This window comes from Phalangium opilio, unplaced genomic scaffold, assembly GCF_054372755.1.
Source record: "Phalangium opilio isolate 3A_F unplaced genomic scaffold, DU_Popi_V2 ptg000002l_1, whole genome shotgun sequence".
Lineage (NCBI taxonomy): Eukaryota > Metazoa > Arthropoda > Arachnida > Opiliones > Phalangiidae > Phalangium > Phalangium opilio.
The window spans coordinates 12,320,152-12,390,429 of NW_028324144.1; the positions used below are offsets into that span (position 1 = coordinate 12,320,152).

General features: G+C 38.2%; 5 protein-coding genes and 3 long non-coding RNA genes across 15 annotated transcripts in view; 4 read left to right on the forward strand and 4 right to left on the reverse strand.

The window, feature by feature from the left end:
- Window positions 1-10,501: 10,501 nt before the first annotated feature.
- Window positions 10,502-12,604, forward strand: LOC149719826 (uncharacterized). Of its 2 annotated transcripts, XM_089857793.1 has the most exons (3): window positions 10,502-11,469; window positions 11,500-11,631; window positions 12,204-12,604. In XM_089857793.1, the coding sequence occupies exons 1-3, from the start codon at window positions 11,397-11,399 to the stop codon at window positions 12,314-12,316; spliced, it is 318 nt and encodes a 105-aa protein (XP_089713919.1). In that variant the 5' UTR covers window positions 10,502-11,396; the 3' UTR covers window positions 12,317-12,604. The 2 variants fall into 2 exon arrangements, with proteins under 2 accessions (XP_089713919.1, XP_089713912.1); XM_089857786.1 differs by having other exon boundaries at window positions 10,502-11,631.
- On the reverse strand, window positions 12,557-14,657 carry LOC149719827 (uncharacterized). The gene is made up of 3 exons (XR_016376165.1): window positions 14,414-14,657; window positions 14,125-14,296; window positions 12,557-13,976 (listed from the first exon to the last, which is right to left on the reverse strand). It is a non-coding gene; the product is annotated as an uncharacterized LOC149719827 (long non-coding RNA).
- Window positions 14,658-26,908: 12,251 nt separating this feature from the next.
- Window positions 26,909-30,949, reverse strand: LOC149719828 (glutamate receptor ionotropic, delta-1-like). 2 transcript variants are annotated; one of them, XM_089863757.1, is made up of 8 exons: window positions 29,663-30,949; window positions 29,498-29,604; window positions 29,211-29,301; window positions 28,986-29,144; window positions 28,738-28,879; window positions 28,447-28,673; window positions 27,665-27,960; window positions 26,909-27,356 (listed from the first exon to the last, which is right to left on the reverse strand). In XM_089863757.1, the coding sequence occupies exons 2-8, from the start codon at window positions 29,539-29,541 to the stop codon at window positions 27,128-27,130; spliced, it is 1,188 nt and encodes a 395-aa protein (XP_089719883.1). In that variant the 5' UTR covers window positions 29,542-29,604; window positions 29,663-30,949; the 3' UTR covers window positions 26,909-27,127. The 2 variants fall into 2 exon arrangements, with proteins under 2 accessions (XP_089719883.1, XP_089719385.1); XM_089863259.1 differs by having other exon boundaries at window positions 29,498-30,949.
- Window positions 30,950-37,244: 6,295 nt separating this feature from the next.
- On the forward strand, window positions 37,245-39,064 carry LOC149719829 (uncharacterized). Of its 3 annotated transcripts, none has more exons than XR_016376205.1 (3): window positions 37,245-37,938; window positions 38,235-38,889; window positions 38,950-39,064. It is a non-coding gene; the product is annotated as an uncharacterized LOC149719829 (long non-coding RNA). The 3 variants fall into 3 exon arrangements; XR_016376208.1 differs by lacking the exon at window positions 38,950-39,064 and having other exon boundaries at window positions 38,235-38,504; window positions 38,558-38,925; XR_016376201.1 differs by lacking the exon at window positions 38,950-39,064 and having other exon boundaries at window positions 38,235-38,925.
- A 3,947-nt stretch (window positions 39,065-43,011) lies between these two features.
- Window positions 43,012-43,998, forward strand: LOC149719830 (uncharacterized). Its single transcript, XM_089857905.1, has 3 exons — window positions 43,012-43,159; window positions 43,228-43,390; window positions 43,453-43,998. Exons 1-3 carry the CDS (start codon window positions 43,012-43,014, stop codon window positions 43,934-43,936), a joined length of 795 nt encoding a protein of 264 aa, XP_089714031.1. The 3' UTR covers window positions 43,937-43,998.
- A 9,526-nt stretch (window positions 43,999-53,524) lies between these two features.
- On the forward strand, window positions 53,525-55,046 carry LOC149719831 (uncharacterized). Of its 4 annotated transcripts, none has more exons than XM_089857919.1 (3): window positions 53,525-53,655; window positions 53,714-54,405; window positions 54,560-55,046. In XM_089857919.1, the coding sequence occupies exons 2-3, from the start codon at window positions 53,910-53,912 to the stop codon at window positions 54,994-54,996; spliced, it is 933 nt and encodes a 310-aa protein (XP_089714045.1). In that variant the 5' UTR covers window positions 53,525-53,655; window positions 53,714-53,909; the 3' UTR covers window positions 54,997-55,046. The 4 variants fall into 4 exon arrangements, 3 of the variants coding, with proteins under 3 accessions (XP_089714045.1, XP_089714053.1, XP_089714062.1); XR_016376213.1 differs by lacking the exon at window positions 53,525-53,655 and having other exon boundaries at window positions 53,801-54,401; window positions 54,560-54,672; window positions 54,857-54,885; XM_089857927.1 differs by lacking the exon at window positions 53,525-53,655 and having other exon boundaries at window positions 53,801-54,405; window positions 54,560-54,672; window positions 54,857-55,046.
- Window positions 55,047-59,247: 4,201 nt separating this feature from the next.
- Window positions 59,248-61,404, reverse strand: LOC149719832 (uncharacterized). Its single transcript, XM_089862169.1, has 3 exons — window positions 60,688-61,404; window positions 59,325-60,632; window positions 59,248-59,280 (listed from the first exon to the last, which is right to left on the reverse strand). Exons 1-3 carry the CDS (start codon window positions 61,402-61,404, stop codon window positions 59,248-59,250), a joined length of 2,058 nt encoding a protein of 685 aa, XP_089718295.1.
- An 8,744-nt stretch (window positions 61,405-70,148) lies between these two features.
- LOC149719833 (uncharacterized) overlaps window positions 70,149-70,278 on the reverse strand; it is a 1,254-nt gene continuing 1,124 nt past the window's right edge. Inside the window, exon 4 of the long non-coding RNA XR_016380409.1 lies at window positions 70,149-70,272. This is a non-coding gene — a long non-coding RNA (uncharacterized LOC149719833). The remainder of the gene's footprint in view (window positions 70,273-70,278) is intronic.

A 70,278-nucleotide genomic window follows, 5' to 3' on the forward strand; every position in this document is an offset into this window, starting at 1 on the left:
ATCTTGGAAACGGATCGGTATTTTGGGTATGCGGCCGGACCGTGTAGGGGGGAACGGATGAGAATGAGATGGTGGTCCTGTCACTGTGATAGGATGTTCTGATGTTGTCCTTTGTGGTGTCATTTGTGCTGCTAAGTGTTGCGGTCGATGATGCATTTGCAAAGTAGACTGTTGAGATGGAGTCTTAGTCAGTTCAGGAGGTTGGTATAATGGTAAGGTACTCAGTGTTGTTTCACTAGGTTGAGTTTGTACTGGAGCTATTGTAGTTGGTGTTTGATTTAGAGTCGTCCCAGGGGGAGGTATCGAAGTTGTTGAGGAGGTTATTGTTGTTGAAAGCGGTGGAGTAGCGTTTGAGTGGGTTATAGTCGTAGCAGGAATCGATGTCGAAGCTGGTGAGTTGATTGTGTTTATTGCAGGAAGCGATGGCGTTGTGGTGGGTAGTGATGCTATTGTTCGCATTAACGTTGCCGACAATGTGGACGAAGGAGTATGGCCTGATGAAGTTAGTGTAGTAAGAGGAGAAGATAAGGGTTCCGTTTTTAATTTTAATTGGGTTCTGGTACGACGAAAGATTTGGTGACGGTCTGTACGAATATTATAAGAATGTGGTTCAGACGCTCTAGAGATAATTGTTGCTGGCAACCAATTACGATGGCTGTCGTAATATCTCACTCTTGTTCCGGGTTGTAGAGGAGGGAGATTTCCCTTGAATCCCTTATTAGCGTGTTCGACCATGGCATCTTGTCTTTCTTGCAATATTTTGCGTTCTTTAGCTGTAGAATAGCGAGGTAGTAGTGATTTATAATTAGTTGTTACGCATGTACGTAGGCGCCTTCCCATGAGCATTTCAGCGGGAGATGGTAATGAGCCGCGAGGTGTAGAATTATGAGTCAGGATAACATATTGCAAGTCCTTGTTGGCCGGTTTTGTCTTGATTATTGAATTTTTTATGGTTTGAACCATTCTCTCAACAAACCCATTTGATTGAGGATAGTGTGGTGATGAAGTTATGTGAATGGTTCCCCACTGCTCCAAAAAGTGTTTAAATTGAGCCGAATTATAAGGTGGACCGTTATCGGACACAAGCCGTTGGGGTGCACCATGTCGTGCGAATACTTGATTTAGAAAGTTTATAACGTGGTTGGATGTGCTTTGAGTTAATTCCTTGACCTCCACAAATTTAGAATAATAATCGGCGAGTATGATATATGTACTGGAATTGACATGAAATAAGTCTGTTGCAACCATTTCCCAGGGTAGTGACGGAATTGGGTACGGTGTCATAGGCATGGCGCGATTGGCTGCACCTTTAGTACCGCAAACATCGCAAGCTTGTATATATGTTGTTATATCAGTGTGCATTCCCGGCCAAAAATAATTCAATTTAGCAACCGCAACGCAAGCGTTAATTCCTTGGTGAGCGCCGTGGACTTCTCGAATAACTTCTGATCGTAGTTCTTGTGGCACCACCAAGGTGTGACCTTTGTAGATTAAATCCTGGTCAATATGCAACTCGTCTTGGAAAGGCCAATAATGCTTCAGTTGTGTTGAGAGTTGTTTCGATGTTTTAGGCCAGGAGGTGTGAATAAAAGTCATAATTTCTTTCAAGTCTGGATCGTTCGCCGTGGCAGTTCGGAAGTGGTCTTGTTGCTTGGGCAACAGTGTCGAAAGGGCGTAAACTGTTGCTGAAGGGCCCTCCAAGAGATCAGTATTAACTAATGTATGAGGTTGTGGCGATCTAGAGAGCATGTCAGCAATGTACAGCTGAGATCCGGGTACATATACAAGTTCCATCTGGTACCGGAAGAGACGCATTGTCAATCTCTGAAGTCTAGGAGTAAGGAGATGAATGGGTTTTTTGAGAATAGCCAAGAGTGGGTTGTGATCAGTTTGTACAGTAAATTTAGTGCAAGCTACATAGTAATTGAAATGTTCACAGGCAAATACAATGGCTAGTAATTCTTTTTCTATTTGCGAATAACGAGATTGAGTCGGAGTTAAGGTGGTAGAAGCATATTCTACTGGTTTCCCTTCTTGTAATAAGACTGCACCCAGTCCCGTTAGGCTAGCGTCAACGGATAATGTTATTGGTTTAGATGAGTCAAAATAGGCAAGGACTGGAGCTGATGAAGCGAGTCGTTTAAGAGAGTCGAAATGTTGCTGATGTTCCTCTTCCCATTGATATATGACATCTTTCTTAAGCAAGAGGCGAAGGGGAACGGTATCATCATTGACTCCTGGTAGAAATCTTGTGATATAATTTATCATTCCCAGGAAGCTCTGAAGAGCTTTTTTATCCTTCGGAGGTGGTAGAGAACAAATAGCTTCCACTTTTGCGGGATCGACTTCAACACCATCAGAGGTAACAATATGGCCCAAGTAGGTTGCCCGATTGACTGCCAGTGACATTTTTCTCGTACCAAAACATAGGTTGTTTTCAAGGGCTCGTTGAAATACCTTAATTAACGATATTTTATGAGTAGGGAGATCTACGTCGGATATTAGAAAATCGTCAGTCGAAATTTGTACTTGTGGAAATTCTTCGATTGGAAATATCGTTCGTAAAGTTCGTTGACAAACCTCGGAGCCCGTGACCAATCCATTGGGGTAACGTAAATATCGGAAACGCCCATAATGAGTAGCAAAAGTGCATAAATGAGAGCTGGCTTCCGATAGTTGAATATGCCAAAAGGCACTTTGAACGTCTAGTACGGTAAACACGGTCTTCCCGGATAATGAGGCGAAGATCTCCTGCGTCGTAGGTAAAGGCAACGGCTCTCGTTTAATTGAAGAATTTAATTTTCTTGGATCCATACATATACGCACAGCAATGGGTTCATGGGCTTGTCTCGGCTTTGGGGTCACCACCATGGGATGAACCCATTCAGAAGGTCCCGATACCGGAGTGATAATAGCTAGTTTCAACATTCGATCGAGCTCTTGACGCACAGGTTCGCGTAAGGCGTGAGGTATCTTGTGAGCGGCGCTAATCGATGGAGTCGGATAAGGTTTTAATTTAATGTCGTGTATTCCCGGTAGTTTGCCCACTTTGTCAAAAAGTGTATGATATTGCTGGGCTATTTCTTCTACGGTATGCTGGACCGCGGTATGTGGGGTTGGCGTAAGTGTTGAGACAGATTTCACTTGGGTTTGAGGTGGAGGGAACTGATGATGTTCAATTATGCTAAGTTGTTGAGCAGCTGCCGCACCAAGGATAGGAGTTCGATCTTGAGTAGTTACGTAGAATGTAAATTGACCGAGAGCTATAGACGAAGAACAACTGGCATCCATCATACCAAGAATGGGTACTTGATGTCCGGAATAGGCCGTTATTTTATAAATAGGCTGTCGCAAAAGTGGACGGGTAGCATGAGGTAATGAATCATAGATCTTCTGAGATATAATATTCACTTGCGAGCCCGTGTCAATTTTAAATACAAGCGGTAAATCACAGAGCAATAGTTGATCATGGATCATATCATCACTAGCGGGGAGTGTAGAATACGTATCGATACTATCCAATTCTTGATGTAGAGTTAGGCAATAACAAACTTGACGGAAATCGTCGGCAAAATCTTCCTGTTCATCGGGTGCAAGGTCGCGTAGTTGTGCAGTAAGTTCGGCAATATTGGATCGGGAACGGCAAACTATTGCCCAATGACCAGAACGGTGGCAAGACAAACAAGTCGATTGTCTAGCCGGACAAGGGGCAGTACGATGGTGTGGTCGACCACAATTTGGACAGGTTGAACTAGATGATTGGTGATTAGAGAAAGGTGCTGTCCGCCTCAGTGGTCCTTGCCGTGTAGCTGGATGATAGGTACGTGCATATGGCGGTGGGCCTTGGTCATTCGATGTATATCTAGAGTGGCGCTGTATAGCGTTAGTTGTCGGTAGACGGCGTTGCCGTTGTATTGCATGAAGTGATTGCATAATGTTGGCATCAGCTGTTTCTGGACCATTATGGCCACCGTTTTGACTCATGACTTGTGCATGGCGTGTTGCTATTTCCTCGGCTTGACATAATTTCACGGCAGTATCCAAAGTGAGATTAGGGGTAGCTAATAAATCTTTGCGAAGCTTCTCGTTTCTAATGCCACATACTATTTGCGTAGCTATTAATGAATCCGTTAAAGTTAAAAATTCGCAGCCTTGGGCCTTGGTCCTTAAATCAGTGACGAATTGATCGATAGATTGATTGGGAACTTGTTTAGTTTGTAGAAAGTTGTAACGGAGATATGTCAGGTTCTTATAAGGTTGGTAATAATCGTCAAAAGCTTTGATAATTACCGCTAATGTGCGAGCGTCGTCTTGTTCGTTAATTGGTAGAGTATTGTATAGCCGACGTCCAGGAAGGCCCACAATATGTAGAAAAGTCGCTCGTTGTGTTGCTATAGTTTCAGCGTGTAGTTTAGTTGCAGCGACGTAAATAAGAAAACTCTCCTTATATTCAGCCCATGATGTAGCTGGATCAGAGCCGGGTTCAAACTCAGGTGGGACTTTGAAGGACGCCATGATGAGCGTAGGATCGTAGAATTTTTTGAAGTTACTTTCACGTTATTAATAATATCCCACCTCTATCACCTTGTTGTGGTGGATACAATAAATAGACTTAGTTTAATTTAAAAGAGTTTTATTACATAATTAAAATCTAACCTCTCAGTGAGGTAGTCACAAACTAAGTGCCCGTTTACGCACATGGCTAATTTAGGCATCAAACAAATTGGGTGAAACCCTTCATTGGACAGCTTAATGAAAAGGTCCATAGCCACCTCGATGTTTTGACCTCCCTCAACCAATCTAGTTCCCAAGGTTGTAACATCAGCTTCGGAAATATTTCCAATTCTAACTCTGCTTAGAATGTCGCCGTAACTTTGGTCGTTGGCTTGTCTAACATTTTGCGTTAGTTCATCGTATTTAAAAAACTTCCAAAGATCACTTCCTCCGATGCAATTGAATCTAAGTCTGGCTTCTTCGGAAGTGATTTTGATAAACGCGGGATTTCCTTGAACCGGTGGCAATTGGAAAAAGTCTCCCAAGACAAGAATAAATACAACTCCACCAAATGGTTGGTTCATTTCCCAAAATTCGTTCAGCCTCAAGTGAACGTGTGTCAGTAAAACCGATGAGACTGTTGTGGTGGATACAATAAATAGACTTAGTTTAACTTAAAAGAGTTTTATTACATAATTAAAATCTAACCTCTCAGTGAGGTAGTCACAAACTAAGTGCCCGTTCCGTCCTTTCTTGCTTAGGAAGCCCCTAGCCACCTAGCGGTATAAGTTATAACTAATATCCAGTTACGCCATCTAGACAATCTCATATGATCTATTTCTATATATACAACAGAGACCATAGAAATTTCATCAATAATTAACAGTTTTAAATTACCCAAAGTTTCTTTCATAATGCTCATATTGTCAGAACTTAGGGAATGGTATTCGGCAATACGCCCATGATCTACCGGCAACATTAGTAATCTGTGTAATGTTACGCCATTAACATTCAACGCTGCCAAACCCGTTGGCGCGGCAATTGCCACGCTAGCAGGATTTTGAAAGCGTCGCCTTACGGCGTTGGCGAGAGTGTCGATAAGAAACGATTTGCCAGTGCCACCAGGTCCCGACACAAAAAGGCACTTGTTTCTACATTTTTCTCCCTCTTGGGAGAAGTGATCCATGATGTGATCATAAATTCGCCTTTGATCCGAGTTTAGTAACGCCACATTGTCAACATCAGTCTCGAAATTCATTTCCATGGCAGCTTCCACATCAGCCATCGCGTGTTCGGTTTCGATAACAATTTCCTTCCCTTGCAGCGCATTTTCATTGTCGTCACTTTCAGTCTCCGAGACTATGGTTTCTGGTTCTTTCGCCTTTTTAGAAGCCTTCCGTTTCTTTTCAACTTCTTTGGAAACCGAGAGTTTCTCGTGGTATTCTCTCATGTCTTTTAACACCGAAAGCGAGTTTTCGAAAGCATCGGCGTATGTTTCAAAATCGCCCAATAGCTCAGTTTCGTCACGCCACGGTTTGAAGAGGATCAGTAGAGCGTGACAATACTGTTCTTTCTCCTCTATCGGGTCGTGAATAAAGTGCTCTATTATGTACGGCTTAATTCTCTTTCTCATGAAACCCAGATTGTTTTTCAACTGGATTACATTCGCATTTTTCTCGACACCCTCAGAGCGCATCGCATAATCGTAAAACTGACCAAATTCCCGCAAACTTAGATTTTCCAAGCTGTCAGGACGATTCGGATATTTGTCGTCGACGAACCCTTTTTGGCAAGTGTCCGTGCTTTCGGGGTCAGTTTCCCTCAATCGCGCGAGTTCCTTGTAACCTTTCAAAATTCTCGATCGGTTTTCTTTCAAGTTAGTGTTTATAAATTCAGTGCTGTCAGACTTGTTGTAAAGGTCTTGGCCCAGCATCATATCGAGAGCTTCATAAATTCCTATTTGCTTGCACGTCAAAGATTTCAATCTATAGGCAAATAATTTTTTGGACAAACTTTCGTTGCCTAACTCGGCAAAAGTTTGGTCCATGTCAGCCCGGTCTCCCTTTGTCACGTAAGCCGTGACATAGTTTGCCACTATTTCCGATTTGTCAGCGACAAATTGCAAATCCATGTTGGCTTTGGAAGCCAAAAGTAGCGTGGGATTGTAATCATTGATTAAAACTTCGTGCTGTTTTCTCGGCAAGTCGTACAGTCGTTTCTGCAACTTTTTCATTTTACGGTGACGAGTAACTGATCTAACAGAATTCATAGTAGCAATGTTTGTTACGTTTCGAGGGAAACCGTAACGACACACTTTCAATCCTTTTTTAGAATTTTTCACCTTCTTATAACAACTGGAGGTGCATTTGTGAGTTTGGAATTTTTTTACCAGCCGGTGTAGTTCCGGACTTACCGATGCTCTTGGCATCGAACACGTGACGTGTTTTTGCACGTAATCCAAAATAGTCTCGGTCGAAGAAGTTCCAATCTTTGGAGCGTCCTTGGCCCACAAAAGCATATGGTAGTGAGGTAAACCCCGAGATTGGTATTCAACCCTCCAAAAATGATGTTCTATCATGCCAAGAACTGGATTTTGCTTACACAAGACAAAGTTGTTTAACAGCGACCGCACTTTGTTGTGAAAGTGCAAATTGACGCTAAGTGGGTCTAAATTCAACAATTCAGCCACCGTCATCGACTCTACTCCTGGAACGTCTGAATTCACTTTTCTCAAGTGATCGTGCAGTTCCATATCATCGTACTCGGCCGGATTAAAAGTTAGAAGCCAGGTGGGAGGACCAAATTCCCGAATCATCGCTAAAACGTATCTAAGAACTTTATACCAGTAGTCCTTCGTTCCTCGAATATGACCCAAGAAAGTAGCTAAATTACTCTCAAGTTCTTTATCGCCAGATTCAACTCGATTGAGCAAATTTTCAACCCCAATTGGCATGGGTTTTTTAACACGAAGAACGTAGTTCAAACTGCTAGAAATCGCTTTCATTTCGCATTCTTGATAAGAATGGAACAAATAGGCGTAATCTTGTCTAAAAATTGGACTTTTGTTCAAAAGACGGGATAAACGATACTCGGTTTCCGTTATTTTCCCAAATGGTCTATCATCGTGCTTGCCAAAGCGACCCCGAGGGAACAAATGAACGAAGCTCATGTATTCCAGATTTTTGTCCCAAGTGCTAACCGGCTCCGCCTCGACGCGCTTCATTTGGTAAGCACCCAATAAATCCTTCGGTGGTTGGACGTTCACCGGATGAATAGAGTAATGATCGTACAGATCATTGGCTTCGCCTTCAGAAAGTTTTCGCAACAAAGCCTCGGGCTGTGTTAGAATTTTGTAGGCGTCGCCTGGTGCAAGGCTAGACTGATTTTCATCGTGCTCCTGCATGTTCGAAGCGTTTTGGTCACCTTGGACGTCGAGACTACTATCCGCTGGTCCTTCTGTTGGAAGCGCAGCGGAAGCGCGTGTCAACGCATCAGATCCATCATTAATTAACGCAAGTGGATCTGTTACGCTCAGTAATTCTTCGGGAGTCAATGAATTTTCATTTCCATCAATTTGTTGCGTGCCACAAATATAATCCTCGTTCATTGTCGAAATATCAATGTCTTTGTAAAAAGGGTTTATCTTTTTCAGCACACTGAATGCTTTCAACACTTTTTCGAGGCAAACAACCTGTTGCCAAACTTTTTTGTCCGCTGTGGGAACGCCATTGACCAAGATATGCAGTTCGTGATTTTTGGGCAATGTCTTGGGAATCATCTTCAAATTTTTCTCCACGGGTATAGGAAGATAAATTACTCTTCCCTTCAAAGCTTTAACCGTGCCAAACTGCATGTTGGAGTTGGTTTTGGTGCCTAACCGCACCACAGTGTGGAAGGCCTTCACAAGCTGAAGTAAAACTTTCTCAAACATGTTTAAACTGGTGACATCTAGTGGAGGATTGTCAACCGCCAAGTTGTTCAGAAAACATCTGATGGGAACTTTACCCTTTCCTAAATCCGTAGCGCAGTAACGACATAGTAGCATGTCTGCTTCTCTCGTGTCGGAATAATTCATTATCCAGCCAGCTCTTAAAATCAGATAGGCCTCGTTCTCAAAAACAGCTCTGTTTACCAGTTTTTCTACTGCTCTTAAATCAGATTTTTTCAGTAATCTTAAACAGCAGTCGCAGGGCGTGTCGTGAAACTCGTTGGTGTTTAGCATTGCCCGAGCGAATTGATTCTCGTAAAGACTCAAGATTTGACTTTCATCGAGACTCGGCTGAGGAGCGTTAACGCTTCCTTCGGGAGCATCGTTTTGTTCCTTATTTAAATTTTTCCCACGTGTAGCAAGGGTTTTCCTTAATTCCGCCATGACATTCGTCACAGACTCGTAATCACCACTTTCAATTTCAGTTGAGATTTTAGTTAACGCGTTGAGTAACGCTTTGACGTGATAAATATTATTCAGAATATTTCTAATTCCCGAATAGTGAGGAGCCAGTTCAGCTAAAGCACGCAAATGACTTTGGCACTCTTCGCTATCAGCGCAGTAAGCAGTGTGTCCTAGGAACGGAACTATTCTCACCACTATTTCGCCCCCATCTGGTGGTATAGACACGTTTGATTTTTTGCAAAATTGTTTTCTTAATTCGCAAAGGTCCAAATCAGAGTCAAAAATTTTAGTCAAAGATTTTTCATTCGCATTGGCAACTGTGTTTACGAAAGCTAGTACTTTTGCAATGGCTCGAGTTCGAACATTACAAATATCACTGCATTCCCAATATACAGTTTTGTTTAAGGTTTCAATAAACCCACCTTCATTGATCACAAAATTTGCTTTTGGATTCTTCTCTTCAGTTTCAACAATGTTGAAGAGATTCGTAACAACACCCGACTCATTAACTTGTAAAACTAGTTCAACATTACTAGTTGCGTTATTGTTTTTCATGTCAACGATATTTCCCATTTCGTCAACAAACAATTCTTTAGTCGAACTGGTAGCACGGTCTCTCAGAACTTTTCTTATACTACCATCAGAATCCAATTTAAAAATTTTGCCGTAATGTGACTCATCGCCATTTTTCAATATTTTACCATTATTTCCAATCACATAATAGGTAGTTTCATGAAAATAGGCCTCTTTCATGCTACTGTGAAGCCTTTTCCCACCCACAACTTCTGTCAAATTGCCAGGGTCAATGGACCCAATTTCTTTGATTTTCTGAACAAAATCCTTAAATTCACTAACAATGCTCGTTAGTTGGGCGTGGTAAGCCGAATATAATTGCCTTTTCAAATGCAATATTCTACCAGCTAGCACTTGGCATTTTAGCTTGTGAGAGATAGACTTCGTGCGTTGTTTTTTAGTCTCACCGTTAAAAGACTCTGACGCCACCAGTCTTTCAGTTAGACGTTTGACTAAAAACCTTTTATAGCTTTCGGCTATAATTTTTTTGTTTTTCGTTTTGAAAATCCCCGCATTGAGGAGCTTTTTCGCAAAACCAAATTTATCTACTTTAGTTGGTTTATGTTTGGGTTTTAATTTTTTTGAGCAAAAAGCAACATTAGTGGTGCCACCTGGTGCCATAGCCCTTTTACAACCTTTTGCTGTACCAAGCGCAAGTTTACGCTGAACATAGTTATTTGCATTTCTTCTCTGAAAATTGTCTTGGTTTTTCAGATATAATTTCTTATTCTTAACTCGCTTAGCTTTCTTTTTTTGCAAAGCTTTACTGTTAACTAACAGTTCCAATTTATTTTGGGCTCTTTCTTTTTGCTTTGCTAAGCGTTTATTTTTTCTCTTTATTTTCTCCCGACAAAACATTACGAAAATTTACGAATCGCACAAGAAAGCAAATGTTTTTCAACCTCTGCAGAGTTGTAATCAGTTCAAGCAGTACCGTATTTGACACGGTTTGCAATGGGTCACAAGGAAACCTTAATCCCACACTGGAACTTGCAATTTGGATACACAAAGAGATCCAATTAATGGACACAAAGAAACCCAATTAATGGGAGCACAGAGAACCCAGTTAATGAGAGCACAAAGAACCCAATTAATGAGAGCACAAAGAACCCAGTTAATGAGAGCACAAAGAACCCAATTAATGAGAGCACAGAGAACCCACTTGCCAAACACAAAGAATTGGCTGAATAAAAGGTACACAGGGTACCTTTTAGGCGCACAGAAAGAACCCAGTGTCAAAAAAAAACTTCTGACAGAATTGCAAATTGTAAAAAGAAAAAAAAATACAATATAAATTAATGAAGATAATATAATTACAAGGGAAAGTGAAACCTATTAAGACTAAGAGTAAATAAGACAATTTCACAATCTGAAATGAGAACAAAAGTTATTGTACAATAGGAACATTAAAAAACCAAAAATACTTAAGTTTATAAATCATATAAAACCTTAAAAATTAAGATTCGTGGCAATTAATATTCTTTTACAAGTCTTCGGAATTGTAAGAGAACGGAACGACGTGGAAATTGTAACAATTCCCGCCAAAAAAGAAGCCAAGAGAATAAGCTTTTTTAATTTATTGCCCTCTGGAGTCTGGAACAGTAGCATGGAGCAATTATACCTGGAAACGTTTCTGTAAAATCATGCTATCACTCCAGTTTAATTGCTCTATGGTACTTCCCCTAGCCCGGGGAATATTTTTGGCGGGAAAGTACTATTACTTATTTACTTGTTAAAGCAAGCCGTTTATCAACCTCGTAAGTATGTTTTAAACACAATTTTTAATAGTTAAAATTATTAATTAACGGGTTTTGAAGCTAAGTCATAAAATTTGAAGTTATAATGTTTAAATTTATTGTCAAACTTTAAACTAGATAGAAAGTAATTGATTGTAAACTATTCAATAAAATTTCTGTTTTTCGGTTTGGGCTTAGTAATGGAAGGCAAAAACATTAAAGTCGTTAATGCCTACTTCTACGGCGGCGGCGGTCGCGGACGGGGCGGCCAGGGCGGCGGTCGCGGACGGGGCGGAGGACGAGGCGGCGGTCGCGGACGGGGCGGAGGACGAGGCGGCGGACGAGGTGGCGGTCGCGGACGGTGGCAATGGGTCCGCACTTGCTACAAGTGCAAGAAGGCCGGCCACATAATGCGGGAATGTCCGCAAAACGGAGGTACTAAATATTTTCGATTGCTTTTCCCAGGGCTACCTAAAAACTTCTATGCACTTCGTTAAAAATCTCATTTAGGGAAACTAGTTTTAAATTTAATAAAATGTTATAGAGAGCTTTCAGTTGGAGCCGAGTCTCGTGACATAATTTACGCTGCCATATTGGAGGGTTTAAAGCAGGAATGAAGCCGAGACCACCCAATATGGCTCCCAGAAGACTTGGGTGGGTGTGACGTACTACTATCCCATCTGAAAGCTCCCTACTGAATTTAAAAAAGACAGTGAAGTTCCCTGCTATCCCTAGGTAGCCCTAATGCAAGCAATCTTAGTTAGAGCCCTTTATCGCCATGGCTCTCATAGCGTAATTTTTTTCTAATATTGGCAATGGGGTAGAAAGATATTCTATGGTATAAAAGTATCTAAAGAAAATGGGATATTAAACTGAAATTGTAGGATTGAGAAACTCTGCATGTAAGACCAAAATGAATTATAAAAAAGTATATCGTACACAAACCAGCCAAAGGTGTTAAAGGCTCAAGCATATATATAGTTGTCTTATATACGGTTACATGATAGGTAATGCAACCACCACCACCACCACAACCACCACTACCACCACCACCACCACCCCAAGCACCACCACCCCAAACACCACCATCCCAACCAACAATATGGAAACACCACTGTAAATATTTTGTAAGTATTAAACCACATTTAAAAAAGTTAACACTTTTATTATATTGGGGCACAGGAAAAGAAGTTACTATTGGGGGTTTTTTTTTCATTAATATCTTGAAAGCCTAAGTTTTAAATATTTTTGCATTCTCAATTCTTTTCTTGAGTTTCAATTAAAAATTTTCATTGAAGATAATTAATATATTTTTTCTTATATTTTTTGTAGCATCATCACCATATTAATTTTCATTCATTTTTTTTGTCAAAAAGCATTTAACCAAATAAATTAATTTCATCCAAAATTATTGCATTCTTTTTAATTCGTTTTAATGGACTAATATTCCATTCTTATTAATCCATTTTAGAAAAGTTTTATTTCCTTTAAAATAATAAATGGTTACCCCAATCATTTGTTTATGCTTTGAACGGGAGAAATGGTTTCCCAGCCATTTTGTAATACCTTAAAGCAAAGCGCGGGTCCAGCGGGTCCCCTACAAGGCGACTTTCCTCCTGTACTCCCGTTTTGGCTTGGCAAAGGCTAGTGGGCGGGATTTATATGGGCACTTATAAATCCCGCCCACAAATGCCTCCTGCCTTCTCCAAGCCAAAACTGGAGTTCGTAAGGAAAGTCAACTTGTAGGGGATCCACTGGACCCGCGCTTTGCTTTAAACTTAAGACACTTTTGACCCGCAATTACGTTATTCCTTGACTTAAAAATGGTTATCTCTTGAACCAAATAATTTTTTCCATCAATATTCATCTATTTAATAAATTAAAGGACCGTTCTAATTAATCCATTTTAATAAATTTTATCCCTTGAACTTAAGAAAACGTTTCCCAGTTATTTCTTTATCCCTTGAATTGAAGACTCATTTTCCCAGCCATGTTGTTATTTTTTAAAAAATTCAATTAACTTTCCCATCATTATTCCATTCTTTTTGATCCATTTTAATAAATTAATGTTCGTTCTAATTAATCCATTTTAATAAATATTATCCCTTTAACTGAAGAAAAGATTTACCAGTCATTTCATTACCCCTTGAACATAGGAAATGATTTCCCAACCATTTTGTTATCTTTTGAAAAAATAAACTAACTTTTCCTTCCTTATTCCATTCTTTTTGATTCAAAACCATTTAGTTTTCGAGTTATCTAAAAAATGGTTGACCCGTTTGAAGCTACAAATATATTTCATAAAAACATTTTCTTATCCCTTTAACTCCTATTAACAGAAATAAACAATTTATACCAATATGAATGTATCATTAATTGCTGTAAGCAAATATTAATAAATGAAACAATTTCTTTATCAACTCGCGTTAATCAATTTCTTCAATCTTCATAACTCAATGAAACTTTGTCGAATTTTAAAGCAAATAAATGGTGTGGTTTCGATTAAACAAACGTTACTAGATGGTCCCGTAGTCCAAGAGTGGGGTTGACAGGGTTTATTTGTTTATCAGTGTGTAAAGGGATTTAATTAGCCTCTATGCCTAATTGCTAATTAAGTCATTATTGTCCAATTGCTAATTCCAATTCAATTAGTTGCCAGTTAATTAGCACAGCTCTGGTTTTTTTGGTGACACGGTTTTGTGATCGTGCGACTTAATCAATCATTTATTCTACCAGCAATTTGACAAACAATTTATCTTCGTAGCAGTTATCATTGGCACCTGGTGATAATTAAAAACAGGCTATTGCTTATTGTTTTCTTGGGCAATGTTAAAATAATCATTATATAAATAAACTGGTCATCGTTTAATTTTTTCTTAGGTAACTAAAAATAAGCACTAAAAAAATAATAAAAAATTTAATAGTTACCCAACAAAAATGATTGGAAGAGTCTGAATAAAAAATATTAATTGGTTTGTTGACAGGGTTTAGTGATCGTGTGATCTATCGATTAATTTACCAGCAATTTCAACGAACAAAATGATGTACGTATTTGTTATCATTGGCCGGTGACACCAGTTTAGAAACCTGTTAACAAACCCTTATGCGTAGAGTTTGCAAAAAGACATGAAATTTAGCACTTAAACTTAATTTTTCTCAAAATCCTTAAAAATGGTCCTAGAAAAAGGTTTAAATTTTCATATGCAAGGCCTAATACCGTTTTGCTTGACTGCATGTCGCCGTCAAATTCCTTTTAAAGCCTAAATCATACTAGTATCCACCCTTGATTTTCATTTCGTAACACACGTTGGATTCCTAAACCTCGACGCGCACAACGATTAGAAGCATTAAAATGCAAACACAACAACACACTGAGCGCATACATTTAAAACAAAAAACCCTCCTTATACATTAAGAGCAGTATGAAGTCATATCTGAGAGAGCGATAGCTCTCTCAGAATAGTAAATAAAATTTCTCACTACAGCTGTTTTCAGGGCTAAAGCGACCGAAAGACGGCGGTAAAGAAAAATTCTCCGGCCCATTAAAGGGAGAGAACGAAATTCAAATGCAAGGCGCGTCCCATCAACAAACAACATTGAATTCGTTTTACGCAATTATAATATTGAAATTTTATACAATGAAGTAATATTTAAGAAAACAAAGCACTACTTTCAAAGTCTAAACTTAAGTACGACGATACGAGAAGGCGAAGTAACGGGCAACGAGAGGTAAACATTTTTTTAAAAGGCAAAAATTAATGGTAAGCCAAGGCTTAGCGCAATTTCACCGCCTTAAAAAAAGTGCCAAGTTTAGAAATAGATTGTGGGACAATAAAAAGGTGGAAAATTATGAAATTAGGCTTATATTAAAGCTTGAAACATACTTTATATTATATTTAAAATCCATCCATGAGCAAATCCTCAAAAAATATGAAAATGGCAACGAAAAAGGACCCACTCTCAAATTTTTTTCCCCTTAAAAAAAATGGCGGCCACAAACGGGGTAATTTATCACGGCGGCAATATTAAAGCAGTCTTATCACACTATCGATAGGCCATTTCAACCAAAAGGCATTAAGAAAAAACAATCGGATTATTATGACGCAACTATACGTAAAAAAAGGCCAATATTGGTCGCGCTGATATTTACCAATAAAACAGCGTATCCATGCTAAAATATCGCAGATTGGGGTAGTTTTTAAAATTTAAAATTAAACATACTTAAAATTAATTTTTCTCAAAAACCTTAAAAATGGTCTTAGAAAAAGGTTTAAATTTTGATATAAAACCGTTCCCAAACGTAACAAACGAATATTTCATTTCAAAAGGGTGGCGACAAAATGGCTAAATTTGAAAAAAACTCCATGTTATTTCTATGGGAAAATTTAACTTTTTCACCAAAAGGGCTGATTAATTTATGGAAATGAAAACCACCCTTAGCAACTTTATTTTTTATACAATAAACTAATGGGTGGATCTTCTTGAAATTTTAACCACATATTGAGGGCCCGAATTGTAGTTCTGTGGAATTTTTTCAAAGCAGTTAATACGATACAAAAAAAGTTATAACCAATCAAAAAACCATCCTTATACATTAAAGTCGGTATGAGGTCTTATCTAAGAGAGCTATCGCTCTCCTAGAATATTGATGTTTATCTTTATTGACTTCTCAAATAATATGCCTTTTCCAAAAAGTTACTGTTCGGTTAGGTTTGGTTTGGTTTGGTTAGGACGTCTCTTCCTCTTTGGGGCGGTTATACACTTCAAGTACAGTAAAACGGCTGGCTTAAAGTATTTTCATAATGAATATAACATAAAAAGTAAATCAATATTAGCAATAAATTTTATTATGTCATATATTGCTGATTTATTACTATTTTGTTCTTATAATCCTTAGTTCTAAAATAATAATTTCGAAAATGTTTCGATCTAGTGTTTATTTTACGTAAGCCGTAAATTGTTTTAAGTTAATTTAATTTAAATTCCATCGGGAAAACCCGGAAGTGCGGGATTTTCGGTGCAATGGGATTGTCCCATTGAACAGCATCGTAAATCCGCCAAAGTGAGGGTTTTCGGTCGAATCTGGTTCGTTCGGTTGAACGGGATTCGGCGCAATGCTACTGAACGTTTAAATAAAGCTAAGTTGAAGTTCAACGGAAATTTGGTTTTCGCAGGAATTAATTCAATCTATGTATTTAAACCGACACCATTCAAATATTTCAAGATAAACCTGCAAATATCTTTAAAACTAAGCTTATAAACCCTTAAACACGATAGGAAGCTAAGCTTATAAACCTTTAGTCATGTTTAAAACCTAAACATATAATCCTGAAAACATGTTATACAACTAGGCATATAATCGTGTAAACACGTTTTGTTACTAAGCATTATAGCACAATAACATGACATATACCACCTTAAACATGTTTAAATACTATATATGACAAGCGATCAACACATTTTGAACCTAAACATAAGGTGTTGCAAACCTAAACACCATTCTTTTTTAAACATGAGTGTTTTTAAACATGATAAAATATCTGTTGCATTTTCGCGTTTAGGCAAGTGCTTAGTTTCTAAGGACTTTTTTTCTGTGTATAAATGTCAAATTCTCATGTCGAATTTGCATAATCTTCGTTCCCGTCATTATCACTTGAGGGCGCCACGCTTTGATGGCTAACATGGCTTTGTACAGAAATTGTAAATCATAGCCCTTCTTATTATGGGCGATAACCGTTATTTTGGGAGAATTGTGGAATTCTTTAAGATAATTTAAAAAATCCAGAACAGGATCATTCCCGAGAAACACCCGTTCTCGAGGGCCGCAGGTGGCGCAATTAAATTGATCAGATTTCTCGAGAATGCATTGATCACAGATTTTTTGAGAAATACATAAGATAGGAGTGTGTAGGAAAGCATTAGGGTTTGAAGGGTCTGGGGTATTTTGAACACATTCGAGATCATAAAAGATAGTAACCGCAGGATGGGTCTTAGCATTTTTAGACGCAGGGTGGGCTTTAGAGTCGGTAACCTGCATGAAACAATAGTGGGGGTGTGGGTTGAATTTATTACAGATGACGCAATAAACTTCTCCGCAAGAATGGGGTGACTTGCGTTTCCCCATATCTATTGTTTTTGCGCAACGGGGGCAATTAAAAACCCTTTGGCATACGGATAAGGTTTTGCTTCCACTAGCCTTATGGGCGTCAAAGCATTCTTGCCCCCTAAAGTCGCGATGGCAGGTCCCGCATCTAATTTCTCCCCCTTCGCAATCTTCGGCCCTTTGACAGGAATAACAATACTTGTTGCAAGCGTGAGTAAAGTCAAAGTTGTTATATCCCACAAGGCACCTCTCGCAGAAATAACGAAAATTGAAGAGAGGTTTAGGTTTAGTGATGACGTCAAAATGGTTTTGATAGTTGAAAAGGTATAGCCGTGGCTTTGGATTACCATCGGCACGGGGATAAAATGTGGTTCCCCGAAAATACGGTAGGGGACGTTTGCTCTAACTGTAAATACTATAATTTGGTATTCAGCCAAGTACGATTGAAATCGAGGTAGAGCACCCGCCCCTGTGCATTCGTCCAATGGTACTTCCGCCGCCAAGGCTAATTCCTCCGCCATCTTCCTAAGCCTCTCTCCTGCGTTTTTCCTAATAGTGGGACGACATAGTGTTTTGAAATCTGCCTCGAGGCTTTTGTCAAGGGTATGCATTGTATGATCCCTGTGTATTCTAGCAAAAACTAGAGAATAAGGGAGGCATAGCCGATCGTTGTTCTTGATCTGAACAATGCATTTTTTCTCCCTGGCAAAAGTCTCGAAGCTACAAATTCCTAGCCTTTTCGAACGGTAGGCGCCTTGGGGCAACCTCACTCGCTGTATGGTTATTCCTATAGGTCCGAGAAAAAACCTTGATCCTCCTTCGGAATTATACGCCTTATCAGCGACTACTTCTAATATAAATCCAATATCTATTTGATCCCTTCTTCTAAAACTAAAGTCCGCGGTTTCAATGCCTGGATTACTAATGCTTGTCATTGAAATTGCAATCATGTCATCGGGTAAACAGTCGTCCAAAACGTATTCTAGGAAGTCGCTTACAGATTTGACGATGTTATTGTCAAATTGTACTTCCATTTCCCATCCATCCAGATTAAAATTGGGGAAGGACACTACCCCGCTAGAAAGTACGTTTACACCTGGTGGTGTAACTAGCGGAGATGGGGGTGGAGGAGTAAGAACCCCACCCCCTACCTGTCCTTCCCCTTCATCCATTGACTCATTCTGAGATGGAGCTATAGGAGGGGTAGTATAACCGTCTAAGAAAGAAACATCGTCGTTTTGAAACGCCTCTTCCAGAGGCGATAAAGGAGGAGAAGGGCTATTGTTTGCCATAGACAGGGTGGGAGACGGAGAGCTATTGATAGACCGAGGGGTTGCATAGTTTGCCAAGAACGTGTCATCGGCATTTAAAAAGGCTATTTCTAACGAGTCTGGAAAGTCGCCTAAAAAACTATCAACTTCAATAGGGAGTTCAATTTCTACATTAGAGTTGGCCATTGCGATAATTTAAAAATACAAATAACACAAAATACTAATAATAAATCTGAATAGGCTTAAATAATAATAATACTAAAACACTTATGATAAAACAATAAAATACTAAAACACTTATGATAAAACAATAAAATACTAAAACACTTATGATAAAACAATAAAATACTAAAACACTTATGATAAAACAATAAAATACTAAACAATAAAATACTAAAACACTTATGATAAAACAATAAAATACTAAAACACTTATGATAAAACAATAAAATACTAAAACACTTATGATAAAACAATAAAATACTAAAACAATAAAACAGTAAAACAGTAATGTACTTATAAAAACTAAATTGAAAGTACTTATAAAAAATACTAAATCACTTGTAAAAAATCTAAGTTAAATTGAAAACACTTGTAAAAACTAAGTTAAAATACTAAAACACGTATAAAAACTATGTTAAAAATACTAAAGCACTAAGATATGGGTCTTTGGCATTGTAAATGTTCAAAAACGTTTTACTTTTAACACGAAATGTGTTGGTAAAAGCTAAGTAACATCATACACTATAACCACTGAAAAGGTTTTGTCAAGACTGTAGTAGGTATAATAGCATTACAAAGAACAAATTAAGGAAAAAAATTATATTTATTTCGAGTTACATTTCAAGTTTTTTTGATTGGTTCTTTTATAATTTAGAAAGGTAATAAGGTATGGAATATATTCTAGAGGGCCGGTAGGCCCTTCTAGATAAGATCCCACATCCTCCCGCAATGTTAAATGAAAATTCACAGATTTTCGCCGATTTTCCCATAGGAATAACATGGGGTTTTTGGTGCTCCTGTACATCGAATCATTTAAAAACTACATGGAAGTTAGCTTTCGGAATACTTTTAAATTAACAAGTAACTATTCAAGGTGTGCCTTTTTCAAGTTTCATCAAATTTAATTAAGTCTAAGTATGTTAATTTAATTAAAAATGTAAGTACCTCAAAAGATTATTCTACAGCAGACGACGCTAATTGTTCGTTACTCTACAGTAGACGACGCTAATTTGCCATTTCACCGCCTTGAAACTTTAACTTGATATTTTTCAATAAATATAACACTATATTTATTAAAAACTTCTCTTGCGGGTCTAATTTTCGTTTAATTATGTGTCTCGGTTGAAATTCTATACTTAAGATACCTTTCTAATTTATATTTTAGATGTTAGTTTCGACCAAGGCTTAAGTTGCCTTACTTAGACCATGGATTTATAATAGAAGCTTACGCTTCATGGATATTTCCCTGTAGCCTTCAGTAAGGCATTTTGATTTTAAACACATTTATGTCACAAAAATTCGCGTGGGTAGGGACTGGGGGGGGCTGATGACGTAGAAATTGAGGCAAACTTTTTTCTTTTGGCGCGCGTGCGCGCGCTATTCAAAATTAGAACTCGATCACGTGAAAAACTTCAACCCTCCTCTTAATTTGCCTCAAATTCCACGTCACAAACGCGCGTGCCAGGCTGGTACTATTTCAGACGAGGAATAAATGTTGTGCGCGTTTTAAGGTGAGTGAAATATCCAGGAAGCGTAAGCTTCTATTATAAATCCATGCTTAGGCAGACTAATGAGTGAGTCTATGCAATGGGTGATTGTAAAAGCTGGAAGGATAGATGGATCAGTGTTGGAAATAAGAATATTTTTAAAACTGGACCTGTGGCCTAGGTATTTTAATTAAAATAACTGTCCACGGTGCCAATCATTGTAAACGTACAAGGGCAGTGCAAGCAATGTCATGGATAATTGCAATCGTAAAGTGGACTGTAAAAGATACGGCTTTGATAGTTTAAAATCGTGGCAGGTTTGTTTTGAAGTTGACTATAAAGCTCGGGTTCTAAAACGAATTGTGAACCGTATCATATAAGAATTAGTAGAAGTGTAGAACCATTTTTAACCTCGTCCTAGAAGTGAAAAATTTCGCATTTCAGGCAAATATTATTTTATAATAGATTAATACAAATAAAGACTGAAGGAACAGATATTATATAAAAAAGGACTTGGTTTGCCCAAGCCTAAAAAACAAAACGATAAGAGTTTTTTCCAGTTGACTGAAGCGCGGATATTTTATTTTTCTATATAATTTTAAACACAATCTGTATTTTACTACTCTTTAATTCAATCTCCTGATTTTACTGGTAATGGATTTATTTCCTATAAATTAATTGAAATAAAATATTACTTATCTCAGTTTTTCATGATAAAATTTTTACGAAAATGGAATTGTTGTTGAAAATACTGAGATAAGATATTTTATTTCAATTAATTTATAGGAAATAAATCCATTACCAGAAAAATCAGGAGATTGAATTAAAGAGTAGTAAAATACAGATTGTCTTTAAAATTATATAGAAAAATAAAATATCCGCGCTTCAGTCAACTGGAAAAAACTCTTAAGGTTGTCGCACACTAGAGCAAAAAAAACGTGACGCTGTTACTAGCATCAAAAACAAATTTTGGGGGAGGAAATATTTCGGCATCGGCGTCGGGAAGATTTCGCGTCGGTTCTGGCGATCTTATAGAGTACTCGCGCACTAGGTAAAAGCGCTGGTACTGAATGCATGTGAACGTGAATGCGCGCGCATCCGTTTATTTACATCCCTAAACTTTTCGTGTATCGATCGTGTTTCAGATTTCTTTTTCTTTTAATTTTTTTGTAGCATATTTTTATTAATTAATCAGTGTTCATACATTATATGATAGTTTTTAATTTATGATAGTGGAAATTGGTTGAACTACCACTTATTCAGGTAAAAAATAAACGTTATTTATATAATTTTAGTTTATCACGTAATGTTATTTTTTAGGCCTTTCCCTCATTTTCTAAAATTATAGACATGATATTATGCTCTGCCATTTTTCACGAAAGAAAGCTAGGAAATAAAAACAACTCGTTCAAAATTTCAAAAGAAAGTGAGAAAAAATCATTAAAGCGGCGTTTCATTTTTTCAAACGTGGTGCAATAGAAAAAATTCCGTAGGACCCGGCTCCAATTGGTTGAAAAAGTGAGGTATGCCTTGACGTCAGAGCGGTTGCCAAGAGGAGCGACAAAAAGTTGGGGCTAGCTGAACTCGGGACAGAACAGGTTTTTGGTCCGAGCGCCAGATCGGCGACGCGAGCATAATTTTTTACTTCTATGTGTGCGATACGAGTTTCCTATAGCAGCAACGGATTTACTAGCGGCAACCGTTGCCGATACGAGAAACAGCCTAGTGTGCGACAACCTTTATCGTTTTGTTTTTTAGGCTTGGGCAAACCAAGTCCTTTTTTATATTTACAATATTAGGATCTAACTTTCATGTCTTAAAAGTTCTTGAATAAACATTTCAATTATAGCTTTCTCGAGATTAACGCGTTTAATTCTTAGTACAATATCGTCATTCGGAGTAAGTGTTGTTGGTATGGGTTGGGTTGGCGGAATGACTTTTTCTTTCTCCCACTCTTCTTGAGGGACATCTCTGTACTTTCTGTTTGGTGGCATGTCTTTAGTCAATGGGTTTTGGATGAATATAGGCATGTTATTTGTTGGTAATCCTTGAAGTAATGGACAGTCTGCCTTGAATTTCTGATGCTGCTCGAAAACATTATCGTTAGGTTCCCATCCTCGTAGCGTTAAGTCACAAAAATGGCATTTAACGGCGTCGGTCCCCGAACTTAAATAGTAAAACCCATGACGGGCTAGTTCTGACGGTTTTACAAACGTACTCGCAAATGCACCAAACGTTTCTAGACGTGTAATTTCTCGATTCATCTTATCCTGGCGGTGTGTAACAATCAAATGAGGTCCTGACCAAATCAGACGCTATTTATATCCCAAATAAGGGGATGAAAGGTTAGATTGTAATGGATGCTGTTACTAAGCAGACGTTAATTCGCGAAGCTCTTTCAAAGCCAGGGAAAATAGTGGCCGTTACTTTCATCCTAGTTGAATTTGCATTTTGGTATTTTAAAAATATTACTTTAATTTCGGGTAACGCAACAAAGACATAACATGTTGAGACTTGTCAGGATAATGCCTTCGGGGCAAACACCTGGAAACAATTAAATGTTTCGCGGTAGGAAGAGTCACCAACTAACAAAGCAATAAATCCGAAAATAGATTCCATTCATAACAATACAACTGATTCGACCATGCCCCTAAACCCATTAAGACACGTCTTTATAGTAAAAAAAATAAAAACGGATGGGGATAAATTCTTTTGTTCAAGTTCTGTCCATTTTAATGGCCATAGACCCGTCTGACCATGGTTACGTATAAATATTACGTATAAATAAAAAGCCGATGGAATGTCTTAACACGTTGGTGGTGCGTCATAAATCACTCAGATTCCATTGATAACAATACAACTGGTTTAGCCACGCCCCCTTTTAAGGTCTTATTGGGTGGGCAATAAAGGGCAATAAAAAAAGAAAAGCACCAGTCAATATACCCTCAGGCTAATTATCAACCCCGCACTCCAGAAAATCTCGCGATAAAGATCATTCAGTCCTCAGCTTTTAAACCGTAAAGACCTGTCGTAAGAATGTCCACCAAGATCGGAGCTTACCGCGTGAACGCCCGTGCTGGACTAAGTAATGAATGTTATGCCGTTTTCGGGGTAAATGGATTCGAGCCAAGCCTACTTTTGATAAAGGACGGAACAATTCTCACCATCTCGGAAGACGTTTTGAAGGAATTTATGGAGGAGTGGACGGAGATCTATTCAGCTATAGAAAGTGGTGACTGGGGTAATTATCGTTACTTGAACTTGAAAATAAAAATAACCGTTATGGATAGTATTCAACGATGGTAGCGTATTCACTCTAACAAAGGCCGAGGCAGGGAAACTGAACGAGAAATTTAGTTTTATGAGATTTCACTTCAAGCTTTTAAATGATCAAGCCGAAGTTATTAAATGCATGTATGAAGCGATTGTAAAACGCATGAATGATATATATCAGAAATATTATGTAAGTCGCGGTACTATGTCTCACAATGATTACGACCGTGTAAAAAATTTCCTAGCAGCGTGTATAGTTCCTTCGATCATTTTCGAAGAGTTTTGTAACTTGGTTCGTGACAAAAACTTGACGCGTAAGCTACAATTATATAATTTATTCTACATTTGCTTAAATAATGATGCGTACATTCGCGAATTAATTGGAATTGATTGTGTTCATTAAAGGTTTTTGACTAAAATTCTGATTCATAATTATAATAAACCTAGAATAACCTACCATAAGCCTATCTTGCAGGATCTAATAGAGCATAAACCAACCAGGATCTACAATAGCATAAGCCTATCCCTACAGGTACCAGCCAGGTGACGTCATAAAATAATTAGCCGTGACGTCATACCAATACACTAAAAATAAATTAAAATTTCCCGCCAGCACCATCACGTGACGTCATCAATCCCCCCCCGCCAACACCATCACGTGACGTCTTCAATTCCCCCCATCCCCCCAACCCCCAGGATGAGGGTATAGAACCAAAAATTTTACCCCCCCCCTGAAAGGGGGGAAAGAAGGGGGGTCAAATTTTTGGTTCAATACCGTCATCCTTACTCTTTTATTTTATAAATTTTATTATAAAGACCAAACTTACGAATTTTTTTAGGATTTAGTTCCGCAAACTTTACTGGATTAGTTTGAGTTCTTTCATTCCTCTCTAGGTATAGTTAAACACATTTCGGATTTATTTAAGACAACCAATTTGAAAGGAAGTAATTATTTTATAAAAAAATTGTAAAGAGAAAACTTACGAAATTTTTTAGCTTTTGGTTCCACAAACTTAACCAAATCTGTTTGGGTTTTTACATTTACACCTTGAAATATAATTTGGACCATATGTTAATAACGGGATTTATTTATAATAACAATACTTTGCTTTAAACATACAATGAGTTTTTTTTCCCTCCAACGTTTGCGTTTCTTTAAACGAAGTTTTAGTCGTGATATTCACTTGAAAAGATTTTTCAAATTAAGCTTTGGTGGAGGAAGCAACGTTTGCGTTACTTTAGCTAAAGTTTTAGGTTTGATATCCACTTGTAAAGACTTTCCGCGACATTTTTGGACTTTCAGAATAGCCTTTTCTGCCGCGAAATTGCACTGAGTGTGTTTTGAGAATATTCGTTTATGAATTTCTATTTAATGTTAAATTTTGACGCTAAAGGGTGTGTAGAAAAGCCAAGTGATTCGAATACCGCAAGCCTCGGTTCCAAGGTTCCCCGAGACCCCTTAAACGTACGTGACCGTCCGACTAAACAAAATCGTCTGCTTTAAGGATCCCGCCTCTCTATTGGATGCTTCATTTATCACGTGTGTTGCAAACCGCCAATAAAATATTTGAAGTTTCTAGACTATTAGAGGGGAAAAAATAAGTAAGAGAATTTTCAGAACCCCCCCAGTTCTCTCAGACACAAGAGGTAAATTCGCGCTTAGTAAAAATCACGAAGAGCTGTCGTGAGAAATCTTTGAAGGAGGGAAAAATGTTCAATGCCGGGTTACTCTGCAGCGAATGCGCTCAGCCTCTGTTTAGGCTATACAATTATTATACCACTTGAGATGAGACGGATGGCTAACCAAATCGGACATACATACATTTCAACCGTAACATAGAATCTTGGGCCCTTAGAGAGAGAGATAATCTCCTTATGACATTACCTTACTGCATCGTTCATGCTTCCACAGATACTGTTTTGTCATCCACATTGAAGGATAAATAGTACTCCTATACAAGACAGGAAATAGCGTAAACAAACAATTTATTAAAGGCCGACTTCCACCGAAAAGGGTTCTTACGAACTGAAGACCGTGCATCGATTCTTAACAATAGAGCGACCGTGCCAATTTTCGAGTCCCCACTGGGGCAAAATTTGGAGGGGTTCTTACGAACTGAAAACCATGCTATGCGGGTTCTTTCGAACTGAAGATAAACAATAGAAAGTCTCTTAAATATTTTATTCCCGATTTTTGCGACCCTCTGAAGGAAAATATCTATTGTTTATCTTCAGTTCGTAAGAACCCCCGTATCAAGGTTTTCAGTTCGTAAGAACCCCTCAAAATTTTGTCCAGCGGGGATTTGAAAATCGGCACGGTCGCTCCATTGTTACTCTCGATGCACGGTTTTCAGTTCGTAAGAACCCTTTTCGGCCTTTAAATGAATTATACCGTTATACCTTGCCCTACATAGAACAGCCAATCATTATTCTCTTAAGCTATATGTTAGCTAGTTTTAGTGGTTATAAAAGAAACAAAACTGATAAACGGCGTCAGCAATATCAGTTAAAGTAGATGAAGCATACCTTTGCACTCTTAAAGGGAGGGTGAAGTAGAAAATCGAGTAATGTTTTATCGATTCTTCTACTAATTATAAGACCAGTCTGCATAGTCAAACGTTCAGGAAATACTTCTGAATGATTTTAAAATTCAAATTAGGTTCAGATTTTAAGGATAATTTTAAACAAGGACTGCCGACTAATTGCGTAACGCCCTGCCTTTTTGTTAACAAAATTCTCGTGGCACGTTCCGTGTTGAATGAAATTTATCACGAGATTTGATAAAATTCGCGCGCGACGTGATAATCGTGGCGCGAGACATGGAGCGTGCCACGATAATTTTGTTAATAAAAAGGCAAGGCGTTACGCGATTGGTCGGAGGACCTTCTTTAAAATGATCCTTAAAATCTGAACCTAATTTGAATTTTAAAATCATTCGGAAGTATTTCCTGAATTTTTGACTATGCAGACTGGTCTTATAATTAGTAGAAGAATCGAAAAAAAATCACTTGATTTTCTACTTCACCCTCCTTTAATATCAATCAATACTTTCATAGACCGTAGTGCTACACTACAGTCGGCACGCTTCGAAACAATACAATTCTACAAGTCAAAAAGCAATTTATTTATTTCAGGTGGCATAACATTATCCTTAATACAACGGCCTTTTTCTAAATATAAAAGGAAAAATATTAAAAAAATAAATGATTTTTTATTTCAAAATGATTAGCATTTTATTAGTCTTAAAAACAAGGACCACTGCGCCGCCATTGCTTTAGTGGCGTCTTACAGTATTCCATTATACAGAAACGAGTTTGCTACGCAGTTCTTAAAAAACTGCATTTATGCACAATTCTTAACACTCTTTCAAACCCACTAACGACCAGAAAATATATATTTATATAAGTATTGCAATTTGAAATTAAATTTAATCGATAAGCGAAATTGGTTTTGATTGCGTAGTATAAGCATTTGCAAGGATTCAAAATTTTACAAGAAACTGACTTACATGGGGCATAGAGATTTTGATGAAATTTCTGATTGAGTATTAGAATAAAATCCCTGATCAGATTTTTTTAATTACAGCGACCGTTTCGCAACAATTTTCTTTTACATTCTATTTCCACAAAGAAAACACACGCGCAGAACAGTCCACTAAAGTAAAAAATAAAGATGCCAAACACATGGCCAAGTTGGATTTGGATAACTCCCTCTTCATCCAGATTTTGGAGGCAATGGTGATAGTTTTCCGAACTCTTTTCAACAGCACGTGTCACGAAACCATTTTCAACTAGATTAATGGCTCTAAATTCATAAAACATTGAAAAACGTTATTTACTAAATTAGTTTAATGCTATTTAAGATCACGTGAAACTAAAGTCCACGACTAAAAAAAGTTCCGCTAGGGTTTGCACACTACCTGGAAAAGTCAGTGAAATTGAAAATGGGCCTAAAAAGGGTCTGGGAAATATCAGGGAAAACTATTTTGGAGGGAAGTTGAAAGTCTGGATAACGATATCAGTCCGGTTGACCAGAAAATGTGTGGTCTGATACACTTTATCTTCAGGTAGTCTTTCACTTACCAAAAATAAACTTCACTTGAATATACTCACAAATGTTTTAAGTTTTCTTTCATGTCTGAAGGTAAGAATTTATTGTAAACAAGAGCTTTGAATATGGTAAAATCGCTAAGAGGCGTTAAGTGAAATCCACAAGGCTGCTTTCTATTAAATCGGTCATGCAGAATCTTGGTTCCAGATGAATAAAGTATAATCTCAAAGTAATCTTTTCGTCTTAAGACCTTTGATATCGTGTCATTCGACAAGAGAACTTCATATGGCAAGAGTGATTCTGCTGGATTTTTTTGAATTTTTCGCCAAATTCTTTTAACTTCTGGTATGGTGCTAAACTGCATAAACGGAAATTTATTACAGTGGTAAAGATGAACAAGCATAAAGTTTATCCTCCTCTCCTTGACTACTTGCGTAGTTTATTCGTATCTTTCATACTCTTATTTTAAAGAATTAAAGAAAAGGTTCAGGTAACGTAACATGATACTTTAAAAGAACGGACTTTTAAGGTAAACGAAACCTTTTACCCCTACCTCAACTTTACCTCTCCCAGCCTATGAGAATTCAACCAATCCCATAGTAGTAAGGGGCTTTATCTAGCAGACGCCACTAAAGCAATGGCTGCGCAGTAGTCCTCGTTTTCATACTAATTAATTTCTAACTATTTTATAATAAGATATCATTTATTTTTCATTTTATATTTAGAAAAAGCCCGTTCTTTAAAGGCTATTGTTATGTTACCTGAACTTTTCCGTTCGTTTAATTAGTTTTAATGATTTTAAAATAGAGCCAAACTCAGATATAAAAACATTATAATTCTTTACCTCTAGGAAGTTAGTGAGACTCGAGCTCCTTTGTACTAATGGAATAGATTCAGGAAATCTGTCAAAATCTTGAAGTGTTTTAATGAAATCTCCTGGTTTAGTGAGGATTATTGCGGAAAGCAAGACAGCCGAGAGCGCCAAACATATGAAGCGGGAACCCAATTTCCAAAAGGTCATTAAGACTCGTTGGCTCCCTCTTATGCCTTCCCTTTCGAACTCCAGGCAACCTTAATATGTTTGCCATTATTTGAATTAAAAGTCAAATTTAAATAACGGAAATTAACCACTCACATGTATTTAACAGGGGTGCCATAAACACCATAAATGCCTTTATAAAGTAATTTTTTACTTTTGACCTCGGATTTGCGTTATGACCAATCATCGTGTAGAATGAGATGCACGCGAGTAATAGCAATAAAAGAACGAGCCAGAACTGAAAAAAGAAGCAATTCTGACTTGTTTATTTTTGAGATCTCAGTGCGCAAGGTCATTGCCAAATTTGCCCTTGTATTTTTGGCAGTTTAACAAATGTTGCTTACCGTTCCATTAAATACTTCTAAAAATGGAAAAAGTGAATGCTTATGACTTTGTTTCCCCACGAGAATTGATAAATAATTCATGTATAGAGGACTCGTGAAATCTACGACTGAAAACCTTATATAATCCACAACGAAAGGACCGACAGCAACATGAACTTCCTGTGTTTAAATTTTGTCAGTTTCATGGATAAAGTTTGCCTCGGCAAGTGAAGACATGGCTCTTACATTTCTGTGTACCATTCCAATCATACCATTAAATGAACCATTTGGAAGTCGCTTTCCAAAAACACCGTGGGGTTCCTCAACGTAAACAAATCTATAATGTAATTTGAATATTTTTTGTCGGGTAATATGCTTTTGTAATGAAATTATAGAATTCTTAGATTTTATTGAATAGATTGCTATTTATTAGACAAATACCGGGTTATACTCTATTGAAATATTTGTATGCGCTTTATATATTGTTATAAATTTTAAGTTTTCAAGGCGTTATTTATAAAAAAAACACATACCCGATTTTTAGTTTCTTCGCAAAATGTTCCAAAAGATATACCATCGCTCCTTGTAAAGCAAATATTTCACCATTTTCATTTTTCTTGTAGGAAATCCATGGTGTCCACTGTTTCGACAAAATTATTTTCAGACGTATGATATCACCAGCATTTTATTACACTAACTCCTCAAAGTTTATAGCCAAAGCTATGGTCAATAGCCCTATCTTGGAACTCTTTCTCAAGCTCTTTGGAAAGTCAGATTTTTCAGTACCAAATAAGTTACTGAAGTTTAAAAGCAGACCAATACAATAAGTTTGAACTATTGCCGATCGATTATCAGATTGCTAAGACGCGTACTTTTCCTGCAAAATGGGTTTTAAAAAAGGTCGATTTCAGCCCTAACTTGGAACGGTCCGTCCTAAATTGGAACTCCCCGTCCTAATTTGGAACACCCTAATTTAAATACGAAAATATCTGAGTTTTTGCAACTAATAATAAGCAAATATAATTTGTTAGCGGTGCTACGACCATCTAGCGACCAACGCTTGCCATTTTATACCTGTACATATATTTTAAAGGGCACTGAGTGTCATCTGCTTAAAGCTTCAAACATTGGCGCGCTGTCAGTTCATTACGGTTAAACATTGTAAATTAAATGCACTCCAACGGTATTTCGAATGAAATAATTAGGTCAAAGTAACCTACACTGTTATGTTTTTGAGGCGTAATTGTATCGAATCTACATTTTACATCAAGTGAGTTATGAAACGGTGTTTGGAAGTGTAGTTAAACCCAATATCACTCGGCCACATGCTAAATCAGCTAAAATTGGCATCACGTTTATGACTAAATCTGGATACTGGGCTAATAATTCCCGTATCTTTTCCGCATCTTAATCTACGCTTACGGGACCAAAATTATTAAATAGGTAATGAATCAACGCATCTCCTAAGGTCTTTTTTGTTGTCCTTTAGTGAGTAAAACATAGGTAAGTTATGGATGTAAAAAGATAGAGTAAATTTCCGTGTTCCATTTTAGGCAAATGATGATATATTTTCTATTCGAGTTTTCTCAATAATTTTTTGCGCCTAACCTGGCGTTTAAAGTGTTTAATTTGAAGAGAAAGATCCGAAGTTTTCAAAGGAATTGTTTTCGTAAGCCTATGTTTTTCCCATTGGCCGTGAAAGCTTATTTCCCGAGACCCATGGGAGAACTTTCCCTTCATTTTGGAATAAATAAATTACGCAAAATATGAGGTTGTCTAATTAAGCTTGTATCTTCTCTGGAATTTATGATGGAGTCTTCAGGCCGTATTTTATGGATAGAGGAATGTTCATTCTTCAAAATGAGCCCTTAAAATATTCATTTGAAGCCCTCAAACTTAAGTTATGACGATTGTAAGAAATGTTTTCCAAATTAGAGCTGTTCCAAATTAGGGCAGCTGACCCTACACATTATTGACAGTTTTGGGCTTTTCCCTCTTTTTCAAAACTGCCTTACAACACAGATATGAGGCATCCTATGTATATTCCAAACTTGTTAAATTACTTATAACTATATTGAGAGATTTTTTATAATTAACATTAATTGATTGACAGTTAATTTCAATAATAATCAAAAAATATATCCCAAGTGACGCGCTTCTTACTCATTTATAGTAGAGATATATTTATCCAAAATTAAACTAAAAAGATTCCAAAACTAAAAGTCTAAAACGATAAAACGCGCCATGTCTGTCATTTGGAAAGGAATAGTTAAATACCAGTTCGCCACTGGGAATTTTTTTTTCCCAGGATGCTTTTAACCGGTTTTAACCCTGGGGAAAACCTTCCAACCCTGGTTATTGGGAAAGTTATGGGGATCTATCGATCGATGGGTAGGTAGTTTGAAGATCAAGTCATTAATAACTAAGAGCAATCAGAAGGGGATTATAGAAAGAAGAAGGATGACACTCTGAATCCTCTTAATACTTCAGTTATGTAACGTCATTCTTCCCAGGCTCACTCTTTTTGTTTGCTTTTCCGCTCATCAAACTTCAGAAGGGTATCGCACCGTAAGGTGAATTTTATGATTGGCTGGCACTAAATCCCCAGCAATCAACCCACAAACATTGTCTTGGGGTGGGTCAAAAATCCGCAAACGTGTTTTGCCAAATAGTTCATTGCTAATAGAGAAATGACCAGGAAACTATTTATCGGGTATGTGATTCGGTTTAGTAACCTTGCTCCAAATGTTCTGACGTTGGGAAGAATGACGTTACACTTACACCGCTTCGTGGTACACTCCTCTCGAAGAGAAGTATTATATACTTTTGGTGCAATTAATTCCACATATATTTAATTAAGAGCTTACCTCGCGTACTGCGGCAAGAAGCGTATGATTGATTATTGGTAATGTTGACAAACCCATTTAGTTGAACGGTACAAAATTATTATTATTTTCAAACAGATGTTAGTTACTTCCTCCGCATACTCAGAGCGGTAGCTCTCTTAGATAAGACTTCATACTGACTTTAATGTATAAGGAAGGTTTTTCGATTGGATGTAACTTTTTTTGTATCGTATAAACTGTTTTGAAAAAATTCCACAGAACTGCAATTCGGACCCTAAATACGTGGTTAAAATTTCAAATAGATCCATTTAATAGGTTATTTTATATAAAATAAAGTTGCTAAGGGTGGTTTTCATTTCCATAAAATTCATCACACCTTTTGATGGAAAACGGGAATTTTTCCCATAGAAATAACATGGGAAATTTTTTTGAAAAAACATTCCGGTTACTCGGATTTTGAAAAACTATACGTTTGTGATTTTTGAAAACGTTTTTAAATGGAAGGTACAACACCTAACGTTGCGCTAAGCGATTTTCATTGACTATAATTAAGTCTAAGTATGTTTAATTTTAAATTTTCAAAACCATTCCAATCTGCGATATTTAAGCAGTGTAAAGAGTCAGTTTATGATGTTTAAAGCTATTTGGAGGTGGTTGAAAAACAAGGGGACCTAACTTTGTGTGAGCTAACAAGTTAAGTTGGAAAAGGTCCCCCACACTACTGAATTATGTAACCAACTGCCTTTGGGACAGCAAAAAAAAAGGTGATTTAACAATATTACCGACTGCTGGTAATTAAGCTAGATTACCGACTGCTGGTAATTACGATAGATTACCGACTGCTGGTAATCACGATAGATTACCGTCGGCTGGCAGTTAAGATAGATTACCGTCGGCTGGCAGTTAAGCTAGATTACCGACTGCTGGTAATAAAGCTAGATTACCGACTGCTGGTAATAAAGCTAGATTACCGACTGCTGGTAATTAAGCTAGACTACCGACTGCTGGTAATTAAGCTAGATTACCGACTGCAGGTAATTAAGCTAGATTACCGACTGCTGGTAATTAAGCTAGATTACCGACTGCAGGTAATTAAGCTAGATTACCGACTGCTGGTAATAAAGCGAGATTACCGACTGCTGGTAATAAAGCTAGATTACCGACTGCTGGTAAGGTAATTTAGCTAGATTAGCGACTACTGGTAAATAAGGTGGAATACCGATTGCTGGTAATTTAGCTAAATTACCGACTGCTGTTAATTGAGCTAGATTACCGACTGCTGTTAATTGAGCTAGATTACCGACTGCTGTTAATTGAGCTTGATTAGCGACCGCAGGTAATTAAGCTAGATTAGCGACTGCAGGTAATTAAGCTATATTACCGACTGCTGGTAATTAAGCTAGATTACCGATTGCTGGGAATTACGCGATGAAATAATGGCTAAAATCCACCGCCTAGTAAACATAAAAATGCATTAATAAACAACTAAGACTGAAGTTGCAGATATTAATCAAAAATGCCTTGATTACAACTAGACTTATAAAAGTATCGATAAGACTGAGGTTATCACTTGACTGAAGGGTCAGATATTAATTTTCCTTTTTAATTGAAACTTAAAGGCACGCTTAAGAAAGAACAACGTTCCATTACCGTTTTCCGTTGAAATAACTTATTTAACAGGTAATCAATTTCAAAAATTTACTTATCTCGTGTTTTCGGGCACAATTCCATTCCCCCAAACATTTTATAATTACATTAATTACTTCTGAGAGATAACGTGTCAAAATAAGCTTTAAAACAATAAAAAACTGAAATAGCGGTCTCTTTAGCCATGACCAAAACCTTTAAATCAGTGTTGCCAATGTTAGAAAGTGAATTTTCCCACATTTCCCACGCCCCTTTTTTACAGTCATATTTATCCGGACTATTTTTTCCTACTAAGATTAATACGGAATATCACTCCGCATGGCTTTGACAATATGTACAAATGCGCCAAAATGCTATAAAGCTTTAAAATTCTCAAAATATGCTTTCCTATTTTTTTCATACCAAACTTAAAATCACCGAATTTATTTCAAAATGTCGCTTGAAATTATTTAACCCGGCAAAATTTTCGAAAATGCACTAATTTTAACTGCATAGTCTGCACTATTAACCCTTTAACAGGAAAATTCCGACATTTGACCGATTTCGGAAAAATATTACCTTTTCCCCACAGATCCTAAAACCAAACCTAAATTTCTCACGATGTGGGAAATTGCCCACACATTGGCAACACTGCTTTAAAAAGTTACATCAAGCACCCTTTCGAGACATGTCCTGAACAAATTAGTGCTTAACTCGCTAGTAGTACGACCACGGAGAATTGATTTAAACTGCAGTAGAAATATCATCATGTGCGACCTTCGGCACTGAATAGTCTCTAACCATTGCTTGAAACTAGAGATAGTAATAAGGGAGTAGTATTAATCATTCCCTGAGCTATGAGAATGAACAGTATGACGATTGACTAAAGTACACTAGACATTACATCATTTTGCATAACCACGAGTAAAAATCTAACTGTCCCTACTGAATTTTCCGCCATTGTTTTAAAATGTTCCACTGCGAAGAATGCCGGGCACAAATGGGGGGAACTTTTTAAAACTCAATGTCATACACGTACTCTCTCAAAAGTAATTAATGTAATGATCAAATGTTTTGGTGGAATGGAATTGTGCCCGAAAACCCGAGATAAGTAAATTTTTGAAATTGATTACCTGTAAAATAAGTTATTTCAACGGAAAACGGTAATGGAACGTTGTTTTTCTTAAGCATGCCTTTAAGTTTCAATTAAAAAGGAAAATTAATATCTGATCCTTCAGTCAAGTGATAACCACAGCCTTATCGATACTTTTTTAAGTCTTGTTGTAAACAAGGCATTTTTGATTAACTTTTACTGTAGCTTTTACCGAAAACATTTCACAAAATATAACAGTCGATCAAAACCATCGTGGCATGTTCTCGAACACAAATAAATTTCGCTGCTAGATTATTTATCCTCGATTTTTCAATTAGGCACTAGATGTTCGTTGAAAGAACAGAAAGCCTCTAAACTGGTCTATTTTCACGAATGTTTATCCCTTAAAGCCGAAGTCCATTAAATTAGCCTTGGAAGTAACCAAAAGCGGGGTTTGGGTATCCCCTCTCAAGTGTAGCAATACTTTAGAAGGGCGACACATTCGCCACCTCGCGGTTTTTTTTCTCAGATCTCCGGTTTAGGTGCGACTCGTACGCCAAAATTTGCCCCATTGAGAGAGAAAAAAACTATTGGCTGAAAATGCACACTGTATCTCTAAACTGACCGGAAAACGCCCCCTTCAACTGTAAAACCGAGCCCCTTTTAGCATAGAATGGGATGGGGGTGTGAATTTTGGAACAGTCAAGGTCATACAGTTCATAAATCTATTGGAAAAAAATCTATTTAACGACTGTGGCCGTTTTTTTATTTTTTTAAAAAAGAAAACAATCTACCCTTTAGAGATCCAGCGTCAAGAAAGACTTCCTAGAGAGGAGCTCGAGATTTCTAACAGTGTTAGGAAAGGGGGAAAATTTAACCCCCTATCCATGGAGTAAGAAGAAGTTCTTACCCCAGCAGAGACGTACGTTATACCAGCTATTGTAATTGTTTACGTTTTTGGCTAATTTAATGGACTTCTGCTTAAAGTAGGAAGTCACTAGATTATTCTGTCAATATATAACCTTACCGAAGCAATTTTTCTCAAACAGGTTCATGTCTTAATTCATATTTTAGGTTATTAATCAACCCACTGAAAGGTGAACATACTGGCCCAAAAATGTGTAGAATTCGCATAAACACCCAATAAAAAGTGGTGACCTTAGCTCAGCATAAACAAATTTAATTAATTTAAATTAACCCATTTAAATAATTTCGACATTTCTTATAAAACCTCAACTTTGAACTTTAGAAAAATGAAGAACTACTTTGTTCATAGAAACTATATGTATAGTAAAGAAGTGTATACTTTAACAATTTCGCTAAAAACCTGTCGTATAGAAAGCAACCAACATATTACCTTACTTCCACCATGAACGCTGGATTCAGTGTTCATGCTTCCACAGATACAGTTTTGTCATGCACATTGAAGGAAAAATAGTACTCCTATACATTAGAGGTAATAGCGTAACCAAACAATTTATAAAATGAATTATACCGGTATACCTTGCCCTACATAGAACAGCCAATCATTATTCTCTCTTATAAGCTAAATGTTAGCTAGTTTTAATGGTTAGAAAAGAAACAAACTGTTAAAGGGCGTCAGCTATATCAGTTAAAGTAGATGAAACATAGCTTTGTACTCTTAATATCAATCAATACTTTCATAGACAGTCGGCACGCTTCGAAACAATACAATTCTACAAGTCAAAGCAATTTATTTAATTTTAGGTTTAGGTAGCATAACATTATTCTTAAAAGAACGGCCCTTTTTAAATATAAAAGGAAAAATATTAAAAACTTAAATGCTTTATTATTTCAAAATGATTAGCATTTAATTAGTCTTAAAAACGAGGACCACTGCGCCGCCATCTCTTTATTTGCGTCTGCTAAACCGAAACATATCTCGCCCTGCGAGAATTACACCAATCCCGTAGGGGAATAGGTTCGATTTAGCAGACGCCACTAAACTAATGGCGGCGCAGTAGTTCTCGGTTTTAAGACTAATTAAATGCTAAATATTTTGTAATAAGAGTTAATTTATTTTATATACACGTTTTTCCTTTTATATTTAGAAAAACACCGTTCTTTTAAGGAATAATTTTGTGTTACTTGAACTTTTCCTTCAACTTTACCGACTGATAGTTTATTAAACTTGCATGATATTAGCTTATAGTTTTCACTTCGCCATTTTCCAAGAAATCCACTGACTTAATACAAAAACAGTCAGTTCTTTCAATGTATATAATGAACTAATTTATAAACATCAGTATAATCGGTTGAAAGTTTGTGGATCGGGATGTTTTCGTTTATTCTGGGGTGAGGCATTTTCCAAGACAAATTTGGATACAACAAGACGGCCCAAGGGCTCGTAATAGTAGCCACATCGTACGAGTGAATAGCCCCTCTATACCCTACCCCAATGAGTGGATAACCCCTCTATACCTTACCCTAATGAGTGAATAGCGCTATATTTTACTATTTTACAATGCTTAAATGATTTACCGTACACAAAATCCGAGTGAATAGCCCCTCGATGCCCTACCCTAAACAGTGATAAAATTATTACCCGTATAAATTTAATATCTTCCTGGGGCGTTAGTGTACCATATGCATATCAAAATAAATTTTAAGGAACTTTTAATTATACACAAACTTAAAAATATATTTCTGACACAAAAAAACAAGGGACCAGATGTGAAGGTTAACGGGAAATTCTACAGGGCCGGTAGGCCCTTGTAGATATGACTTGATACTCTTTTGTAACGTTAAAGCAAAATTCACATGCTTTTACCAATTTTCCTATGGAGATTAACATGGGGTTTTTCGTGATATTTAGCCACCTCTAACTGAAAAACTAGAGCGAAGTTACTTTTCGGAATACTCTTAATTTAACAATTAAGTATTCAGGGTGTGCCTTTGCAAGTGTCATCAAAAACAATTAAGTCTAAGTATGTTAATTTTAGTTAATTACGGAAGTATGGCTCTTGAGTTAAACGTCAGGTTAACCTGTTAGCGCGCTGATACCCATTTCTTCAATTTTCAACCAGATTGAGAACAAGGGAGGGCCTATATTTGTGCCTGATAACAAGTTAAGTTGACATTTTCAGTTTGCTTCATTCTGTGGAAGTTGAACCTATAGCGCGAGCAGCCTGCGTCCGCGAGTCGCGTGATCCAGGAGGCTATGATCTTAAGAATTTGTCTTTGAGCAGTCGACGCTTGTTTAGTATTTTCCGAGCTTGAACAACTTTATTTGGATTTTCTAACTAACTATAACACCCTTAGAAACAAATACTTTGTTATCAGGTCGAATTTTCGTCTAAAAAAGTAATTCAGGTAAATAATTACAGTTAATAGAGGTTTTTATATCGTTTGAGATACGTTTTTCGACGTTCTTTACGGCCAAGGCTTAGTAAGTCTTTATACTGTCATTCAGGCTGGGAAATAGCACACTTCCTCTGGTCCAAAACCAGTTTATTAATTGCTTGGACTAGTTTTTTAATTCAAGAAGTGGGGGTTACTGGTCCTCGGGACCAGTTTATTAATTGCAAATCTATTGGAGAGCAAAGGCTGGGACCAGTCCGGAGACCAGTAAATGATTTCAGACACTAGGGGGTCACTGGTCCAAAGGACTAGTTTAAAAAATATCCTTATTTCCCAGCCTGCTGTCATTCCTCTTTAAAGATTATTAAAAAAGCTAATTTCCAGCTCCTTTTTGGAATTCTGTTATCTGTAGTCTGCTTCGTTTCCTGCTAGAAACATATCCTAGATTTTACCGGATTTACGGGGCCCTTCCAATTTGAAGTAAAAATGTTATGTCTATTTAATTTCTTAACGTGTTGATACTTGAAATAGAGTGTTTTCACCTTGTGGAAAGTTAGGAAACTTCAAAATACTACTGGATTGATGACAAAAAGTTTTATGTGTTTTCGCTAGGGAAGTTAAACGAGCTCAGTTAATTCAACATTCCCATATGAGGTATACAGGGTTTCATTATTTGTTTATCTCACTAAAATTCTACTAATTTGAAGGTGTGTGATTTAATTCCTGAAACTCAACCAACGCATCATCATTCGTTAAAACAATTTTTAATCCTAATGATGTTACGTAATCATTTTTTAAACTATCTGTTACCAACAGTGGATTGTTTAATCCATAAATAGAAGTAACAGGAGGACAGTGTCGTTATGTAATTTTATTAAGGAAATAATTTTCATGTTTACGTCAGCGGAGATTTTTCCAACGTAACCACGTGGGAGTCAAGGAGTTACGCTGTTCGCCAATCGGTTACACGCTATTTCCACAGTCCACATTGCCGTTTGTTTATTTGTCTAAATTGCTATGAATTATTTACGCATTTGATGTAATTACTGACATAAAAGCCAAACTATAGAATAGCATCATTCATTAACTTATTTCATAGATGTTCTTTCCGTTACCGCAAATTTAGCAAGGGTATGATAAAAATTGAACGCAATGTGTTGGAATAATCAAAAACTCCACTAAACATTACAATAAAGGTAAATTATTTATTCAAACTCTTTTTATAACCTAAATGAACACTGTCGAAACACAATCCAGCTTTAATTTAAACTTAATTAAGTATAATTAAAGTGAAATTAAACCGAAAATATACATTTTTCTGGATAAAAACTGAAATAACTTTTAAATAAACTATTTAGATAAGATTAAAACTACCCAAGCCGTTTTAACATGTTTTCTATTTCACGCTTAAATTAATTTCAATTTTAATTAAAATACTTTAATGGGCGTGAAATCCAAAGGTTTAGGGTAAAATAGATAAAGTTCGGCAAGGATCAAAAAAGGCACCAAACATTTCAGCCTGTTAAGAGTTAACTACCGCCTTAAGACTGAAGTGACAGATATTATACAAAAATGTCTTGGTTTGAACCAAGGCCGAAAAACAAACGATATGAGTGAGGTTTATCAATTGACTGAAGTCCCAGATATTGAAATTTTTCTTTAATTATTATTATTATTAATTTAATCCTTAATCACAATTTATTTCTATCAACTGATTTTACTGTTAATCGATTTATTCCCTCTAAATTTATTCAAAAAATTGCATATCTACGCTTTTTCAAGAACAATTCCATTTTCCGAAAACATTATATCATGAAATTAATTATTTTGAAGGGAATACGTATTGAGGGATCAATAATGAATATTTGAAATATTCTGCTGACTCCCTAAAAAGAGCAAACAATTTGTAGTCATAGATTATTAAGGTTGGCAGGAAAGTCCAGAGAGTCACGTACCGTTTACAATGTGGAAACATTTGGATCTGACCGCGTGTTTTGAGCGGGCTCTGATGACTCATACACTGCAAGCACTGATAATTGCAAAATTTTATATACTAAGAAAATTTTGGAAGGGGCGAGCTTTAGTGTGCCCTCCTTCGCATAACTCGTTTAGAATGGAGTGGTTTATGTATTAATTCCGAAGGAATAGAATATAAATATCATTGGTACTGAGACGTTTTCCTTTTCATAGAATCTTTACCCTAACCTTGGTTATGCCTATATAATATTTTTCCAGTCCATGAAAGAAGCGCTACCTACTAAAAGAAACGGGACAAACGTTGTTCCTATGTCTTAAGTAAACGGCATTATTTTATTAATTAGTCCGTGCAAAATAAATTCTCTTTATCATATTTTATCGAATATCTGTCTTCTCAGCAAATTGTAACCGTTGAAAAGACTATTAGTGGTGCAAACTTGAAGATTAATTGTCAAGCCACTAACATTTAAAACTATGTCCGTCAAGGTGCTTACATGTTAGTGAACACCGATACGAAATCCCTTCAAAATAATTAATTTCATGATAGAATGTTTTCGGAAAATGGAATTGTTCTTGAAAAAGCGTAGATATGCAATTTTTTGAATAAATTTAGAGGGAATAAATCGATTAACAGTAAAATCAGTTGATAGAAATAAATTGTGATTAAGGATTAAATTAATAATAATAATAATTAAAGAAAAATTTCAATATCTGGGACTTCAGTCAATTGATAAACCTCACTCATATCGTTTGTTTTTCGGCCTTGGTTCAAACCAAGACATTTTTGTATAATTAATATGGCCTTAAGGGTTATAACGGAATTCTATAACTTGTTCTTAATATTGACTTCCCCTCGAACTTTTCAGACAGCAACAGTTTAGACTGCTATTTGGATTACTTGATTGGAAGGTTTATGAGTTTTGGTGAATCATTGATCTCCAGATCTCCAGTTGTGTTGGTTTTGTTTTTTATTCATTCGGCACACACGGCTTCATTGGTTTTTGCCTCTTGAATTTTTTTTGTAATTTTAAGTTAACGGCGCTTCGGGTAATGTTTTTCTCTATATTGGTAGAATTTTTTCGAAGTGTCTTAGCAGCTTCCTGGGCATTGTTTCTGACAGTGAAGCACCGTCTTTTTTTTTGTATTATGGAGGTTTCAATGTAAGTAGGGCACATACGTCACCGACAAGTATGCGATTAGTCAGGGTTCAGTATGTGTTTAAGCAGGGAAGGAAATGAGGTTTACTTGGGAGGTGACGGAAGGGGTGTGGGGGTCAATTCACCTCCGGCGGACACGGCGCAGTCGGCACCTATAGGGTAGGATCGCCGACATGTGTCTTATTCCCTCAAACTTTGCAGCCCTGAAGCTTGGCTTACAGGAGTGCGCCACACTCCCGGCTGTGAAGCACCGTTTCGCTGATATAGTTTTATTCATCTTGTCTCAACCAAGCTTTTGGATGTGGTTTTAATTGGATTAAAACATTTCGAGGGGGGATATTCTTTACATGTGGGATGAACTTGAATAGTTTTCTAAAGAACTACATATCTGGTCTCCTTAATTTAAAAAATAATAAAACAATTTAGTTTTTTTTTTTGCATTTTAAATCTTGATTAGATAGGTAATTCAATTTCCTTAATTTCATAAAATAGTTTGATTATAGTGTCAAATACTTGGTTTAATATTTATAGAGTGTAGATATTTGATAAATTAGTTTCTTAGAATGTAGATATTTGATAAATTAGTTTCTTAGAATGTACATATTTGATAAATTAGTTTCTTAGAATGTACATATTTGATAAATTAGTTTCTTAGAATGCACATATTTGATAAATTAGTTTCTTAGAATGTACATATTTGATAAATTACTTTCTTAGAATGTACATATTTGATAAATTAGTTTCTTAGAATGTACATATATGATAAATTAGTTTCTTAGAATGTACATATATGATAAATTAGTTTCTTAGAATGTACATATTTGATAAATTAGTTTCTTAGAATGTACATATTTGATAAATTAGTTTCTTAGAATGTACAAATTTGATAAATTAGTTTCTTAGAATGTACATATTTGATAAATTAGTTTCTTAGAATGTACATATTTGATAAATTAGTTTCTTAGAATGTACATATTTGATAAATTAGTTTCTTAGAATGTACATATTTGATAAATTAGTTTCTTAGAATGTACATATTTGATAAATTAGTTTCTTAGAATGTACATATTTGATAAATTAGTTTCTTAGAATGTACATATTTGATAAATTAGTTTCTTAGAATGTACATATTTGATAAATTAGTTTCTTAGAATGTACATATTTGATAAATTAGTTTCTTAGAATGTACATATATACTTATAGATACGAAAGAAAAGTTTACGGGGAGAAATTAATAATAATGGGAAGTTTATAATAGCCCCTTCCAAAAAGTTTGACTGCCTTGTGCATCTTGTTGTTTAAGTTCTTGTCAATGTTGTTGGTAACCATATAGCGAGCACTAATTTGCAAGCGAATTTTTTCGCTCAATCCGTAAGTTGAACTGGGCTTCAGTTGTTTCGCTCTATCCAGTATATTTTTTCGCACAAGCGCTTGAAAGTCTCCTTTGACGTTATCGAAAGCCAAAGAATCGCAAAATTCAGTATTAAACTGACTGAGACGCATCTCATTGAAATCTGCCGCGCCTTTGTTCGTAGCATACAGATGTATGGCGTCGAGAGGAGGCTCGCCTTCAGGGCCGTCGCCAGGGTCAAATTTTAGGTAGGGCCGCGGTAGGGCACATTTTCGGACGAATGCACCTTATTATCGATGCGTGTGCCAAGTCTTAAAGGCCGACTTCCATCGAAAAGGGTTCTTACGAACTGAAAACCGTGCATCGAGAGTAAAGTGACGGCCACACCAGTAATACGCGTTCGCTCTCTTCGCTTTGCCATGGTTGCAAGGTTCGCAAGCTTGAAACGCATTCAAGCCACATATAGCAAAACTTCTCGTTTTCAAAAATCGCGCCAGCCGCGGGTCCGAGGTAGCGTAGATTAGCGAAAGGACTCTCCGATATCTGCCAGCCAATCAGAGGGAGCGCTGCAATACGTCATTCATACAGTTGAGCAACTTGAGCTAGCTAGAGTAGTACCGTGCCACCAAGGCTTAATTTTACCTAGATAGTGGACTGCTCATTGTTTAAAATAATCATGGCAGATATTGAAATAAACGATGAGGAATTAATAAACGTTGTAAGAACGTTTCCAGAGCTGTGGAATAAAGCCTGTACTGCCTATAGAAACAACAGGAAGAAAGATGGAGCGTGGATTCGAATCTCCGAGAGGCTACATAAACCAAGTAGGAGTAATATTTATTTAATAACTGATTAGTATTCAATATATCAAGTTTATTATTGTGAATGGTAGTTGATGATCTGAAATCACGTTGGAAGTCAATAAGAGACAAATATGTCCGAGAGAAAAAGATTATGGATGCTTCTAAAACAAGTGGAAGCGCTGCTTCCCACAGAGAAGCCTGGGAGCTTTTTGAGAGCTTACATTTTTTAAAGGACTCCATAAGTCATCGAAAGTATGTAAAAATGAATAAATTAGATCTTATAGACGCTTGTCATTAATCGAAAATCTATGCAGAACGAGCAACAACATGGTAAATGCCGAAAAACCACCACATCAGGACGAGCTTGTAATTGAGACTGATGATGGGGTGTTCAGTATCATCGAAGACCAATTGAGGGTATCAGATGAAGAAACCAGTAACTCAAGGCCAAGTACATGTCCTTCTAGTTCAAGTAGTAATACTCGAAAATCGTCGACATCCGACCACCTAGAGCAGAATGAATGCAAGTCTTCAGGCAAATATAAAAGACCAAAACAAAAACCTGACCCATACGAACAATCTCTTCTAAAAATCTGGAAGGAAAACAATGATAAAATGAAAGATTGTGATGGTGCTTCGGAAGATCCAGATAGGCTATTTTTACTCAGCTTAGAAAAGGATTTTAAAACCTTAAATGAGAAAAACAAAAGAAAGGCAAAACATGCTCTAATGGAAGTCCTAGAGAACCTGATTGATATCCAAGAAAGAGACAATTCATTATTGGAAAACGACCATTGAGAAATTTTCTTTATTAAAAATAAAACATTGATACTTTCAAATAAATCATCAATTATGATTAATCGTGTGCTCTTGCTTGGTTTCCTACTTTACCGTTAGTTGCAAAATAATCTTTGTACAAATCTCTAACTTGAATAGCTCCTCTTTTACATGCTCTTCCACCTTGCCGAGGAAGCACTGTCATATTTTGTCTGCTATTATTTCTCCATTCTCCTTCAACCAAATGTCCATGTTCATCTAGATAATCAGCATACTTGACTGGGCAATAGAGACGCCTATCAGTGTGCTCTTCCTTTGTCATCAAGAAATTATGTAAACATACAGTGGCTTTAACAACAGCTTCAGCATTCACAGGGTCAAGAGGTATAGCACTTTGTAGACATCTAAATCTAGAACTTAAAATACCAAACGAATTCTCGATAGTCATTCTAGCACGCGATAATCTGTAATTAAAACCATCTTTATCATCTGGCAGATTTCTACCCGGATAGGGACGCATTAGGTTGGTTTTTAGCGGAAAAGCGGCATCAGCAACAAAACAGAATGGAAGTTCGGGGCCATTTTCTTCTATTTTTCGTGGTTGTGGGAAGAACGTTTGATCTTCAATCGCTTTTCCCAACTCTGAAGCACCAAAAACACCTCCATCGCTTATTCCCCCGAAATTTCCAATGTCAACAAATGTAAATTTATAATTAGCGTCACAAGCGGCCATCAAGACGATACTATAACATCCTTTGTAGTTAAAATACATTGAGCCAGAATTGGGAGGTGAGACCAACTCAATATGCTTTCCGTCAAGAGAGCCAACACAGTTGGGGAAATTCCATTTTTGAAAGTAATTGAGTGCTACCGTCATCATTGCTGTTTTAGTAAGTGGAGGGAGATAAATTGGCTGAAGAGCATCCCATATTGCGTTACAAGCCTCTGGTATTATTTTCGCTACAGTTGATTTTCCAACTCTATACGCTAATGATAACGTGCGATAACTATCCCCTGTTGACAAGTACCTAAAAATGACATTCTCTTAATTATTTTCTCCATTAACATAACAATAATAGCATTACCTCAAAGTTATGTATAGTCTTTCCTTGGCTGAGATGGATTTCCGGTAATGAGTGTCTTCTTTGGTTAGTTTAGATTTAACCAAGCTTAATAAATAGTCATATTGGCTAGGGCTCATCCGAAACACTTCCCTGTAGAGATTATCTTCATGATATTCATAGCAGGATCTCATTTTTGGTATCAAATTGTGGAAGTCCCCATCTATAGGCCGGTCTTGAAATATTTCTCTTACCCATATCCTTCTCCTTTTAATACGTTTTCGATGATTTAATAATAATAGCGAGGCAATGACTCTATTATTAATTAGTAACAATTTGCGGTGCTTACTACATACTGGCGCCATTTTGAAAACGCCAAATTCGGCCGATGACGAAAGTACCTGACGTCAAACCTACCGAGACTCTTATTGGTCGATACCTTGCGAGACGTGCAAAGCAAGCGAAAATCTTTGACGCGACAAAGAAATTTGCACCCTTCGCGCCTCTCGCACGGCAAGGTTTTTCTTCGGTGTAAACTAAAAGCGTGGGATGCGAGCGAACAACGCGATCGCCGCGGAGTCTGCGAACTATGCGAAATAGCCTGGTGTGGACGGCACTTAACAATGGAGCGACCGTGCCGATTTTCAAATCCCCGCTGGACAAAATTTTGAGGGGTTCTTACGAACTGAAAACCTTGATACGGGGGTTCTTACGAACTGAAGATAAACAATAGATATTTTCCTTCAGAGGGTCGCAAAAATCGGGAATAAAATATTTAAGAGACTTTCTATTGTTTATCTTCAGTTCGAAAGAACCCGCATAGCATGGTTTTCAGTTCGTAAGAACCCCTCCAAATTTTGCCCCAGTGGGGACTCGAAAATTGGCACGGTCGCTCTATTGTTAAGAATCGATGCACGGTCTTCAGTTCGTAAGAACCCTTTTCGGTGGAAGTCGGCCTTTAACGCAAGATTTTTAACTGAAAAGTCTGGTTCAAGATGATGCATATTAGAAAATAACTTAGAAGTTCCTACTGTGAAGAACATGACGCATCATTTTGCCTCAGATTGTTCAATTAAAATCGTGCTATAAGCCATGGTATACTCATCGGGAATAGAGGGATTAGTATTAAAAATCGGTTCTATACGCGCCGAGGATTGAGAGGTATACTTAAACGCAATGCCTCTAGCGGACTGAATTGAAAACTCTTGGCGAGAAGTTCGCGAATGGTAGATTGGCAGTTTAAAAATGGGGAGCGCTACAATTATGAAATACGTCTCGTTTTTAGCATTACAAGGTTTACAAAATTATTTTAGGGATTCCACTCGTCGAAAAGTCTAAAATCTAATAAAAACTAAACACATTTTTAACGTAAAAGATATTTGTAAACCAAACGAAGTTAATACCGTAGCCTCTGGACAGTGTATCATGGAAACTTCTGCATGTTTATGATATTACCATCTATGTAATTGTTCAAATTAAATATGTTTATATTGTAAGTTAATTAAATTAACTTGCAAGTGCTTCCAGACAGACACATTTTTGAGGTTAACTGTACCTATATACATCTCGTAGGCGTTGTGTACATTTAATTTGGGTGTTGGGCTTAGATAACATAAAGTCTAGAAATTTACTTTTTCTCTTTAAGCGCGTTAATTCATTCATTTCATTTAATGCAATGAATTCTACAACTTTGAAAATGGGTTAAATTTCACCCCTTCTGGGGAATTTCAATAATAATTCTTACACAAGAACCCTATGGCTTCATTTAAAGACGCGGTCATTTTCCCACCAATTTGTTCTTCTGAAATCCGCTAGATGGCGATCGTGGCGGCTCGCTCGGCGCGTATACAAGAAATTTAAAAACTTTGTACTATTTATTAAAAATTTAGCTAGGGAAGAGGCAATGTCAACGAGGTCTTAAAACAAATTAAAAGAAGGGTTTAACAACTATAAATTAAAATTACGCTAGTCATAATATTAACATGTAAAAGAAGAAAATAAATGACCAAAAATAAGTATGAAACCTGTTCATTGATTGTTTGATCTGGTTAAACATATATCTCTAATACGCGGTTTAAAAATTAAGCACTAGTGCGACTAACCGATTAACACTAAAAGACTAGTCACTCTATACATAACCTCCTGGATCACCTGACACCGGGACGCTGGCTGCCCGGGCTTTGGAAGCCAGTTCAAAGATATATTTCTTTGAGCGTGTATCTCAGACTATCACTTGAAAATTCAAAGCCGTCAGCTTTTACCACGACCGTCAATATGACGATGCAAGTTATCGCGCAGAGTTCTTTTCCTAAAAAATGTCTATGTTACTGTGATAAGTACAAACAAAGATTCAATGAATTTTGAAAAAAAAACTATTAGTTTTAAAATTCTGAACCTTTGCACGATAATTTAAAGCCCTGAATATACTTCTCACTAATATTTCAGAAGACTAACCAGTGAAACCGTAAAAGAAACATATTTCCTCCGACTCATGGCTAAATCCTTTAATCATAGCTAATTTCCGTTTTAATTTTATTTTTTTTTTTGTAAAAAGACTATGAAATGTGAACTTTTGAAACTTGGCAAAAAATATAATAACCTTACGCTGCATGTATGTTAAGAGATTTGACCATAAGCTGAAATGTGTATCAATAACAATAAAGACTCAACTAACATTTAAACAGGTGCGGTTAGCTTTGTAAACGACAATAAATATGCCGAATGACGAAATGTTCATTTCCAAGTTTAATTTAAATACAATATTAATATTTTATGTTCTTCAATTTAGTATGTATATTAAAAATGATTTATTTAACATTGGCAGAAGTGGTTGGGTCAGGTTACGTTTGCGAATGAAAAATAAATATGTCAACTCGCATTCGCGTAGATCTATTACAAAAAAGATCCCATCTTGCAAAAAAGGGCCCTGATACTTAGTATGATTTGTTTTTACCTTTACCAAAATATATGAATAGATAATTGCCACGTTTTCCAAATTATATAACCAGCTTTCACTTTTCCAAAATATTTGCCCTATAGTTGCCACGAACGCGACAACCACACCAGTTCCGGAGTATAGGAAATAACTTATTTGTAAGCCTGCCTGATTTCACGAAGCTATAGACCTCCCGAGAGTTCAGAATGATCCAGTGTTGCCAATGTGTGGGAAATTTTGGTAAGGTTTTAGGCTCTGTGGGAAAAACGTATTTTTTTTCCGAAATCTGTTAAATGTGGGAATTTCACTGTTTAAGTGTTAAAAGTGCAGACTATGCAGTTAAAATTAGTGCATTTTCGAAAATTTTGCTCGGTTAAATAATTGCAAGTGATATTACGAAATAAATTCGGTGATTGTAAATCTGACACTGGAAAAAGAGTACAATATTTTGAGAATTTTAAAGCTTTATAGCGTTTTGGTGCATTTGTATATAATGTCAAAGCCATGCGGAGTTATATTCCACATAAAACCTAGTAGGAAAACATAGTCCAGATAAATGTGACTGTAACCTTTTTTCCATACACTGTTAGAACAAAAGGTGTTTCATGGGTGTTCGGAAATGCCTCGAGGTGTTTATATACTCTTTTTAGAGTGTTTTTTAACTGAGATGGTGTTTTCTCCATAAAAAGGAGCTAGTTGACTCTTTTAAGGTATTTTTTAAGGAAATGGTGATTCACTGGTACCTAGAAACACCTTTAGATGTTAATTGACCCTTATCAATTTTTTTATAAACGGAAATAGTGTTTTTAATATAAATCTGTTTCAATGGTGCGAATAAACACCTTTGGGCTTGACTTAACACTTTTTAGCTGCTATGGTGTTTTTTTTAAGTGAAAGGTTTTTGATATGACCTTAGAGGGAAATCACCTATTAATTCTACCTGCATAGTGAAGCATTCTAAAAATATCCCAAAGATTTTAAAAATTGCTTTGGACTACCTTATACCAAATATTTGAAGGAATTCATACTTATTATGATTTTTCAATCATTGGAAAATAATTCTCGAAAAGTTCAATATGCTGGAATTTCTTGGAATTAGAGTAATTCATAAAAAATACTTTAATTTCCCCTTGACACAGGTTTTTATCTCTCCGAGTGACGATGACGTCACGGAGAGGTATTACACTGGAAGTATTTGTGTGTCTGAGATGAAACAGAACTTTATAGCTACACAACTACTAAAAGAATCGTAATGCCGAAAAATATTTAAAATATTTCCATTTAATATTCTGCAAAAAGAAAATATTATCGTTTTGTAAGATATCTTATCATTCTACTCGCTTTATATTAACTTTGATATGCGTGTAGCGTTTCGATTCAGATGCAATCTTCATTACTCGTTCTATATAAACTCTCACGTTTGTCATTCCAAAGAAAGAAGTTGATCTTAAATAATTAAATAAATATAAGTGATATTAATTATTTTAATAGTCAGTATTTTACGTTAATTATAGTTAAGTCGGTTTAAGAAACTTAATTCCTAAAATAATTTTAAACATAGCTATCTTTAACGTTATACTTCTAGGGAACACCTATATCAGAACTTTTGTAAATTAAGGGTATAAAAGGTGATTGATTCACACTAAGAGGTAAGAAAGTGCGCAATTGCGTGAACCTTTGGTGGAAGCTCTGCCATTGAGAGGCTAGACGTTTCTCGTAACCCTAGCCGCGTGTGGCGTATGTGGCGTATGTGGTGTACAAGACTATTGCATGGTATTGATGTTAGAAGCCATTAAATACCGTTTGGGATTGGGTGAAACAATTGGTGGTTAGACAGTAAATGAAGGTGTAACGGATAGTTAATTATTGACGTTAAATAATTTGGATATAGCAACGACGTAACATTTTTCGAATTTCTGTATGCTGCGAACGCGGTCCGGAAATTGCGAACACGTTTGCTTCGATTTGCCAACTGCGAACACGGTGCCAGACAGACACACAGATACGTCCAGTGCAATACCTCTCCGTGACGTCATCGTCACTTGGAGAGGTAAAAAATCTACTTCATTACGCAATCTCCACACTTGTTTTTCTAATGGTATATACGACATACACGTTTACCTGTACTTATTGGCTTCTGACAACACCATCTGTGTATACCACATACACGCCAATCTGAAACATTAGCTTCTACTCCATTATCATCGTTGGGATTAAGATGTACGCGCGAACGGCTTAAGTTACGAGAAACGACTAGTCTCCCAATGGCAGGGCTTCGACCAAAGGTTCACGCAATAGCGCTTATTCCTACCATTTGTCAATCAATCGCCTTATATACCCTAAATTTCCAAAATTTGTGAAAACGGTTTTTGCTAGAAGTCAAACGTCAACAATAGCTATATTTAAAATCATTTTAAGAATAACGCTTCTTTAAACCACTTAACTAGAATTAAGGTAAAATACTGACGAATAAAAAAATTAATATTATTTATATTTATTTAATTATTTAAGATAATCTTCTTTCTTCGGAACGACACAAGTGAAAGTTTATACAGAACGAGTAATGAAGATTGCACCTGAATCGAAACACTATACGCATATCAAAGTTAATATAAAGCGAGTAAAATAAAATTATCTGTTACAAAACCATAACATTTTCTTATTGTAGAATATTAAATGAAAATATTTAGTATGTTTCGGCATTACGATTCTTTTTGTAGTTTTGTAGCTAAAAAGCTCTGTTTCATTTCTATATTCCAAGAACATCTTTTATATTAATATTTCAAATTCGGTGATTACTTTTTAATTCAGCTTTACTACATTTATATACAGTGGAAACGTGAAATTAAACTTTCCTAGTTACACTGAATGCCACTTCTAAAGATTTTGGTAAGCGTTGTTCGGTTTGGTTCCATGAATTCGTGTGTCTTTGAGGAGGTCTTGACGGTTCACAGTGAGCCGAAAATTAAATACAGTTTTGAATGATATAAATCAGGTCCTTCAATAGAACTATTGAGGATATACAGTAAAGTTTAAACGTAACCATTTCGCACGCGTATCAATTCTTACACGGTTGAATAAGGCTTACAGCAGAAAAAACGTTTACCTTTAATCCACTGGATTTGAGCAGATATTTTGAAAGACTAACACTAACTCATGTGTTTTGAAAAACAATTATTTCAAAAAACACCTTTTAAGAAATTAAGAGTCTATAGACACCTTTCTGGTATAATTATAAACCTCTATTAAGGGTGATGTTTTAAACCTAACAGGAATTAAAAAGCACCAACGTCAATGGAATTTAAAAACACCAAATTTGTCTCAAAAAGACCTTTTTTAAAAGGTTTTATTAACACTTTTTCTGGTATTAATATACACCTCTATTCTAAGTGATTAAAACACCTAACAGGATTTAAAAAGCACCTTCAGAGAAGGTATTATTTCGCACCGTTTTGAAAGGTGCGTATTGACATCCTCTCGAATGGTGCTTTTAAACACCAATAGAGGTGCTACTGGGGATGCATTAGGAAACACCTCTAAAGGTGTCAAACAGTTCCATTTTTTTTAACAGTGTATGTTAGGTGGGGGCGGCGCTAAAAAGGGCCTGTAGGAAATGTGGGAAATTTTTCAAATGGAAGTGGGAAAATCCACTTTCAAACATTAGCAACACTGATATCATCTGCTCTACCGTCTACGAAGAGTGTGCCAATTTGCAAAAGCTTGGCGAAAACGTTTTTTTATGCCATGACAATAATTTTTTAATTTCGTTTTATTTATATGGGATTTATTGGCTTAGCAGAATGTCATGAACATAGTCTGGTGGGGTTAGGGGTAGGAGCGTTGGGCCAATGAAACTACTGGTAGGGCCATAAGCAGTTTCCAAAAATTTCGGAAATATTTCAGGTAGGGCCAAACATATTGTAGGTAGGGCCGGGCCCACCCGGCCCTCCCCCTGACGACGGCCCTGCTCGCCTTTTACATTCACCTGCTGTTTCTTGATTAGTGATACGTCATTGACTTCCATTTTTCCTATTGCCATTCGATTCAGAGCCATAGCGAATTCCTTGTCTTCCTTCTGACGCATGATCTCATTCAAGAAAAAAACCTTAAATTCTTTCCATTGCGGATTATTATCTAGCAATCCAGCATAAGGGGTGTCACGAGCTTTAGGAATTTGAAACGCGTAACTATCGCCTACTGGTTTCAGTTGGTTAAAATCGCCAACAACCAAAACTGATAGTCCACCGAATGATTCTTGTGACCCCATAACCTCTTGGCACCTAGAATTGACCTTCGTGAGAATCCCTACTCCTGGGCTCTCGAAGTTGGAGACGCAAGCTGGATGGCGCGCTTAATTTCCCCCCTTGCCTTGCTGTTCTGCCTTTTCTTTCGCTTGCGCGACCGCCAGCTTGGGTCCTCAACAGTGCGTTGTATCACACCTCCTCGGTGGTGAGAGCTGGTCAACCACTGCGCTTTGTGGGCTGAGCTGATACGCGCCCTTCCCAAGCCAAGGTGTGCAGGTATCGTGCTGAGGGCTGTGTGGTACCGGGAAAGTTAATCTACGGTATCTCGAACGATCCCCTCGGGGCATCAGGCGAAACCCCGTTGTAATTAGCCTTCCACCCGGGTTGAGGACTACCGGGTGATGACCTTTTACTTGCCTCATTACTCGTGGGATCTTCATGGATTCTTTAATAACAAAAACCAAAAACAAACCTGGGCATGGAGCCGGTTCTACCGGTACCCAGCCTTCTCTCAGGGACGGAGGCAACTCCCAACCTGCTTCTGGGCGAGATGCTGCCTCCGGCAGCACCCACCCGCAATCGGCGGAAGGCCAAAAGTCACTTCCTGCTCCTCAATCGGGTTCCACCAGGTTGAGTGAGGTTAATAGGAGGCGCAAGGCCAACCGCCGAAGAAAGCAATCCCAAAAAGGTGGCCAGAACTCTGCACTGGGTGCAAGAGATACGGGCCGAGATGGGACTCCTGTACCTTCGGGTGCTGGGAGTAACGTCCCGGGTACGGACTCTACGCCTGGTGCAAGAGAAGCTACCACCCTTTCTGGAAAGAGAGCTAGGGCGGAGGACCCTGATCCCTCGCCTAGCTTACAAGCTGCGGCGTCAAAGAAGACCAAGTCTTACTGCGACGTCGCCAGTATTGTCAAGATGGCCATCGTTAAAGATGGCTATCCGACTAATGCGGTCACGGAGGAGGACGTCGTTCCCATCCAGGCCGCTATACTTGACGCACTGGACGCTGAGCTTTCTTCGGGAAGCTCGCTGCCGCGTCCTCTCAATTTCCACATCATGGCTGGGGCCTTGATCTACTCATGTGGGGATTTTGCGACCAGTGAATGGCTCGTGAAGGTGCTACACCATAATGAGCGTGCCATAGGGGGAACACGGCTTTCAGTGATGAAGGCCTGTGAACTCCCGAAGCCGTTCAAGGTGTCCTTCCGGACCAAGGACCGTCGCACCACTGATCCGGCGGCTCTTCTCCGGCGATTGAAGGCCTACAACGGCAGGTTTCTGACCGACTGTTGGCGGTGCCTGAAGTCGTTCGACGAGAAGAGCACCAGACGCTGGATCTTCCTAATTGATGGCTCCTCCATGGAGGCCATCAAGGAGGCCGGCTTCGAGGGTCTTACTGGTGTGGATGTCGGGACATTTAAAGTCCTGAATGCGCCAAAGGACCCTCTCCAGAATGCCTCTGAGGCTTCTGAAGAAGAAGGCAATACTGCAGCCAGCGTGAGTGGGGAGCTGGCAGCAAATATTGCTGGTATTAATTTAGAGCCATCCTTTCCAGATGGCTCAGACATAGACCTCGGGACAGAGTCCGACTTTTTGAAAGACTCTGATACCGAGAAGACCTACGCTCCTGTGACTGGGATGGAGTTGGGGGCCGAGGGTGCTGTTGGTGGAGGCGAAGGAGATACCGGTCCTGGATCGGGACTCCGCGCTACCGCCAAGCAAGTAGCCGGGGCCGCCTCTCTTCCTAAGACATGAGCATCAAGGTGATCCAGATTAACCTGCATCACTGCAAAGCAGCCTCGGCAGTTCTATGCCGGAGGTTTGCCTTAGAGGGCCTGGATGTGGCCCTCATTCAGGAACCTTGGATTCATAATGGCAAAATCCTTGGTTTAAAGAATGCAGGTAATATCTCTTATGACTTTACCTCACCCAACCCCAGGGCGTGTGTTCTGACCAGGAAGGGTCTTGACATCCTTCCGCTTCCGAACTACCTCACTAGGGATACTGCTGTGATTAAGGTAATGCCCTCCTCTTCTGGAGTGGCAACTGGCCTTATCATGGCGTCTGCTTACTTTCCCCATGATGCCACGGGTTCCCCGCCACCACAGGAGGTTGTCGTTCTTGTCGACCGATGTGAGAGGCAGGGGGACAGGCTCATTTTGGACTGTGATGCCAATGCCCACCATGTCACGTGGGGCAGTAGTGACTGCAACAGACGTGGTGATGAACTACTTGAATATCTGGTCGGTACGAACCTGCATATTCTCAACAGGCACAATGAGCCAACCTTCGTTACTTCTAACAGAAAAGAGGTCATTGATGTCACCCTGGCCACAGACAATATCAGTCTGTCGATCTCTAATTGGCATGTGTCTAATGAACCGTCTCTTTCGGACCATAGGCACATCTGCTTCTCGGTCGCGGTCAAGTCAACTTCGGTTAAGACGGAACTGCGCAACCCCCGTCGGACCGATTGGTCCGGCTACAGGGAGGAACTTTGCCTCCTACTCAGAGGTAGTGCTCCAAAGCTTTCCTCGGTGCTGGAATTTGATTTGGCAGTTGATCTCATGCAACAAGCCATTATCAATTCCTACCACCACAACTGTCCGGCGAAGCCTGCCAGCCGGCCGAGGCTCGTTCCTTGGTGGAATACGGAACTTGGCAAGCTTCGCAAGCTTACTCGTAAACTCTTTAATAGGGCTAAGAGGACTGGGGACTGGACTATTTATAGACAGACCCTCAACAAGTATAATAAAGCCATCCGGGTGGCCAAAAGGAACTCCTGGAGGAACTTCTGCGGTAGCATCTCTGATTCCCCCGCTACTGCCAAGATCATGAAGATCCTGGCTCATGATAACACTCACCAGCTCAGCACCATCAAGGTGGCAGAAGGTGAGTTTACCAAGTCAGGGACTGATACTCTTAAGCATATGCTCAAGGTACACTTTCCGGACTCCAAGGCTTTTGACCTCACAAGCACCGACGCTCGCCCCGTGCTCTTTCGGAGAGCACACAGGGTGGTCTGGGGCATCGCCAATAAGATAGTTACATACTCTAGACTTAAGTGGCCTGTAAACTCGTTTCAACCCTATAAGTCGCCTGGCCCAGATGGTGTCTTTCCCGCCCTCCTCCAGGAAGGCATAGACGCCATTGGCCCTTATCTGTGCAGGATATTCAGAGCCAGCATTGCTCTGGCGCATATTCCACCCTTACAAAAATGTTCTTAAGAATTCCAAAGGCCATTCTTTGGAACCCTATGGAGGCCTTGGGATCATTTTCTAAAGAATCAATTCCCAAAGACTTTCTTTGGAATTTCCTAAAGAAGTCTTGAGACAAATGTCCAAAGAATGTCTTGAGATTATTTTCCAAAGAAATTCTTTAGGAATTCTAGAGATAAATTTCCAAAGAAGGTATAAGGTTTATTTTCCAAAGAAACTCTTTAGGACTTCTAGAGATTAATTTCCAAAGAAGATATAACGAATGTTTTCCAAAGAAATTCTTTAGGAATTCTAGAGATTAATTTCCAAAGAAGGTATAACGAATATTTTCCAAAGAAATTCTTTAGGAATTCTAGAGGTAAATTTTCAAAGAATGTATAAGGTTTATTTTCCAAAGAGACTCTTAAGGAACTCTAGATATTAATTTCCAAAGAAAGTATAACGAATATTTTCCAAAGAAATTCTTTAGGAATTCTAGAGGTAAATTTCCAAAGAACGTATATGGAATATTTTTCAACGAAATTCTTAAGGAATTCTTGAGATACATTTCCAAAGAAAGTCTAGGGTTAATTTCCGAAAGAAATTCGATAGGAATTATTGAGATAAATTTCCAAAGAACGTCTATGGAATATTTTCCAACGAAATTCTTAATGAAATCTTGAGATAAGTTTCCAAAGAAGGTCTGGGGTTTATATTCCAATGAAATTCGTTAAGAATTCTAGACATGAATTTCAAAGGGCCAGATATATTTGCAATTATGCTTTACATATAATTATCTGAAAATATTTTTACCCAAATTGTTTAGCTAAAGTTTTCCTGCATGGAAACCGACTTGATGGCTAAAAAATTAAAAACGTTTCACGAAGGCTTGTCCCGTAGCTAAGGCTCAGCAAGTGCTGAAATGGTTTATCATATTTACCCATTTTTGTATTTTGCCTTTAATAATCCGTGAGGTGTTTATGCAAAGGTTAAATTAAATTAAAAGTAAAATACGCGTAGTAAAAATCGTGATGTTTAGATTTACAGGGAGTATAAGCTGGCAGTCGAAACTTTCGCTTTTGAAAAGTAAAATTAACCTAAAATTAATTCTTTTGTGACAGTTCTATCTTTATTTCGAGCGTAATTAGAGTCCAAAATAAATATTTTTTTAAAAAATATTGTAGATAAAATTTGGTTAAACGCGTTTCTGGTACTCAAAAAACTCTCAGTGAAAATACATTATTATAGTTAACAACAACATCTTTATCTACTGCTTGGCGATTGAAGCCTCCAAAACCCACTTAGTACCCCATATATATGCACAAAGTTAAAACTTTCTGCCGTTTTCGGATGTTTTTAGGTCGACTAATGACTGACTTTATAAGCAGTTTCGCACTGCATGCGAGAACTGCCCGCACTATAAGGTGTGTTGTTCAGCATATAAGAACTGCACTCCCTGCATTGGGATATGGTTCTGCATGTGAGAACTATCATCGTTTCTAGAGGGCTAACTTAATTTACCCCATTATCTTCCCTATATTTCCCATGAAAATTCCTAAGATATTTCCCAAGAAAATTCCTAAGATATATCCCAAGAAAATTCTTAAAGGGACTGTAAAGAGGTCGGCGGACCGTTGAATTTCTTGTTTTAAAAAAACTCACCCGACCCATCCTCCCCTCTCTTGTGATTGGTTGTGATTCGCCCTGCTTCGGCGTTTCCCCTATTCTGACCCGCGAGAGTCCGAATACATTTGGAATTTCTTTAGGAATACTTTTGGAATTTCTTTAGGAATACTTTTGGAACTTCTTTAGTAATACTTTTGGAATGTCTTTAGGAATACTTATGGAATTTCTTTAGGAATACTTTTGGAATTTCTTTAGGAATACTTTTGGAATTTCTTTAGGAATACTTTTGGAATTTCTTTAGGAATACTTTTGGAATTTCTTTAGGAATACTTTTGGAATTTCTTTAGGAATACTTTTGGAATTTCTTTAGGAATACTTTTGGAATTTCTTTAGGAATACTTTTGGAATTTCTATGTTTTTCTATGGAAAAAGGGGCCAATTTTCCGCAATTTTCCTTACGATTTCTTAAGACGTTTCTTTATGTTTGCCTAAGAAATTTTCTTATGGAATTCTTAAGAACATTTTTGTAAGGGCAGATATCAGGAAGCGCTCGAAGGTTATCTTTATTCCCAAACCTGGGAAGACGAGCTATCTTGAGGCTAAGCATTTAGACCTATCTGTCTTACCTCTTTCTTCCTAAAGACTTTAGAGAAATTGGTGGACAGGTATTTTCGGGATGGTGTTCTTTCCCACACACCCCTGTCCACTTTTCAGTTTGCCTATCAGAAAGGCAAGTCTACAGAGACGGCGCTTCATGGCATCTTGAACTGCCTTGATAGGGCCATCGAGTTCAAGGAGATGTCTTTGGCCATCTTCCTTGATATTGAGGGAGCCTTTGATAGGGTCTCTAGTGAAGTTATCCTTCGCGCTACGGAGCGGTTTGGTATTGACGACACTTTGTGTCGTTGGATTAAATCCATGCTCACGCATCGTAGGGTGACGGCGTCTCTTCTCGGGGAATCCTTGGAGATCTCCACCGACCGTGGCTGTCCTCAGGGAGGGGTTCTTTCCCCTCTTCTTTGGTGCCTGGTGGTGGATGAGCTGCTGGGTCGACTCGGGGAGGGGGGGTGTCACTGTTTTGGCTATGCGGATGACATCGCAGTGATTGTTACAGGGAGGTTCCCTGTGACTATCGCTGCACTGATGAAATCCGTCCTGCATGATGTTGAGGAATGGTGTAGGGGAGTTAACCTGACCGTCAATCCCAACAAGACTGTCCTTATACCGTTTACCGGGAAAAGGACCAATGACCTCTTCAACGATATTTCCTTCTTTGGACAGGTTTTAAAGATGGTCTCAGATAAGTCTGTTATATCATACCACTTCGACAAGCCCTTCAGCGAGCACTTTCCCAGTCGCGCTACTTGGGAGACTACCCCAGTCCTTGGAACTGGGGGGGAGTCCGTCTGGTTCACGGACGGCTCTAAGACGGACTCTGGTATTGGTGCCGGGGTCTACTGCTTGACCAAGAAGTTTGGTTTTTACGAGAGCCTTGGCAACTTTGCCAGTGTTTTCCAAGCGGAAATCATGGCCATTAGTTTATGCGCGGATTTCTGCAACAAGAAAAACTACCGCGGACGGACGATTCAGATTTATTCGGATAGTCAGGCCGTCCTCAAGGCACTAAATCAGTGCCTTGTCGATTCTAGACTGGTTCTCAGCTGTCTGGATCTGCTGGGCTCTTTGGCTGCCCGCAACAAGGTTCAATTGTTGTGGGTGCCAGGGCACTGCGGATACCTGGGCAATGAGAGGGCTGATATGTATGCCAAAAGGGGGGCTGAGGCGAAGTTCTTCGGACCTGAGCCTGCGGTTCCCATCCCCCATGGCATCATTCGCCATAGGATTCACTGCCGGATGTCTGCACTTCAACTGCAGCTCTGGCTTGACATGGATAGGCAGAGACAAGCCAAGGAGTTTGTCCCGGGTCCTTCTATCACTAGGGCAAAGGAACTGCTTGCCCTCACCAAAAGCAAAATTAGGCTGGTCACCAGTCTCCTCACTGGACACTGCCGGCTGAATAGACACCTGCACTTATTGGGCATCGTTGATGACCCACTCTGTAGGTTCTGCCGGGAGGTAGAGGAAACCTCCTCCCATATCCTCTGCAGCTGCGACTACCTCGCAGCCATGAGGTTTGAGCATTTTGATATGCATACTATGGAACCTCACCAGTTCTCTACTGTCTCGGCCAATCGGATTCTCCGATTCATCGGGGCGACAGGACTCTTCGCAGTCTAACCAGCTCGGGGCGCACAATATACCCTTGCTATCGGTGCTCTTCGCGGCGACGCGTCACCCCCTTCAACAATAACATAACAATAACAATAACATCCCTACTCCTGCCATTGAAATCTCGTCAATAATTATCAGTTTAAGATCCTTCCAGGCAACCCTAATTTTGTTCAGAGTTTCTGATTCCATTCTCAACATGGGCCCTCCGTATTGGCTAACTGGAAGCGAGAAAGCCGTATGCAAAGTGGTTCCGCCAATGTTAAAACCGGCTTTTCCCGTGAAAGCGCACTTCAAGACAATAATATTGGAGTTATCAGCCCCAGGTTGTTTGTGGAAGTACCTAGTGACGCCCTCGCAAACGGCGTTAATGAGAACGCTTTTACCTACTCCGGCTCCTCCAGTGACAAATAGGCGGAGATACTGGTCGGGCTTAGTTTTGAAATGCCCAAGAATGTAGCCAAATACTTCTCTCTGCTTTACGTTTAGACCCTGTACCATTTTGCCATACTCACTGTCCTCTACTATCCGAACAGTTTGCACGACTGTGTAATCTGGGACACGGCAATCGGGGATTTCCCGTCCGATGTCTGCCGTTGCATCTCGTGCGCAAGCCAGAACGGCGAATTCTAGATCATCCATGGTGTATTGGCGATCTCTTTCATCTTCATGCTCCAGTATTGGTTGCACATTAGCCAAATCTACTTGAGCTTCACTTTCGAGGAATTCTACCCTCGCTCTTTCAAAGTCGGCTTCACCAGTTTCATTTACAAATCCTTTTCTTTTCCGCGAAATCAGTTCCAGATTTGCTTCATAGACTTCTTTGAAATCTTTTTCCAAAACATCTATGGCCTCGTCGCGCCAAGGATAGAACAAGAGAATTTGCTCTCTGTAGAAATCCAATGTATCTTTCTCGATACTGTAATTCCTGTATCGGAGGACTTTTGCCTGTGTACGTTTGCGTACAAACTCATGGCCATGGTTCAAAGCGATCCAAACCGAAGCTACATTAGATTCGGGCTCGCTATCATGTCGTTCATCTTCGTTTAGACTTGAAACTTGCTGACCTCGGCCTTTTTTCTTATTGAATTCATACCAAGCTGAAAATTCAGCCAAACAGACTGATTCCATATCATCTTGCCTTAAAGGGTAACGATCAATTAGGCCTTCCGAAAAAATATCTGTACTATCTTCTGGCAAATCATCAAGCTGACTCTTTGGTTTGAGAATATGAACTCGTTTCTCTGGCATATTTGTGTTGATAAAGATGGTAGCTCTACTAGACTTAGACACGGTTATCTGCAGGCATAAGTACGCCGCTTCTTGGGCGGAAATTTCATGACCAGTGAGAAACTTGTTGGCGATAACTTTAAGCCTTTCTTTAACAGTAGAGCCCGCCTGCCTAGCGGCTCTCATAGCTTCCTTAAGTAATTGGGAAATGCCACGCTGTGATTTTCCAATGTAAGCGATGACGTACATAATGCACGAGAACAAATTGAATGTCCATATTGGCTCTCCATAATCTAAGAATGTCTTTGTTGTAGGCGTTCACTCTTACTTCCAGAGGAGATCTCTTCAGGAGAATGGTTTTTCTCTTAAGATTTAACGTAACGCAATCAATATAGACCCGTTCCGTCATTTGAAGAGGCCGCAAAAACTCTTCAAATGTTTTAGGAGAATCTTCAGTTGTCAGAGCCGCTATGGCTTTTTCCACTTTCTTATATTCCAATGCGATATGTTGACCGTACTCCTCTGTCCAATTTCTTAAATCAGGATCGTGAACATATGTTCTCGGCATTGGAGGCCAGGGAATTCCAAAACGACAAATCGTTTCTTCTCCCCGTTTCACCTTGCACCTTCTTGTGTGTTTGTGCGTTTGAAGAGGAACCAGGTTGACCAAATCTTCATTTTCTGATTTGGCGCAAGAAATGAAGCGCTCAACAAAAGTCTCGACTTCTTCAGTGTTTGAACCATCCGGTTTTAATTTTGGAGCACCGGAAACCCAAATTACACTGTGCACATGAGGAGACCCACGATGTTGAAACTCAACTCGATAATAATAGTCCACCACTAGCCCCAGAGGTCCAACCTTGCTCCTGAGGTACTTTAATAATGCTTGAAATCTGTAATCAAAATATCTCGCGCATGTAATAGGGTCCTCCTGAATCAACTTGGCTTTATCTTTGAAAGCCATAGCTTCAATGTCTTGGTTATTCGTTAGCCTTTGCCAGCAGTTACCAACAACGCATTTATTAACTCAGGCCATCGGGTTTCGGCCGCGCTTACAGTCAGGAAAAACGTAGGAATTCCGAGTTTTCTCACCATGGCCAGAAGGTCCCTCGATTTTCGTTGCCAAAATGAGGGGGAGTTGCGAAGGGGCTCCAGTATTCTGAAACCATCGTCATGGTGAAGCAGCGATTCAATTCCACCTTCCAACCTCAGTGTCCCCGCTGTTAGTCCACGCCCGTCAGCAGACTTAGTTTTGCGTAAACAAATTTGAATTGCTTGACTGACTTTCATAGTCTCAATCTTTAACCATTTAAAAAATAGATTGGTGACGTCACTAGCGCATCTTCTGTCTGAAGACAGCAATTCCCATTTTACAATATCTTGATAGCTGCATTTGACCTTAATGTCCCTTTTCTGCCCTCCATAAATTCGAGGAAAGGACAGTTCTTCGCAATCTTCATCGTATAGCAAAGACACGGGACGGCTACCTTCTCCTGGTGCAAAGGTTACCGTGATATTAGTGTCCAATAAATCATCAGCTGATAATAGCAACGAATCTCTGGCTCCACAATTGACGCTTTCTTCTTCCTTTTCCTCAACCCATTCTTCGTCACTATCAATTTCCTGCACATTGACACTCTGGTCCACTTGCCCATCACCTTCGATTGAGGGTGTCTCGTTCACTTGTGCGGCTTCACTGTCGTTTTCGTTTACGACGAAATCAACCGTTTCTTGCACCAACGTGTTCATGAGGTCCTCCGAAAGAGTTTTGCAATGTTTCTTATAAAATGAGATTGCAGCAAACCCTTAAGCGCGGCTAAAATATGCTTAGGGCGCACAGTTTCAAACAAAAATGGGTTATGATACTGCATGTGACGCATTAATTTCACTTGTATTGTATGTGTGTTGTCAGGCAGCCTTGGTAAAACGGAACAGGACGTGTCCACGTTACATGGAACATTAACAACGGTGCCCTTTAACCCTTTTTGCGAATCACAACCAAGAGATCGTATTTGAATGAAAGGAATTCTAGGGCTAACAAGCCGTTGCTCGAGATTAGATAACCCTGTAATAGTCTCATTTACGACTGGAAAAAAAAGCCATTAACGGGGCTGTATTTTGGAACCAACCCTTTCGATACGGCTGCGTGACAAGGCATGCACAATTCCACTAAGGGAGTCAAAACACTGGTAACCAATCCGACGCGCGCCTGAAAAGTTTCTAAACTTATTGAGGTCGAACTGTTCTTAAAACAAAGTCCAGAACATATTTCGCACTTGTGCGTAGGTACATCTTTAATCGATTCAGAATATAACAAGTTGGGAAACCAAAATAAACCTCTCCGAGTCGAGACGAATTTACTTTCCAAACACAGGTCCACCATGGACGAACTAATACTGAAGGACGGATGGCAGATGGAGAAGGTTGAAAAATACTTGTTGATTCGCCTTCTAGCGGCAGATAGTAGCAAACCGGATAGTGGGGGAATCAACGTTCTAACGAGGGAAGCAGCTAACGTCTTATTTTGTCTAGATGGCGCTAGCGTTTTCCGGGATTTGACTCCGCATTTTCATAACCCCCTCCATTTTGGAGCTGTAAGCTTTACATTGGTTGTTTTTGTCGCTTAGTAATGGGGGAAGAAATGGGCTGCCGTTGGTTCTTCAGTATTACTTCGTCCACGGGTCCACCAGCCAATGAGAAAACCGGATATACGTAGCTCAAATTGGCGGAATATCGCGAAGGCCATTTGTAAAGGTTTAATCGTTTAACATTTACCTGTGTATTCTCATAAGTCTAATGAGGACCTAATATCTATCACTTAAGTGTGTATTTAACTTTCGGCTCACTCTGAACCGTTAACACCTCTTGTAAGAGGACACGAAACAAGGTCAATTCTAGTTTAAATCTAGGGTATCTTGTTTCATTGACTCAATCGCTTCAACACTTACAGAGAGACGAAGTATTGAAATCCATATTATGTAGTGAAATTAAAAGTTGCATTTACACTATATATAAATGTAGTAAAGCTGAATTAAAAAGTAAACACCAAATTTGAAATGTTAATATCAGAAGATGTTCTTGGAATATTGAGATGAAACAGAGCTTTATAGCTACAGAACTACTAAAAGAATCGTAATGCCGAAAATTATTTAAAATATTTCCATTTAATATTCTGCAAAAAGGAAATGTTATCGTTTTGTAAGAGATCTTATCATCCTACTCGCTTTATATTAACTTTGATATGCGTGTAGTGTTTCGATTCAGATGCAATCTTCATAACTCGTTCTATATAAACTCTCACTTGTGTTACTTCAAAGAAATAAGTTTATCTTAAATAATTAATTAAATATAAATGATATTAATTATTTTAATCGCCAGTAAATAACTTTAAAAATAGTTAAATCGTTTAAAATAAAGTTGTTCCTATTATCTTTGGAAACTTTGCTAATATTGACGTTTAAAGTGAAGGGTACCCCTCTTGCCCGCTTTCTTCAAATTTTGGGGTATATATACGATTCGTTTCCGTTATAATAATAGATATAAACGCATTCGCGTGAACCGATGTTGGAAGCCCTGCCATTGGGAGGCTAGACGTTAATCGTAACACTAGCCGATCGCCGCGTATATCTTGAAACCAGTAATAGATAAAAACGCATTCGCGTGAACCGATGGTGGAAGCCCTGCCATTGGGAGGCTAGACGTTTCTCGTAACCCTAGCCGATCGCCGCGTATATCTTGAAACCAAACGATGACGAAGGAAAAGAAGCCAGAATGGACTGACTGGCGTCCATGTGGAATGGACAAAGACCTGAAGATGGTGGTGCATAGAAGCTGGTGTCAATGTGGAATTGATGAAGAACAGAAGATGGTGGTGCATAGAAGCTGGTGTCAATGTGGAATTGACGAAGAACAGAAGATGGTGGTGCATAGAAGCTTGTTTCAAGGTGAAATTGACGAAGAAGAGAAGATGGTTGCGCTTGGAAGCTTGCAAGTACAGACTAGTGTCCATGTGGGATGGACAAAGACTAGCAGATTGTGGTCCTTAGAAGCCAGTTAGTAAAGACTGGTGTTGGTAGATGAATGGCCAAATTTCCGTGAACCGCGAACGCGTTCCGGAAATCGGGTATTTGTTTGCTCCGATACGCAAACTGTGAACGCGGTCACGTGGGGTCTGACAGACAGACAGACAGACAGACAGACACGGCCGGTGTAATACCTCTCCGTGACATACGTCACTCGGAGAGGTAAAAATTCTTGATATAATTGGTCATCCTTTTTAATAGCCCTCCTAAAGCAGGTAGCGAAATTTTCATTATGACGAAATTCAGGGTCGTCCCTACGTTCCGCCTTATTGGCCCTCTCCTTCTCCAGAAATTCAGGGTCTTCCCTACGTTCCGCCATATTGGTCCTCTCCTCCCGAAATTCAGGGTCTTTCCTACGTTCCGCCATATTGGCCCTCTCCTTCTCCCGAAATTGAGGGTCTTCCCTTCGTTCCGCCATATTGGCCCTCTCCTTCTCCCGAAATTCAGGGTCTTCCCTTCGTTCCGCCATATTGGCCCTCTCCTCCCGAAATTCAGAGTCTTCTCTTCGTTCCGCCATATTGGCCCTCTCCTTCTCCCGAAATTCAGGGTCTTGCCTTCGCTCCACCATACTGGCCCTCTCCTTCTCACGAAGTTCAGGGTCTTCCCTTCGCTCCGCCACCTTAGCCCTCTTCTTTTCAAGAAATTGAGGGTCTTCCCTTCGCTTATCCATATAAGCTGTATACCTCTTCCTATTTCCTTCCTCTTGCCTTGTTTCAGTTTCGTAGGCTTTGTCTTTTTCCCGGAAATCGAGTTCTAGCCTTCGCTCCGCCATATAAATTCTAGTTCTCTCTCTATTTTTTGCATTTTGCCCTCCCTCGTTACTTTTTGGGTCTTGCCCTCCCTCGGCTTTAGCAATCGTCTCTTTTTCTCGCTTAATTTTATATAATTCTCTGCGTCTAGCATTTAATTTAGCTTTACCCTCTGCATTCGCAATTGTTTCCGCTCCTAGGCCTTGCCCATCTGCTTTGGCATTTTTCTCTTTTTCCCGCTTAATTTTATATAGTTCTCTGCGCCTAGCATTTAGTTTTGCTCGAACCTCAGGATCCACAATATTTCTCCCCTTTTTATCACTAACTTTGTCCTTCTTACTTCTCTCACCATCATCTACATCGTCCCCTTTTTCGCTACCAGACATTCTTCTTTATGAGCTTATGACAAAGAACTATTTTCGAATATGGGATATATAAGAAATAAAAAAGTGAAATATCCTACTTGAAATCTTCAAAGATTAACCAAACACTGTACCAGTCTTTCACAGATTAACCAAACACTGTACCAATCTGTCACAGATTAACCAAACACTGTACCAGTCTTTCACAGATTAACCAAAATCGGTACCAAAACACTGTGAGTCTTTCACAGATTAACCAAAACACTGTGCGTCTTTCACAGATTAACCAAAACACTGTGCCAGTCTTTCACAGATTAACCAAAACACTGTGCCAGTCTTTCACAGATTAACCAAACACTGTACCAATATTTCACAGATTTACCAAACACTGTACCAATATTTCACAGATTAACCAAACACTGTACCAATATTTCACAGATTAACCAAACACTGTACCAATATTTCACAGATTAACCAAACACTGTACCAATATTTCACAGATTAACAAAACACTGTACCAATATTTCACAGATTAACCAAACACTGTACCAATATTTCACAGATTAACCAAACACTGTACCAATATTTCACAGATTAACCAAACACTGTACCAATATTTCACAGATTAACAAAACACTGTACCAATATTTCACAGATTAACAAACCACTAAGCCAGTCTTTCACTTTAAAAGGTAGAAAAACTTTACGGTGTAACTTAACTCTACCTTTTATAGTGAAAGACTGGCTTAGTGGTTTGTTAATCTGTGAAATATTTCACAGATTAACAAAACACTGTACCAATATTTCACAGATTAACAAACCACTAAGCCAGTCTTTCACTTTAAAAGGTAGAAAAACTTTACGGTGTAACTTAACTCTCGTTTTTACACACAAAAATATTCACCGACAGAAAAATACACACCTCGACATTGAAATTTCAGTCGAGAAATGAAGAGGATTTAAGAAAACTCCCAACGTAAAAAGCACGAAATGGTTAACATATCAACTCAAGGAAACCTTATCTCATGTTAACTTGCCCAAAAGCCATAATAAAGGTAGAGGCAGGGTAGTTTCATCGCATGTTAACTACCTATAAGCCGTAATACAGGCAGAGGCAGAGCGGAGCCTCAGGCAGTCAAGACCGTACCGGCGCCAGCGGGATGGGGAAATATAACAAGCCATACCTTTTATTTCCATTTAGTTTTCAAAAAACTTAGAGAATACTTTAGATAAGCCCAACTCTCACAATGATTTCATTTTTGGCGAAAAGCTAACGAAAATGAAAGACATATAGTAGTGTGATCCCATGTTAACTTGCCCAAAAGCCATAATAAAAATAGAGGCAGGGTAGTGTCATCGCATGTTAACTACCTATAAGCCGTAATACCGGTAGAGGCAGAGCGGGACTCAGCCAGTCAAGGGCGGCGCCCGCGGGATGGGGAAATATGACAAGCAATACCTTTCTTTCCATTTAGCTTTAAAAGATTTAGATTATTAATGGTTATTTTAAGAATTAAAGTCGCCACTTCCACTTTAATGAAGACTGGTGGAGTATACGACCCCAAAGATACAAATTCAGAAGTATCCGACCCCAAAGATACAAATTCAGAAGTATCCGACCCCAAAGATACAAATTCAGAAGTATCCGACCCCAAAGATACAAATTCAGAAGTATCCGACCCCAAAGATACAAATTCAGAAGTATCCGACCCCAAAGATACAAATTCAGAAGTATCCGACCCCAAAGATACAAATTCAGAAGTATCCGACCCCAAAGATACAAATTCAGAAGTATCCGACCCCAAAGATACAAATTCAGAAGTATCCGACCCCAAAGATACAAATTCAGAAGTATCCGACCCCAAAGATACAAATTCAGAAGTATCCGACCCCAAAGATACAAATTCAGAAGTATCCGACCCGAAAGAAACAAAATCAGAAGTATCCGACCCGAAAGATACAAATTCAGAAGTATCCGACCCGAAAGATACAAATTCAGAAGTATCCGACCCGAAAGATACAAATTCAGAAGTATCCGACCCGAAAGATACAAATTCAGAAGTATCCGACCCGAAAGATACAAATTCAGAAGTATCCGACCCGAAAGATACAAATTCAGAAGTATTCGACCCGAAAGATACAGCACTCTCCCGTTCCAAAAATTTGCCCATTGTTATCTATTTAATTAGCACATAAATAAAAAGAAAAGAAATATAAAGACCAAAAGACACAAATAAAAAGAAAAGAAATATAAAGACCAAAAGACACAAATTCAAAAGTATCCGACCCCAAAAATACATAAGTATCCGACCCCAAAAATACATAAGTATCCGACCCCAGAAATAAATAGGGCCCTCCCTCATTCCCGACCCTTTAGAGATAAATTAAAGGAAGAAAACTCGCTTGTATTGTCAAGCCTTCGTGGTATGGTGGTAAAGCGTCTTGCTGCTGCGTGAGCGTCCCGGGTTCGAATCCCGGCTACGACCCAAAAATATTGTAATGAAAATAAAACCTCTAATCAAGCTCAGTTACCCCTATGGGTGGTTTGAGGAACTATCGAATTCCTTTTAAGCTAAAATCTAACGATAACGAAGCGACAACCCCGGCCACTACTACTACTACTACTACTACTACGACGACGACGGCTCGGGTCAAACTAAGAGCCTCATCGTATACTACGATGTGGCTAAAAACGCCGTTGCTATTTTGGGCCAAAATAGGGTTAGTATTCCATTATACAGAAACGCGTTTGCTATGCGCAATTCTTCAAAAAATTGCCTTTTTAAACACAATTCTTAAGACTCTTTCAAACCCACAAAGGACCAGAAAATATATATTAATATAAGTATCGCAATTTGAAATTAAATTTAATCGATAAGCCAAATTGGTTTTAATTGCGTAGTATAAGCATTTGCAAGGATTCAAAATTTTACAAGAAATTAACATACATGGGGCATAGAGATTTTGATGAAACTTCTGATTGAGTATTAGAAGAAAATTCCTGATCGGATTTTTTTAATTACAGCGACCGTTTCGCAACAATTTTTTTACATTCTATTTCCACAATAAAAAAGGTGCACGCGCAGAACAGTCCACTAAAGTAAAAAATAAAGATGCCGAACACATTATCAAGTTCGATTTGGATAACTCCCTCTTCATCCAGATTTTGGAGGCAACCGTGATCGTTTTCCGAACTCCTTTCAACAGCACGTGGCACGAGACCATTTTCAACTAGATTAATGGCTCTACATCCATAAAACATAGAAAAACCTTATTTAGGAAATTAGGAAATGCTATTTAAGAACACGTGAAACTAAAGTCCACGACTTAAAAAAGTTCGCTAGGGTTCGTGCACTACCTGTAATAGCTGGAAAAGTCAGGGAAATTGAAAATGGACCAATAAGGTCAGGGAAATATCAGGGAAAATATTTTGCAGGGAAATTGAAAGTCAGGGTGACCAGAAAATGTGTTGTCTGATACACTTTATCTTCAGGTATCTTCCAATTACCATTTACCAATTACAAACTTCCCTTAAATATACTCACAAATATGTTAACGTTTCTTTCATGTCTGAAGGTAAGAATTTATTGTAAACAAGAGCAGTGAATGTCGTAAAATCGCTAAGAGGCGTGAAGTGAAATCCACAAAGCTGCTTTCTATTAAATCGCTCATGCAGAATCTTGGTTCCAGGTGAATAGAGTATAATCTTCAAAGTAATCTTTTCGTCTTAACACCTTTGATATCGTGTCATTCGATAAGAGAACTTCATATGGCAAGAGTGATTCCGCTGGATTTTTTTGAATTTTTCGCCAAATTCTTTTAACTTCTGGTATGTTGCTAAACTGCATAAACGGAAATTTATTACAGTGGTATAGATCAACAAGTAAAAAGTTTATCCTCCTCTCCTTGACCACTTGCGTAGCCATACTCTTGTTTTAAAGAATTAAAGAAAAAGTTTAGGTAACGAAAAATGATACTTTAAAGGAACGGAGTTTTAAGGTAAACCAAACCTCTAACCCGTACCTCACCCATCCTATGAGAATTCAGGGGCTTTGGCTAGCAGACGTCACTAAAGCAATGGCTGCGCAGTAGTCCTCGTTTTTAAGACTAATTAATTCCTAACTATTTTATAATAAGATATCATTTTTTTTCATTTTGTATTTAGAAAAAGCCCGTTATTTAAAGGCTATTGTTATGTTACCTGAACTTTTCCGTTCGTTCAATTAGTTTTAATGATTTTAAAATAGAGCCAAACTCAGATATAAAAACATTATAATTAAATGTTTTAATGAAATCTCCTGGTTTAGTGACGATTATAGCGGAAAGCAAGACAGCCGAGAGCGCCAAACATATGAATCGTGAACCCAATTTCCAATAGGTCATTAAAACTTGTTGACTCCGTCTTTTTCCTTCCATTTCGAACTCCAGACAACCTTAATATGTTTACCATAATTTGAATTAAAAGTCAAATTTAAATAACGGAAATTAACCACTTACATGTGTTTAACAGGGGCGCCATAAACACCATAAATGCCTTTATAAAGCAATTTTTTACTGTTGACCTCGGATTTGCGTTATGACCAATCATCGCGTAGAATGAGATGCACGCGAGTAATAGCAAAAATAGAACGAGCCAGAACTGAAA

What these genes read in the sequence shown, in the direction of transcription:
- LOC149719826 (XM_089857786.1), top strand. Translation starts at nt 11,397, where the DNA reads ATGGAAGGCAAAAACATTAAAGTCGTTAATGCCTACTTCTACGGCGGC. An exon ending in GGAATGTCCGCAAAACGGAG is followed by an intron (nt 11,632 to 12,203) that starts GTACTAAATATT and finishes GTTACATGATAG; the next exon opens with GTAATGCAACCACCACCACC.
- LOC149719828 (XM_089863757.1), bottom strand. Translation starts at nt 29,541, where the DNA reads ATGGTATATCTTTTGGAACATTTTGCGAAGAAACTAAAAATCGG. An exon ending in TAGAAGTATTTAATGGAACG is followed by an intron (nt 28,880 to 28,985) that starts GTAAGCAACATT and finishes TTCTTTTTTCAG; the next exon opens with TTCTGGCTCGTTCTTTTATT. An exon ending in GTCTCACTAACTTCCTAGAG is followed by an intron (nt 27,961 to 28,446) that starts GTAAAGAATTAT and finishes CCGTTTATGCAG; the next exon opens with TTTAGCACCATACCAGAAGT.
- LOC149719830 (XM_089857905.1), top strand. Translation starts at nt 43,012, where the DNA reads ATGGCAGATATTGAAATAAACGATGAGGAATTAATAAACGTTGTAAGA. An exon ending in CGAGAGGCTACATAAACCAA is followed by an intron (nt 43,160 to 43,227) that starts GTAGGAGTAATA and finishes TGTGAATGGTAG; the next exon opens with TTGATGATCTGAAATCACGT. An exon ending in GACTCCATAAGTCATCGAAA is followed by an intron (nt 43,391 to 43,452) that starts GTATGTAAAAAT and finishes AAATCTATGCAG; the next exon opens with AACGAGCAACAACATGGTAA.
- LOC149719831 (XM_089857919.1), top strand. Translation starts at nt 53,910, where the DNA reads ATGAGCATCAAGGTGATCCAGATTAACCTGCATCACTGCAAAGCAGCC. An exon ending in ACTACTTGAATATCTGGTCG is followed by an intron (nt 54,406 to 54,559) that starts GTACGAACCTGC and finishes TTCGGACCATAG; the next exon opens with GCACATCTGCTTCTCGGTCG.
- LOC149719832 (XM_089862169.1), bottom strand. Translation starts at nt 61,404, where the DNA reads ATGGCTTTCAAAGATAAAGCCAAGTTGATTCAGGAGGACCCTATTACA. An exon ending in AATTTGTTCTCGTGCATTAT is followed by an intron (nt 60,633 to 60,687) that starts GTACGTCATCGC and finishes CAATTACTTAAG; the next exon opens with GAAGCTATGAGAGCCGCTAG. An exon ending in TTATTGACGAGATTTCAATG is followed by an intron (nt 59,281 to 59,324) that starts GCAGGAGTAGGG and finishes TTATTGTTGAAG; the next exon opens with GGGGTGACGCGTCGCCGCGA.